Source organism: Cupressus sempervirens, chromosome 11, assembly GCF_028749045.1.
Source record: "Cupressus sempervirens isolate cs-2001-9-10 chromosome 11, ASM2874904v1, whole genome shotgun sequence".
In the NCBI taxonomy this organism is placed as follows: Eukaryota; Viridiplantae; Streptophyta; class Pinopsida; order Cupressales; family Cupressaceae; genus Cupressus; species Cupressus sempervirens.
This window is the reverse complement of record NC_143128.1, coordinates 36,188,860-36,260,948: the sequence shown is the minus strand read 5'-3', so window position 1 is coordinate 36,260,948 and position 72,089 is coordinate 36,188,860. Positions and strand designations below refer to the sequence as shown.

Below are 72,089 nucleotides of genomic sequence, written 5' to 3'. Positions count from 1 at the left end.
TAGTTTTTCCTCTGATCTTCTTAACTCCCTAAAAGAGGGAGGACACTCCCAAGGCTCTACACCTTTGAAGGGGTTCTAAACATCAACCCAATCCTACTCAAAAAGCATTCCCTTATGAGAGCAATGCTCAATTCCACAATATTACATCTATTTGGATGAATTCTTAACTATGAATGAACATGTGCAATGGGTTGGTTTACCTTGTACATGGCTTGGAATCCTATTTTCAAGGGTCTTCTGACTCCTTAAGAAAAACATTCCTGCAACTATATGGATTGCCTTCTAGACTGGTGCATAGGCCTAATAGCCTTTGATACAAGGTTTTGAGGTCTAAATTTTAGGCTTCCCAAAGGACTAAGGGAACTAATGGAACTTCCAAATACCCTTTTTGGAGATGTGTTAACATCCCAAATGATATGTCGTGAATCCAACTTTGAACACCAAAAAGTGGAGGATCTTGACAAGCCTAATTGTCCTAATTAGTGTTGGGTTTCAAAGGAAGTACCCTCCAAACAAGTTGTAGAACCAATGCAATGGTTTAGGTCAAGTCTTTGGACTTTAGATGCATGGATTCCAAGGTTTAATGTGCAAGTTCAACTCGAAGGTGATTGATTTCACTCCATCTTTGTTGATGTCACAGAGTTCCACATAGAGATGCCAACTCAAAATTGCCCCATTTGTATGGCCACCAATTGACCTCTACAAGAAATTTCCAAAATCTTAAAGTACACACACATAACTCTCATTCTACCAAAAATTAGGATTTTTCCACAAAAAGAATGAGAGATATGGCCATTAGAGTGCTAAAACCCTAACTGGTGAGGGTTTGGAAGTAAGCTACACCAGTTTGAGGATATCTCTTGATCCCAAGTGTTTCAAGACCTCAATTTGGAAGAAAATGAAGGCTAAAACACTAGACTTTCATCCACACTCAGTTTTCCTTCTGTCAGGTATGTACCATCTATACAATCAATAGAAAACTCAAGGAATTTGTAGAGAACAGTCGGTTATTTGTATTAATTCAAAGAAAAAGTACATAGTAATGCCTTCCACCCCCTTGAAAGGGCTATTTGAAGGCTTTCTCCAAATGGTCCAACCAAAATCTAATGGGTAGATTATTACAAACAAAACTTCAAATTAGGCCAATTTTTTGAAAAGTTGCACAACTTTTTGTTGCACATAGCAACTTTTTTTATTCATGACAACTTTTTACTTAAATGAAGGACTTGAAGTCCTAAACACAACCCTAAAGACCTAAAGTGACCCTAGAGCCTAAATGACCCATACCTAAGATCCTAAGTATAAGAATAATCCTTTTGACCTATTTAGATAGTATGTTTATATAGCCACCTAACTATCAAAGGGTTCACACAATTAGGACCTTAATGAATGAGAGAAAGACCTAGGAGTCTAGAGTATTCTCCATGGTCTAGGAGACCCCATAAATGCTTAGTAGGTTTATTTGAATGTTTTGGGGTGCTCCTGCACCAACTTGTGTTCTTGGATGACATATAGATATATTCTAGATCTTAGGAAGAACATGAGGAACACCTATGGTTAGTCCTTCAGTGCCTTAGAGACAATCAAATATATGCCAATTTAGCAAAGTGTGACTTCTTTCAATCTGAGGTACAATACTTATGACACATCATTTTAGGAGATGGTATCTTAGTGGACCCTACAAAGATCCAATTGAAGGTAGATTGGCCTGCACCCACTACTGTGTCTAAGATTTGTAGCTTTATGGGTTTGGCCAGATATTACCACATATTTGTTCAAAACTTTTCCAGAGCTACATACCCCATCACTTCCTCCAGAGAAAGGGGAAGAAGTTCATTTGGACAAATATATGTGAGGAAGCATTCTAGAAGCTCAAAGAGCTTTTGACTAGTGCATTGATTCTAGTAGTACCTGATCCAATAGGTGATTTCATGGTGTGTACCAATTCTTGCCTAGATGGTATTAGAGTAGTCCTAGTGCAGGACAAACGTGTGATTGTCTATGAGTCCTTAAACCTCAAGGATCATGAATTGAACTATCTCACACATGATCTTGAGCTAGTTGTAGTTGTTCATGCTCTACTGAGATGGAGACACTTCTTGTTGGGGCATCATTTTGAGCCTCGTAGTGATCATTGCAATTTACAATATATATTCATGCAACCTAATCTAAATGCCAAATAGAGGCATTGGATAGTGTTTTTGTGCAAGTATGACTTTGATGTAACTGTTAATGTATTGCTTTTGTATGTAACTATTAATGTATTTCATTTGTATGTAACTGTTAATTTATTTCTTTTATATGTATGTGAGTTGTTACTTCCACTATGTTATCTCTTGTTGTTTGAACTTTGAAAAAAAAATTTGTTTAGCAAACTTAGTGACATAATAGGTTAATTTCTTTTGGGTTCCCTAGGGGGGTGTTACAATCCTTCCTTAACAAAATGAACAATCTAACCCCAAAGAAAAAGACTAGTCACAAGGAAAAAGAAGACCATTATCCCACCTAACCAAAAGAGACAGACCAACCTAGAAAAAAGGAACACTAAAAGTGAAGGACGCTTCAACACAACAATATCCAAAAAAAAAATTAAAACCATTCCCAAAGTAATTTGTCTCAAAAAACTTATGAACTATGGAAAAGGAGAAGAATAAATTCAACAAAACCAGTTCCCCTTCTAGACAAGCTGAAATCCTTCCCACTCCTCTAGAGAAACCCCCCAAGCAAGTAGCCAAACTCAACTAGAAGTAAAGGACCAAAAGAAGCCTTTCCAGAATGTCATCGAATAATTTTCTTCTGAAGAAAATAAAAATAGTGCCCATATTGTATGGAATGGATAAACCAATATATAAGGCCCTTGTCACCAAATAAATCAAGTAAAGAAGAGAAGAAACCCAACTATACTAGGCCCCCCTCCTAGCAAGCTAGTCACTCCTCTCCCCTACCTAAAGATTGTTAGCAAAAAAATTACCACTAAAGAAGACAAAAACAAGAGTAAAGGCCACCACATCCAAAGTAAAGTTGGAAGAAAAAAGATATATTCCAACCAAACCATTCCCCCTCCCAGAAAGCTTAAATCATCCCTTCTCTACCAAGTCTAGAATGTCTCCCAAGTCCAAGAGGCTAAAGAAAGCCTTTGAGGGCTATGAACAAACAACTAGCAACCAAAAATGACAAAACTACTAGCAAGTTGGTCATCCTTCAATAAAAAGGAAATAACAATAACCCAAGCCATCTTCAAATCATCTGTAAATGGGATCAAAAGCCTAAAAAACTTCCCAAATAATTGAAGAATTATCTTCATATGAAATGGCCTTCACTACAAAAAGTGATCATGGAAGATGAAAAATTAATCCAACCTAAATAACCCCAATCCTAATAAGCTAAAAACTCCCTCTAACAACCAAAAACTAATAAGTGATGATAAGTGAGCCATTCCACAATTTCCATCAACTTGAATATGAACTATGCATCTCTTTGAGTACAACCAAAGGTACCTCAAGTGATGAGGTACCTTACTTATTCTCTAGTAGAGGATGAAGAGCCAAGAGTAGGTTTTTGTCAAAATAGAGAAAACTTTAGAAAGCTTTTCCCCTCAAAAGAGGAAAATCATCTGCAATCAGCAATACTAGCATGCAATATAGGGCCTCAAGAGACCATCTTCCAAAAATTGGACATTTAGAAGAAACTTGCCCAAGAAAGGTATAAGGAATACATAGCTAACCAATAGTTGTAGACAACAAATGACTACCCTTAAACATCACACACTAATGAAAAAATTAAGTTGGAAAAATAAGTCAACTTTGACTATTTAACATGTTTAGCCTAGGAATCAAGCCTTAGTGTGTGATATTTAAGTCATCTGACAACATCACCCATCACATAAAGAATGTCATGAGTAGAAAAATCCTTGAAACTAACAAAGACAAAGGAAAGAAAAGTATATAGCTTTGGCATCACAACATTATCCAACATAAACAAAGCATCCATCACCCATGTGATACATGCAACCTCAACAAGAACTTGCATTAAAAAAACTATTCACCACCATTACTAACCCAGAAAATATTAATAGTCCTTTATAGACACAACAAGAAGTGCCTAAAAAGGCCATACCCAACTCAACTGGAAATAACTGACACCAATATCATCACTGATAGAAAAAGGAAAGACTACTCCACTTGCCTACTTCAAGAATGCATCAAAACAAACAAAATGTAACAAGTGACCCTTGAACATATCTTGACTAGATCACATGTAATAATGAAAAGAAAGACAGTCCACCAATGTAAGAAATCCTAATATTTTAGCAGCAAAGAATTCACAACTTAATGGGGTTTATGTAGGTTGCAACCACCAGAATATTCAGCTAGCCAAAAATAGTAGAAAGTTTGAAGAAACCAAGTAGAACAGTCTACAAATCATGAAGAACCAACTTTAAGGAACAAACAAAAGGGATAATGGTGCCTAACACCCTCAATGTAGAGGCAAGAAAACCCAACAAAAGGCCAGGGACTCATAAAAGGATTCATCATAGCAAACTTTGATCTTCCTTAAGATTATGATCTTCCTTATCTTAGTCCATACTCATGGGATCTATAGCACCTTGCTCCTAGATCTAAATGCCTAAATAAAATAATAACAAAAATGGTATTCATATCAAGTATAGGGTCTTTCAGTAGGCAAGAGCCTATAATGTGATGGTTGTGAGCCTCTTATTTGAGATGTCTTAGGTTTGAATCTATTCGAACATAACTAATAATCATAACTATTAATCACAACAAATAATAATAGTCAACCTTGGCTTTGGCCTCTTACCAACAATAGTATAGGGTCTTCAATTAGTAAATTTTCAAGAGGACTCAATCTTCCCTACAATAACAATATTTGAAATTATCCCCAAAATTGGATTAAATAATGCTAAATCACAATGTTATACTTTTACAAATTAGTTATCCCTTTTCTTTAAGTCTTTATGAAAGGTTGAAGATGCTAGCTAAGGAGAATGTATGTCTTGAACTTGATGGATGTCATCTTCAATTGCTTAAATTATGAAAATTAGATCTCCTATTTTTCTACCTAAAAAATGAATAAAATGATTAGTTGGTGAGAGAGTTAATTATAAATATGTGATGTTTGAATGAGGGAGAAATGCCTCATTTTAAACCTCACATTTTGATAATGTCAAAGTAGGTTGATATGGGTACCATTTTCTTGTCCATTCTTCTATTTATATAGTTATCTATAATTACCTCTACTAATAATTAGATTTTGTGCAATGCAAGAAGAGATCAATCAACCTATCATCACTATGTCAAAATCTTGCCATTAATTCTCAATAAATACTCTAGTGGCTTAGCCAACCATTAAAGATTCAACCTTTATGTCACCTAATAAAAATTTAGTTAGCTTGTCACCACTTTGCCACCATCCCTTTACCAATGCCTATAATGCAACACACTAGTATACATTCAAGCTAATTCAACTGTTATAGAATAAGAACAACTAGAACTCAGGATAGATTTGAAACTTCTTTATGTGCATTCATCAACCTCCCTTCTACAACGATCATGAGAACCTTACATTTAAAAAATCTCAAATGCTCAAAAAAAAAATACCTTTCTTAGCAGATTTTGACTATTATTGAATTTTGCCATTTTTAGAAATTTTCAAAACAATTCCTAGAAAGTTGATTTTTTCCCCCTAAATCTAGCTTAAACTAAGATGAATGAATTGTCAACTAATCTTCAAAATCAGAAACATGGTTTTTTAATTATTAAAAAAAAATAACACTATAAAAATATTTGAAATATCTAAAAGCTAAATTTAGAGGCTTTGACGACCTTTATCGCTCACCAAAAAATGTTGAAATGGCCACCAAGTGAGTTTCTTCAAAAATCCAAATAACTCTTAATGAAGTCATCTATCAAATTTCAACAAAATCAAACCTTCAAGACAAAATTCATGAACCTTAGAAATCCCTACATTAGCTTTGCTCAATCACCACTGTCAATATTAGCTCTATCAACTAATGTACCATCAAGGCCCTACATTCACACACTCTCTATTAGATAATCAAAATATGAGATACTCATTCCATCCACATAGAAGTATCTTTTAATTTAATTTTATTTTTTTATTGACACAATTCTTTGATAATTACATGCAATTAATAACACTAATCAAATTTATAATTTGTTTTCTCCACTTTTGAGATAAAAAAATTTCATAGATTTTAAAATTAAGTGTTTATTTTGATTTTTTAAAAGGGTACATATCTTGTGCAAAGTTTTTTCTAGATCATATTTTAAGAAAGTGGCTTTTCTTTTTGCCTCCTTCACATTTGTACTCTTAATGGTTTATAATTTTCAACAATTTGAGCAATTTTGGACTTCATAGAACTCTACATTTTTTTCCTTTTGCATTGTGGCACGAACTATTAAGTGATAAAAAATACTAAAATCTAAAAGATATCGTTGGCTTAAATTGGCATCTTAGTGATGTGAATATTTAATCTTGTGCTTACTTAGTTAAATGAATATTTTTATTTTATTTAATTATTTTACCATATTTTCACTATTAATTAAATAGATTATTAATTAATTTAATTAATTCTTTAGTCTATTTTTTAAATAATTAAGTATATATTTGTTAACTTTTTTTTTTCCTTTATAATCCTAACTCTTCAACTTGTTCACATGGATCATAATCTAACTTTGTAGTCATGTGGCAAAATGTCACAAGTAGCTTCTTTCACCTTTTCTTGTTCATCCTCACATGTCTAGGTTCATTGAACTTAAAATGTGTTACCAAAAGTCAGTGCACCTCTTAATCTTGTCTCACCATTTATTTGGTCTCTTAATATTATTCACTTACACCTACCCTCTTAATCTTGTTCTATCATCTCTTAACCCCTTAATTTAAACCATTGACTCTTTTGGAAACTTTTATAAAAGAGGTCTTAGGATTTTAAGGCACGTCAAAGTAAAGAAGAGTAATGAAATCAAAGTTATCATGTGAGTGGAGGTATATCTTATATAATTGTTTGTGTGTACTTGATTTAGAGCTTAATTGACTTTGTTTATTTGTTCATAGTTCTTAGAATTGTAATTGGGCTATTTATAGATTTACATTTGATCCATACAAATCTTAATAGGAGGAAATCAAATCCTTAACTTGATTTAGTATTTTTCTCTCCATAAAACTATCTCAACCCTTCAATACTTTTTTTTTAACCCTTTCATACTTAAGATTTTTTCAAAACACAAATTCAAATCTTAATAGAAGGAAATCAAATCCTTGACTTGATTTAGTATTTTTCTCTCCATAAAACTATCTCAACCTTTCAATACATTTTTTTTTAACCCTTTAATACTTAAGATTTTTTCAAAACACAAATTCAATAAAAAAATTCTAGCACCAATCTCATTCATGCTATTATCCTTCTACTAAATTATTTAAAATTGTTTTTGAACAGTTTAGTCTTTAAAATATTTTAATAAAATAGATCACTTTCTCTCAAGATGATATTTGATTTAATCATTCTTAAGTGCATATTGTTTACATGTCTAATCTTGTCAAACAATTTGATTGATTCACCAAATACTTTTAGATCTTTACATTATTCATTGGAGAATCAAAATATTAGTTATCCTCAACTTCCATATTTGTCTAGACGATGCCGATTTTCATTTGAATATCCTTTTTTTGCCAAATTTCCTAAAGCTTATGCAATTTATAATATGTAAATTCTAATTATGTTTAAATTTAAATTTAAATAATAAAATGATCATATATAATTTTAATAATAAATATACCGCCTTTATTTGCTTCTCTTTATTGTTTCATTGTCTTGGAGGTCATGCAGAAAATTTTGCATTCTAGTATAGTTTCTTAAGTTAGCAGTACTCACCCAACCTTTGTGTTTCTAGGTCTATTATCCACAATCTCCTGTAATGTTGCTTCGAAACTATAGAAGCAATCAACAAACAACAAAAAAAAAATGAAAATAATAACATGCTCTTTACTAATTCTCTTCACTCCCTTAAATTTGAATTATTGTTTGCCATCCATTGTAAGATTGTAGAGGAGCCCCCAACAAGCTCTCAAAGATGTAAGTTTTCTTTCTTTTTTATACTCATTTTTAAAAAGTCTTCTAGATATTGTTGTTTGACATGGTGATGTTAAATTTATATGGTTATTAGGGCATAGTACAACCATTAGGAGGTTTTGTGTTTCTTAAAGTTCTCATATACTCTATCAAAAAATACTTATTTTCAATACGAACTATATCCCAAACTTCCTGTAGTGCCTCTTGTGTTTGTAGTCAGTACCTTGTTATATTTTTATTCGTGAGATACTTGATACTCTTATTATTTTTTACTTTGAGATGACCTAAGGGTCAGATGTTATACTTTGATTTCAGTACCATAGATGCTTTACTGTTATGTTGTTTAGTTTATTATATTTGCATTTTGATGTCATTTTGAGATGACAATAGGTCTATGATGATGTCTGATTATCTGATATTTGGATGTATCTTTGATTATGTTATGTGATGGATTTATGATATGGTTATTTACTTCATTCTTGTTTAATTATGCTTTATGCAAATGTGAGTGTGTAAATGGTTAATTAGGTATTAATGCTTGTATTGCTATGGCTATGATATTATGTGCAATTGCACTTGATCATGTGTATTAGTGTATAGGAACTATATCCCTGGCAGTGGCACATGGAGTTAGTGATTCAACTATTCATATTTCACCAACGTCATCTCTGTATGGTCAACATATCCCTATTTTAATTATTTAATTAAACCTTTCAGTGATAATAAATTTGAACTCATCTACATAATGTGATTAGACCAATGAGTGTGTCTATGAATTTAGAGGTTTGCATTGTCATGGAAGTCTTTAAGGAAATTTTTTTAATTTTGGGTTTTCAAGCTTTAAATTTTATTGAATTTATTTTCTAGTAGTTTTTCCATTGATGAATTCCTATTTCTAGGAATAGCTTGTTTTCGTTTGGGTAGATTTGGAGTTTAGCTAGTCTAACTAGCTATTTACCCTAATCGATTATTCACTCAAAAAGTGAATAAGTATTGAAAGAGAAATTTAATTCCTCACTTCTCACTTTTGTATTTTGGAATTTGAGAGCTTTTTCTAAAATCCTTCTCTAAAGGGCTGGTTTTCTACTCGTTTTGAGAGCCACAGGCGTGAGATCTTCACGAAGACAGTCTCATTGGATCCATCTTGGGGAGACCTTGCTTTGTCATCATTTTCTGCAGCTTTCATAGGTTTATTATTTTATTAGGTTGATTTCTATTTCAGCCCCTTTTGCTGCCATGTAGGGCTCTCCTATTTTCTTGTTTCTACTTTGTTTCAGCTTTTTTTTCTAGTCGCAGTTTGTTAGGAGGCTGAGAACTAGTGTTCCCCTCCGTTTTTGTTTGTTGGTTATGCCTAGTTGGTCAAGTATGAATATTTTGCCTATTTTCAAGATGGGGGTTTGGGGTTTCGCACTGTTATGCTAGCCCTTTTTGCATACGATGTCTGAACCCAAATTTTATTGGATTTTCAAGGCTTTTGTGCCCAAAGATCAAATGAATTTTAATTTTGAGGTTTTTCAATTTTTGGGGTTTTTACCTCATTTTGCGTGCTACCCTAATTTCTCAAGTTTTCTTGGCATGATGTTGGTCATGGACCTAGATCATCTATTTGGATTTCAATCGGACCACTATTTCACTTTTAAGTTGCATTGGGATGTGTGTCACATCTTTCCTCCTGAGTTTATTTTTGGTTGAGTGTACTTCTACATTGTGTTCTCATCTAGTCCTTGTGTTATGATCTTTGTGATGGTGGTGTGTCACACACGAGTAATCATTGATGGATGAGCATGGGTAGGGTAGGGTAGCAATGGAGGGGGCTTCTATCTTATAGCCTGGTGCTTATGGTGCCATAGAGTTGGCAGAGGAAGTTTTAAGTAAGTGATAACTAAATAAAATATTAGGTGGTAATAAAATTTAAGATAATAAAAATGCTTCAGTGTGAGAGCCTCCCATTGGGAAGTTGAGTCCCCATAGTTCCAAGCTTGGGCTTGTCGATGCCAAGCAATTCTCTGCGATGTCAGCCCCTACATAGTAGCCCATTGAGTGCATGACCAAGACTTGTAGTTTATGCATTGTCTATGTTCTTGGTTCATTCATCTTACTGTCTAGCATGAGTTTTAGCCATGGACATTTGTTTTATGTGTGTTTGTGGTTGGATCATTATCTCCATCAGCATGGTGGGAGTAGACCTATAGGTTTTACGTGGTTGGGAGGTGTAGCGACCTTCACCACTATTAGGGACTAGTGTACAAAGATGGTTTGTTGCCCTAGTGTGACCATTGTTGGATGTTTTCACTTCATACTTTGGGTTCCAGAGTATGCTTCCTTGTGGTTTATACTTTCATTGGAATGCTTGTCTATCATGCTTATATGATGTTAGTATTGACAAATTTCCTCATTCTAATGTGTTGTTGTAACTAAGTATTTACTTATTACACTTTACTTAAGTTTACTTAGGTCAATGCATTATTTTATTAGTTATTAGTTTGACACCTAGGAGTTTGTGTACTTTTATGAGTTGTCATGTTGACAACATTGGAGTAAGCAACTCTAATTTAGCACATGGTGTCTAGAACACTGGAGTTTGCATAATTAACTAAGTTGTCATGTAGACAACATAGTAGTTTGCACTCTTAATTAAGCACATGGTGCCTACAACATAATTTTACCTGCTACACCTTTTTAGGCTTATCCTCTAATCATCGCACTTATTCCTATGCTTAATAGAGGATAATACACTCTTGGTGGACATGTTCTTGGTTGTAAGACTTATCAGTGTGCTGACTCCTAGGCATTTTAGAAGCATTACAGAGGCCTTTATATACAGGCACTCCTAGTGTGTATGATGTTACATGATAGATCATTGAATGACGATAAATCAATTTTGGATATTGTTATTTTGATCATACCTTGGTCTATCCTTGTGCTTGTGCTTGAGTTCCTTGATCTTGGGTGATTTTTTCCTAAGAAAAATTCTTACATGGTATTATAGTTATACCAAATTCTTACATGGTATCAAAGCTATACCAAATTCTTACATGGTATCAAAGTTGAGGGAATTTCTCTTCACATAGCCATTGGAGACCATTTTCTTGCCTCACCTCTTAGAGGACCTTGACCTAGATCTAGAGTATTGCAGTCATTGGGAGTGTCTAGAGCCAAAATAGACCTCACCATTACGTTTGGAACATCGATTTGGTGAATTTTGACTATAAATTTGCCTACCCTAAGCCATAGTCAAATCTGAGGCAAAAAGAAATTTTGCAAACCAACACCCAAAGGCCTGATTTGTAGATTTGGTATGATCATTTCAAATCTTTGAATTTAATTTTCAGATTTGCATATTTTATTATTTCAGTCTTTGCAATTTCTTTGCATCATTTTTTGGATCTGCATATTTTGTCTGGAAAAAATTTGGCCATCAGGCCAGTAGGAGAGATTTTTTGTAGGTGAATATTGGTGCTTGCTAGTGCAAATCAAATATTAGCATCATATTTAGAAGGTCAAAAAACTCCCAAATTGACTTTTGTTTCACCAAAATCGGACATCTGAGGTGAAAATTAGAGTCATTTGATTTTTGGAGGCACGACGGCGGTGATTCAGGAAAAATAATTATAGAGGTGATTTTTAAACAACGATATCTTCCTCATACAAACTCCTTTTTTCAAGCAATTTTTTTTGTTTTGGGGTAAAATTTGTATCTACACATTGGTGTAGGATGTTTGAGCTCTTTGTTCCTGAATTTTTATACAAGTCACAAATCTCAATTTTTGTAACCTCAAATGCTTAGTATGGGCTCATCTAAACACATAATTAGGTTCTATTTTTTTTAAGTGCTTAATTTTTTGTCTACTTTCTAGATCTACAATTAGATTATAGGGTTGTGTGGATAGAAATATCACTTTCAGACTTAGGGCCTTTTCTACATTGTATTGCTTTGATTACTTTTCAAAATTGTTGTACATTTGAGCTACATTGCTTAGTAATAAATTTGGGTCTCAAAAGGCAGTTGTAAACAAAAAAATTAGAAGTCCACCTTGTACTTTTTGACAAGTGGCCTATTGTACACACACTACCTATAAAGTGCCCAAATCATACATTAGGGGGGCTGATTTTTTTTTGCATTTTGGGGGGTTCATTGATTAGTACATCATGGATGAGGAAGATTTAATTACCTTTACAACACAAAACTATAAACAGTAGACTCAATTGGTTTTCACTTATCTTAATCAGCATAATGCATTGCCATATGTGAAAGGACTTTCACACAATGGTGACACTAGTTCCATCATTTATCATGCCCTCTTTCTACATATTGATATGGATGTTATGGATTCACTTGATGACATGAAGTCAACTAATTTATATGATATTTGGATCTATCTTTGGGAGATGTATGGAGATCCATACATTCCTCCATTCCCAAAAGATCTTTTACCTCCAGTTGTAGTTGCATCCTCTCCAGATGAGATCACACCTCCTGATGCTCCTATTGCTACTACTAATCTAGTTCCATCCACAGATACTTTTGATTCGGTGCAGTAGGAAACACTATGTCTTCCTACTTCAACTTCATGGGACGACTTCCTTCTAGATATTGTAGGTTTGTTCGTGGAGTCTCACATTGACTATTTGGGAGACATTATTGATGATTTTTTCCTTCTCTTTGTTGAGGTGAATACTTCATACATTGCTACAGTGAGAGGTTCATGTACTCCAACACAGCAGGGTACACCTTGTCTTCCAGTTCTATTATTAGTAGATGACTTCTTGACAAACATTGAAGGTTTGTTTGTGGAGTCCCACATAGTAGATTTTGAGAGATAGCATTGATGATATTGATCTTCTCTTTGATGTTGAAGATCCTTCTCCAGTTGTTGCAAGGGCTCACTCTGACCCTCCTATCCATTCTCTACATGATCAATCTTCATTGAATGATATGATTGTTGATCCTTATGTACAACAGTTGCAGGAGATCTCTTCATCATTTGAGGAGATAGTTTGTCTTTTGGGACATGTTCTACATCCATCCTTGCTAGATCTGTACTTCTTCTTTTTAGCAGTATTGGAAGAGGCAACTATTAGGATTGACATAGGGACAGTTGAGTAGGTTTTTGAGACACCATTCATCATCAAGATTATTTCTACACATAGGGGAAGCATCTCACCTATACCTCTGCCATTGTTTCTTCCAAAGGGGAGGAACATTATTCAGCAGTCATGGATTAGCTTCTACATTGGAGTAACTCTCACTAATCAGCACTCTACATTTAGGGGGGGGCACTACCTTGTCTCTTTCTTCTTCTCTTTTATGGGGGGGACTTTTTCCTCTTATGGGGTTTTTTCCTTCTACTTATCTTTTGTATATACTTGATGTATGTCATAATGGGGGGGTCTTGATTACTCCATCCATCCATGCATTTTTTTTTTCATCTCTCTTTTTGGGGGAGGGTTTTTCCCATGAGGTATTCCTTCTTTCTCTACTTTATGAGAGATTGAATTGCATTTTGCACATGGGTACCTAACATGGCCTAGTAGATGGGACCCATTATGCATTTCATCCTAGCTTTCATAAACTTAAGTGCATTCCCCTAAGTTGCACTGGGGGTGGGGGTTGGGGTGGTGTTGGTGTAAATAAGTATTTACTTATTACACTTTACTTGAGTTTACTTAGGTCAATGAATATTTTATTATTTATTAGTTTGACACTTAGGAGTTTGCATACTTTTATGAGTTGTCATGTTGACAACACTGGAGTAAGCAATTCAACACATGGTGTCTACAACACTAGAGTTTGCATAATTAACTAAGTTTTCATGTAGACAACACAGTAGTTTGCACTCTTAATAAAGCACATGGTGTCTATAACATAATTTTATGTGCTACACCTTTGTAGGCTTATCCTCTCATCATCACACTTACTCCTATGATTAATGGAGGATAATCCACTCCTGGTGGACATGTGTTTGGTTGTAAGACTTATTAGTGTGCTAACTCCTAGGCATTCTAGAAGAATTCCAGAGGCCTTTATATATAGGCACTCCTAGTGTGTATGATATGACATGACAGAACATTGAATGACAATAAATCAATTTTGGATATTATTATTTTGATCATACCTTTCTCTATTCTTGTGCTTGTGCTTGAGTTCCTTGATCTTGGGTGATTTTTCCCTAAGGCAAATTCTTACATAGTATCAGAGTTATACCAAATTCTTACATGGTATCGGAGCTATACCAAATTCTTACATGATGTTTAGCATATGATGTTATGATGTTTTTTGCTTAGTTGGAGTACCTATTGCTTTTGGTTGAGCATGTTAGATTTCATGTTCTTATGATGTTATTATGCTTTAGTAGTGACATCCTTATAAGACAGCTCTGACTATCTAGTTGGCAATTTGGGATGTTACACACGGGGGATGGCTAGGGCCTTTGAGGTCTCATGATGCTATTATGATTGGGAGGAACCACGCACTCAATTTTTTGTTTTAGTTCATTGCAATGTTGTTTCTATACATTGTGATGTTGCTTTCAGTTCTTTCCTTTCACTGCTATGATAGATGGTTGGATGCAGTTTTCATCTTGTATTTATTGTTTGAGTGTCTTTACCTCAATTATGGATCCAGTACTCTCTAGTGTGGAGGTTTTTAGTTCTCATTTTATCCCATGTTTTGTTCCTTAGAGTAATTATTTCTTTCTCTAGGTGACCTTGCTTCAACATTGGGCAATACTTCAAAGTATCACACCCTCAAGGGAGAAGAATCACACAATACTGGAAAGTATCACTCGCCCATGTAAACTCTATCATGTGACACTCTCTTGTATCGCATGCCTCTTGGAGAAAGGTCATATGATACTTGTAAAGTATTGTATACCTTCTTGAGAATTGTTGCTCAAACCATGATTATATCACACACCTTCATTAGAAAGGTCATACGATACTAGAAAATATCGCACTGTGCTAATTTAAATTATCACCTGGGTTTTGGAAAAACCTATCCTGGCACTTTTCAATTTGACTAGAAGTTTTTCAAAGGTATTTCAAATACCCTTTTTGGTGTTCTTGAATACCTTGGAATTGTATTTTGAATTTAGTATGTTTTTGGATTTGAAATCATTTGCGTTCTTCTGTGGATTATCATTCTAGTCAGTAGTGGTGTTTGGATGTTTGTTTAGTCTTCCATTGCGATCTTGGTGATCCTTGTATGTTGTATGTCCTGTGCATCAATACTTGGTGTTTTTTTTTTAATTATATTGGCTTGTATTTCATCCTTGTTCCAAGGATCTCTGGGCAGGGCATTACACTTCCCACATTTTAATTTTACTTTTTCCCCAAAATGCAGAAATAGGACATTTTTTCTTCTGCAACTCTACAAATAGTCATCCTCATGTCCTAATTAAAAAATAGAAAAGTATCCCATATGAAATAATGGAAAGAAGAATGTTTGTGTGTGTTGGTCTTATGCCTAGCAATAGTTACCTGCTATCAAATCTGACAGACTTACTAAAAAATCTTGGCATGACACTTTAAAAAAATTGTACAATACATTAGTTAGATTTTATATAAGAAATGCTTTATTGGAGTAAATAAATACCAACTTTTTCTATTAAAAAAAAAAGAGGAATAAAGAGGAATAAAATGCAAACAATGTGAGGAAAAATTTGACAGACATCCATTTTGTTGATGGCCAAAGTTTGCAGGGATTCCTGGTGCAAACATACTAAAATAATTCTTGTCACAAGTGAACCTGCAATACTGCTCTCGGGAAACTTAGCCCATGTTTGCTCTCTATTTACTGAGTAAAATCCATTTAGAGGAGGCAAATTTTTTGTAACATTGTTGTTAGCTATGTGTGCACAAAGTGTACTTGGGATTTTTTTGTTACGGAAATAAAACTAAGCTTTTTAAAAGAACCAAATAAGATTAGTGCCACCAATTGGTAGATCATACATGGGCTCTGCCAATCAAAACATCAACTTGGTGTCGACTTCTTCCCCAATGCATATTTTTTTATAGGAAATTCCTACTACTCACTCCATCTTAGAACCCTTTCTATTTTTGCCTAATCTGATTCCCTCATCAGCAAAGGCATAATAGGCTTGCAAATAAAATATGGTTCATGAAACCTACCTCAGCAGTAGGCCCTGTGGGAAAACCCTCCTCTATCACTACTCACATGGAGTCATTCTATGATTCTTTTGTGTGTTGGCAAGTGAGGATTCTTGAACTTCTCTATACCCTATTCCAAAGCTCAGCAATGATCGCAATCTAGGAGACAACATCTATGGTAATAGTCTTTCATTGTTGCGTTAGTAAACATATAGTATTCCTTAAAACTTTTTGTTGGAAAAACTATAGGGGAATTTTCCAACAAGAAAATTAAGTAGTCAGAATTTTGATGATCCTAAAACTACATTATAACACATCTTTTGAGATATAGGGTAAAAAGAACAAAGTATTACAACTATGAAACATGGCACATACTAATCGTAGTTTATGTCATTGAAAAGGGCTTGTTTCTGGCATTCTTCATCAAATCCTTGCCTCCATTGTCATGATTCTTTGTATCAACAGCAAGGATGACCCCATGAAGACTTTAGATTACTTGCTTTGATTACTAATGTAACATAAACAATATGTTCCTAACAAATACATGTATCAATAGAAATAATGATCTTTCCACTCTTTTCTTTCTCAATTTGATAAGGAACCAAGTTTGGTTCAAGCATAAAATCCTTCTTATTCAAATTGTTTGAGATTTTAGCATTAAACTATTGAGCTCTATGTTTAAAATCAAAGGCAACTTAATTGCAACATCACAAAAGAGGATTTTATTTGATGCATGTTCATATAAATTATGGTATAATGTATTTTGAATATGCACAAGAAGAAAGGTGTCGAACAAGAACTAGGCATGTTTTCATTTGCTTGTTTACAAACATGTGTCAAAAACTTAGAAGAAAAAAGACACGTGGATCATCATGCAATATAAGTAAAAATAATATTTTCATCCATAATTTTCTAATGCCCCCATGTATCAAGGTCTTCTTAAAATGTATTACCATTTACAATACCTTCCTTTAACTTGTAAGTGATGACTCCACATCATCAATTAACCATTATTCGTCCACATTTAAGGTTTCAAAAACAACTATTAAAAATGGCTGCATTAATTTGTGCTCATATGATATTTTCTTTTTAATAATATAACAAAATTAAAATAAATAATATATAATGAGAAGTGGGTGATGATGGCGCTCTGCAAGTCAACGGTAAGTGCTAGGGCCCGTGTGTCCTAGCCGTTGTTCCATGCTCTGTGTGTGCCAGAGGTGCAGGCATCTTCATGCACGAGGGAGTTCCTATTTTTGTTGATCTGCATGGGTTGCAGGGGTGGGGTTTGTTGATTGTGAGGGAGAACACATATCTGTGATTGGGCATTTTTGCAGGTTTTATATTATATATTTCATTTTGCTGATTGTGGGTGAGAGCACATATCTGTGATTGTGCATAATAATAGGTTCTTGGGCTAGTGGTTGTGGGGGGATGAGAGACTATAGGTTTCCTATCCCTTCATCCTTTACTGGTGGATTTTTGGGTTGGCCCTATGGTGAATCAAGGCTCAGTATTATCACAGATTGCTTCTGAGGATATGGAGATGATTGAGCCATCTTCTTCAACATAGGCCAATGGTGTAGATCTGATAAGTAAATCCACATTGGGAGATGGAGGTTCATCCTCAAAAGGAGTACCCCGAATTTAAAAAGTTAATGGATGTTTGGAAAGATCTAAAGATCGACTAGTCTTAGTCATCCAACCTGAACAGATTTTAGAGGATGTTGAATATTGGCAAAATCATGCCCTCATTTGCAAATTTTTGGGCCCTTGTCTTTCCTTACCAGTGTTGGATTCCTGGGCTTGTCGAGTCTGGAATCTCAAAGGCAATATGGAGATTATTCTAGCTACGAATGATTTTTTTTTTTTATCTTCTCATGCATGTCAGATAGGAATAGGGCATTTGAAGGCGGCCCTTATTTCTTTAATTAGGTGGGGCTTTTTATCAAGCCTTGGCACATGGGCTTTAATTCAGCTGAGGAGATCCCCTCAAGGATACCTGTGTGGGTTCAGTTGCCAACACTGCTGCTAGAGTTTTGGAGGGAAGATATTCTTCATTCAATCTCATTACTGCTTGGAAAGCCTATGGGAGTGGCTACACAAACTCAAGATCGTAAGGTAATCTCTTATGCTCATATTTGTGTAGAAGTTGATTTAATCAACCCATTACAAGATTCTATGGAAATTTGTATGGGATCCTCTTCTTGGATCCAACAATTGGATTATGAGACCCTCCCTTTTAGATGTCGTATTTGCCATGAATATGGCCATTTACTCTGCAAGTGTCCTAGATTCAGGCCTGCTCCTTTGGATACTTCCAGGCCTCTTAAGGGTGACAAGGGGAAGGCTCTAGTATCTACTGATCCTGTGGATAAGGAGGGTTTTACTCAAGTTAAATCTCATAACAAATGCAAGGTAAGAAGAGAACCTGGCTGGATAGACACAATGATGGTATTTTTAACAGATTTGATGTTCTTGAAGACTTGGTTCAGGAGGAAGGTATTCTGGTTGAGCTTTCTTCTAGGGATAAGGGTCTACAAGTAGTTCAGGAAGAAGAGGAAAAGAAAGAGGATGAGTTGCTTCCTTCAGAGGACCTTCAGAATGTATAGATTGATATGGATTTACATCCTCAGGTTCAGGATACCGGGGATCACTAGGGGTCATAGGTTATGGTGAGTCCGATAGAGGTGGTTCTAGATCCCCCTGCTCCTAAAGGGGCCTCAGATCTAGCCAAGGGAAATAAATCCCATCCTACATTAGGCTTACAGCAGAAATCTTTTAAAAAGGGGCTTCTTGATAAACCATCAAGGAGTGGTAGGAAGACGGATCAAGAGAGGGTGAAGATTATGGGGGATACTTTGGTTGAATCTGAGTTTGTGAAACCCATTGATTCTCATTTATCTCACCACCATAAATGATTTTTCTATCATGGAATGTTAGGGGGTTGAATAGCATGCCTAGACAAAAGGTTGTTCAGAGATTAATTGATTCTCAATTACCTAATGTGGTTTTTATCCAGAAAACTAAGCTTGCAGTGGATGGCTTAGCTAATTGTGCTCCTCACATCTGGCCCCAAGGCAACTGGAAAGGGGTAGGAGCTCAAAACAGTTCAAGGGGGGTTTCTTGTTTCTGAAACTCGAGAAAAGTTCATCCCTTATGGTGGATTTTTAGTCGATCCTCTATTTCTTTGGTTGCTTCTTGTTTGGACACTAGTGAAAGATGCCTTCTCTCCAATATTTATGCTCCTAGTGATATTTTAGGCAAGTCAAATCTTTGGGCTCATATTAGTTACATCCGAGCCTTAGATCCATTTCTCTCATGGATTGTGGCTGGGGACTTTAACTCTATTACTAGTCTAGATAAAAAACGTGGTGGGATTGCCAGGCTAGACCCATCTACAAATTTTCTTAGAGATATGATAGATTCCTTGCAAATCATTGATGTGAAGCCAAATAATGGTGTTTTCACATGGAATAACAGGAGATGTGGTGCTGAGGCTATCTCAGAAAGATTGGATAGATTTTTGGTTTCCTGTTACTGGATGAACAACAGGTTGATGACTAGCTCAGAAATTCTTGATTGGAGAGGCTCTGATCATTGGCCCATCAAGCTCTCAGTTACTACTTATGGAATCACCAAAAACACTTCTTTTAAGTTTCAATTAATGTGGTTAAGAGACCAGTCTTTGCAAGACTTAATGGTGGATTGGTGGTATGAGGGGATGCTTGCGCATGGGACAGCAATGTACACTTTTTGCAAGAGGCTCCAGCATTTTAAGTACAGGCTTAAGAAGTGGAATAAACAATGTTTTGGGAACCTATAGGTGTAGAGGATTTCTACTTAGTCTAAGTTAGACAACATTACTCAATTGATTCAAGATCAAGGGAGGACTGTTGACCTAAGTGAAGCTGAATCCTTGGCCCTTAAAGGATTAGAAGAGTGGGAGCTTCGGGAGGAGATTTTTTGGAAGCAAAAATCTCGTGTTGACTGGCTTCAGGAGGGGGATAGAAACACTGCATTCTTCCATAATTTGGTCAAGGCTCGGAGGCAAGGGAATTCTTTATCCTCTTTGATTTTGCCTAAAGGGAATCACCTTTCTTCCAATATTGATATTTCCAAGGTTGCAATCAACTACTTTTTAGATCTCTTTTCTAAGGAGGACATTGATGCTAGGGAGGAGGAGAGGGCGATCTTGGATTGCATTCCTCACCTTGTTTCTAAGGAGATGAATGAGGCTCTCTTATGTTCTATTTTGTTGCCTGAATTGGAGAAAGTGGTGTTTAGTATGAAGAAAGGTAAGGCTTCTGGCCCTTATGGATTTTCGATTAAGTTCTTCTAGTAGTTCTAGGAAGTAGTAAAATTTGATCTCCTTGAGGTGGTTCAAGAATCACAAAGGAACAAGCAGATGCTCAGGTCCATGAATTCTACCTTCTTGGTTCTTATACCTAAACAAGAAGGGGCTAATCGGCTGACTCAATTTAGACCTATTGCACTTTGTAATGTCGTTTATAAGATTATCACTAAACTGATTGCTGAGAGACTTAAGCCTCTTCTCAGCTCTCTGATCTCTCCGGAGTAGGGGGGGTTTTGTTGAAGGAAGACAAATTTTGGATGGGGTTGTGATTGCAATGGAAGCTATTCATTCTATGGATAATTCGAAGGAAAGGGTTATGTTTATGAAGCTTGACATGGCTAAAGAATATGATTGAGTGAGCTAGGAATCTTTACAGAACATTCTATTGGCGTTTGGTTTTGCCAAGGAGTGGGTGAACTGGATTCTTAGTTATGTGACTTCTTCTTCCTTTTTAGTTCTTGTTAATGGGGAACCATCTAATTTGTTTAGTGCTTCTCAAGGACTTTGACAGGGGGACCCTTTATCTCCTTATTTATTCATTATCATGGTAGAAGGTATGGAAGATTCATTAAGTCTCAAGTGGAGCAGGGTCTTATTCAAGGTTGGAGTTGGGATGACTCTCTTCCTTCCTACTCTCACCTCCAGTTTGTGGATGATACTGTGTTGATGGTCATTTCCAAAATTAGTGAAGCTATGAACTTCAGGTGGGCTCTAGATATCTACTTCAGGGCTTCAGGTCAGTGCATCAATGATGACAAATCTTCCATTTACTTCTTCAATACCCCTCAGCCTATTCAAAATAGGATTGCTAGGATCCTTAGATTTTAGATTGGTTCTCTTCCTCTGATATACCTTGGGGTCCCTTTGGCTCTGGGATTGCAGTTTTGGGTATATTGGCAGGGGGTCTTGGATAAGTTCTGGAGCAAAGTCAATCATTGGACTAACAGGTGGCTTTCTTCTGCTAGGAGAATGATTCTTCTAAAAATTGTGGAGCAAACTCTCCCTATTTACAGATGTTGTGTGCAAGTTCCCCCTTCCTCCTTTGTGAAGGATTTTGATGCTCTATCTCGATAGTTTCTTTGGTCGGCTACCCTCCTCTCTTCAAAGTGGAGCTTAGTTAAGTGGGAGTGTGTTTGCAGGCTAAAGCATGCTGAGGGCCTTGGTCTCAGGTCTATGGCACTTGTTGTCACGGCACTAGCTGCTAAGTTGTATTGGATATGGTGCAACAATCAACAGTTGGATTGGGCCAGGATTCTTACTCACAAGTATTTCCCTGGGGTTGATAGTTCAGATGTGCCACAAATCGCTTTGGTGGGGAAAGGTTCTTGTGTTTGGAATACCCTTAAGAGGGGAGCCCATCTAATTAAGGAGGGTCTATTTTGGATTTGCAACAGTGGATCAGATGCTCTATTTTGGTAGGACTCTTGGAATGGCCACCCACCTTTGATTTCTAGCTTTCCCCAACTCTAGCCTCTTTGTCATGCTTTTACTAATGCTGGTTGGTTTAAGGTGGAGCACTTTAAAACTGTCAAGCATTTGGGCCAAATGGAGGTGACTTACTAGAAAGATTCTCAAGAATGGCCTGTTGGTGGATCTGAAGAAGATTGTACTCTTATTGCTCATGTGTTGGAGGATAGGTTTTGTAGCTGCCTCAAGGAGAGGGATGTTTTGGCTTGGAGTCCTAGTCCAAAAGGAAAATTCTTTTTGGCTCAGGGCTATGCTACACTGGATAGGAACCTCCATGGTTTAGCGAAAGTGCACTAGTGGAAGAAGGTTTGGAATAATTTTTCTTGGCCCAAGTGTAATTTTTTCTTATGGTTGTTAGCTCAGAAGAAGTATCTCACGTGGGAGAATATTTGCACAAGAGGCTTCCAAGGTCCTTATGTTTGCTTCTTATGCATGCACAATGAAGAAAGTATCTCTCACATGTTTTTCCTCTGCCTTTTTTCAAGGGAAATTATGCATAGATGGTGGGAGTCCTAGCGCCATGGTTGTATCCATGCCACTTCTCTCATTGACTTTTGGGAAAGCTTGGGTAGACCTCCAACGAAGACCTCCTTTCTACAAGTTGCTTGGATGGTTGGACCAGTTCTTATTCTTTGGAATCTTTGGTTGGAAAGGAATCATAGAATTTTTGTGATTCCAAATTGGATAGCCTTCAACTGTGGAGGAAGATTCTCGGTAGGCTTCAGGAGACTATTTTCACAAAATGTGATATGTCTAAAAGCATAGAGCTAGGTGATCAAGCTATTGTGAGGAATCTAAACCTGGATGGTATTAACCTGGGGCATACTTTTGGAAAAAGGCAGAGTTATGGTAAGAAACGAGTATGTAGGGTTGGGAGATGGACCCCTCGCCCGGTTGGAATCTTGAAGATTAATACTGATGGTTCTTCTAGGGTGAATACTGGTCAGGCTGGCATTGGTGCTATTGGTAGAAATAATGAGGGTGGGGTGGATTTTCTTCTCTCTATCTATAAGGGTCAGCACTCTAATAATTTGATGGAGGCCCTGGTCATTAAGTCTGCTATTGAGAGAGGATGCTCTTTAGGCTGGAAAAAGATCATCTGTGAGTCTGACTCTCAAATTGTTGTTGATATGCTAAATAACCAGAGGTTGGAGAATGTTAATTGGAAACTAGCCTCTTTAGTAAGACAAATTTTATATCTGTGTAGTGCCATGGATTCTATCTCTTTTCGCCATATCCCTCATGAGTGGAACAAAGTGGCAGATTGTTTGGCAAAGTGGACTTGAAAGAATGTGGATAGTTGGGATATTAGTGGTAGGGATGAATTACCTTGTGAATATTGTGGGATTATTGACTAGCTTTCATTGGAGGATAGGCATATGTAGTGCTTATGTGGACCTCTGGCCTTTGCTTTGTAATCTAAAATTGTTTGAATAAATTTTTACCCCTTTTTTCAAAAAATAATAATAATAATATATAATATAAATTTAATCTACATATGATATATTTATAGATTGAAAGAACTATACATTAATTTTAATTTTGAAGTAAAACTTAAAGAGTTTTTATATTTATTCAAAAACCTAAAAGTTAAATATTAAAATTATATATTTAGCATATAAATATTTCTAAAATTATACTTTACTATATTCTACTTCTTTAAATCTTTACCCCAAAAGTTTAGAAAAAAGAATAGAAGTCGCAAGGACGTTTAAATCTACAAAATACTTATATAATGAAACTCAACTACAAATGAAAGGCCACAAAATATATACACATGTGCAAAAATATAATAGTAATTAAATTAATTAGTAGATTTGTTTATCTTATTTTTGCATTAACATATCAATGATAATATTAATTCAAAACTATTTAACAATTTAAAAACCAAACAAATTCTAAGAAAATAAATATAAAAATCATACAAAATAATTGTTCGTTATTAAATTAATTAATTTTGTATTATATGAAAATAAATTAATATATGTATATTAACTTAATTAAAAATCTAACTAAACTAACACAAATTTCCAATTCTCCTTAAACTCCGCAATTTAATTAATGTAAAAAAAAATGTGAATAGTTAGCAAAGATTAGGTTTATGGTAAGGGTTATTTGCATTTATGAGATGTGTAGATTCTAAGGAATATAAGCTACCATTAAAAAATCTCAGGGAAGGTTTTGAAAGAACATGAATTTAGAGAATTTAGTGTGCAAGTTACTTAACATAATATATTATTTTTCTCTCTCATTATTCTAGCGAGCACTGAAGATGAAAGATAAAATTAAAATAACACTTATTAGTACGTGTTGGTAGGCTAAGTACTATTGTGATACTTTTTGAATTTTATATGTTAACCAGTGATTAAACTTTTTGGTTTCTACATTTTCCTATGATTTGATTTGATTGGGTGAACTCATTTACCTCTTATATTGGCGATTTTAAAACTAATACTTTTTAAGCTGATTTTTTATTAAGCTAATGTGATTCATATTTGTTTAATAATTTTTTGAATGTAAGTACGTTGATTTTATATTTTAATATTTTAATATTATATTTTCTTATAATATAATTTTGTCGTTCAAAAATACTAAAAACGTAATATAATAAATATTATATAATTGTTTAAGAAATATTATTAGTTCCTATCAAAATCTAAAAATTTCAAGATATACTAATGTTTGCAAAAGCTATATTAATTTGCATGTTTTTTGAAATTGAAAAATATAATTTTTAATGATGAAAAAGGCAACAAAAAAATTCAATTTTCTTCATTAAAAATACAAATATTTTTTCTAACACCTCTATTAATGAATGCATTAATTGCAACTTTATCTTTTTTACATTTGTGACAAGTGGATAAACTTTTTTTTAAAACAATCATTTTTCTAACACCTCTATTAATGAATGCATTAATTGCAACTTTATCTTTTTCACATTTATGACAAGTGGATGAACTTTTTTAAAAACAATCATTTTTATCTTCCACCTCACAAATATGTCTAATCAATATTTAGCCGATAGGCTTTCCTATTGGGATTGCCTGCAATCTCGATTTGTCTCACGCCTAAAATATGACTGCTGGCAAATGGTATCCGGTGGCCAAATATCAATGGTATCTGCTAAAATCTACAATGTGATCTCTTCAATCTCGTCAACTAAGATACAACTCCATTTCATTTATGGGTGTCATAAGTAAACAGATATTGTTCAACAAAATTCATGGCATAATTAATCTCTCTTTCGACATTGTTATATTTTTTTTTCTAGTAGACAAGTTATTGATTTGGGAAGCTTTCTTTTTTAAGGCTGGTGCATCACACTCTAATTCTAGTAAGTTTACGTAGCACAGTGAGTTTGGCACCAATCTTAGATTTAGAAGATCTTAGATTTCTGCTGATCATTGGGTTCATTAGGAAAGATATTGTTTGTTTATTCTTCCCACATTTGAAGGCTTCGCCAGCTATTTATATCATCTCTGCAGCCATTTGGCAATCTGCATCATTATTATACAAGATCATTTAAGAATGATCTTACAAATGATTTAATTGGATTTTTTCTTAAAATGCTCTACTATCTACAATCCCATCTATAGATCTCACTTGTCATCGATTGCTTGGACTGTCGTGTTGGCTCTTGAATTAACAGAGTTTGAATAACCAAGTATGCAAGGCGAGAATGCATCTATGGGCAGCTATCTCCAAAAATGGACACAATTTACCAAGAACTTGGGCCAACTATAAGGCTACACTCCTTCTTCACTTCAGGCTCTATAAAACTTAGGCGGGTGAACCTCTTTAGATCTGATTATGTGACCAATGCAATGAGCATAATCAGGATCTAGAATAACAGATAAAACCCCTAATTCTTCTTTACTTAACCGAGCAATCACAAGCATGAAATAGCTAAGAACATGACTCATGAAATTGATAAGCTAAGTGTGGGTTAAACTTTGAATAACTTTCAACATGAAAGGGAAGATGTTTGATAAACAATGTTGATATCAGCAAGACCCAGGTATAAGCAACAAAACCTAATGATCCTATCTCTGATCAGTGCCTTATCTATTAGGCAATTAAATGAATTACAATAGTACATCTCCTAGAAACCTTTTACATATTGCTACATCAAGATCCCTGATCTATCTTTCACCTTGTGAATAGACATATGTATCAAAATGAATCCCATACTCAGACAATCCCATCATGAAATTTGAAAACCTTGTGATAAATATCAAGCAATTACATGGTTCTTTGTTCCACAAGCAAGACATTTCAATCACATACATTCCTAAACAAAATGCAAACTAATTCATGCTCTTTGATCACAAACTAGAAAAGATTAGGAATCCATGAACAGGAGACAAGATTCACACTGAACTTCAATCCCTTTGCTATGCGTTATTCATTCTCCTTGAAAATGAATACATGAAAGATGTATAGAAAATAACTCACAAATCACCTAACAAATCTGAACTATCTGCATTAAAACTTAAAATGTTGCTCAATACAAGAAGAAATTGCTGAAGAATGGTGCCTCAGTAATGAGTCATTTTCTTCTCAAAACTGGAACTCCTACAATGAGAAAGAATGAGAAAGATATAGAGGAAGGAATTCCCAGATCTGCTCTATAGCTAACATCTGTCCACTTGAAATTCCCTCTCTTTGCCATGAAAAGACTCTCTCTAGTCTCTCTCCTCCATGGTGAATCAAAATCTTTTCACTTTACCTCTCAAGTGCATCAAAATATCTCAGGAATTTGATGATGAAAGATTAACTAATTTCTGATGTTAAAATGAATTCACGGTAAAAGTGAAAAACCATTTACAATATGACCTCCAGAATGCAAGAAAAATTTTAAAGATATTTTTCTCCACATTCAGATCCCAACAAGCCTTTAGAACTGCCCTCTAACCAATTTAGATGCTCAATAATGAAATTTGCCTATTTTGATACCAATGCCCTAGGAATCACAAATTAGCTTATAGCACAAACTAGTGAACACCTGTGCACAATCTGACTTCATATTTAGAAAATTCAGATTCTCCCAGTTTTGGCAATATGTAATATCGCATATTTTGCTTACCAGAAACCTCCAAAAAGTCGATTTGAAAATTACTCCCTTGTTACATAGCTCAGGTTTGCAACTGAATGTGCTTTGGGAGAACTCAAAATGAAATTGTTTTAATTTGATGGGCCCCTACCATACCGCCTCCTTTTACAGATGAAGGTATTGTTCCTATTATTTTGACTATATAATCCTCCCATTTGCTTAATCTTTTCCTTGAGCCATGAATTATGTTAGATTATGGTGATTGATCAGGAAAGTACTGTACATACTCCATAAAATAAAAAAAATTTGGGTCGTGGCTGACATGGTAGCCGACATATTATGGCCGACATGTTATAACCCTAAAGCGGTTTAATACTTGTATAAAAGGGTTTAGGGTTGGGTATTTTTCATTATGTTGTGATGCGAAATTGCTTCTTGCGGCAGTATTGAGCTGTAAGGGATTACGGATTGTAATCAGGTTGTAATCACTAGATTGTAATAAGATTGGACTTGCTATTTTGGTGGACGTAGCCCAGGGATTGGGTGAACCACATTAAATCTTGGTGCCTTGTGTTCATTTTTGTGTGATCTACTATTTTTTGTTATTGGTTATATTTGCATGTAGTTTTATTTTTGTCTGTGGTTTATCCTAACAAGTGGTATCAGAGCGAGGTTTTCTTTCAGTTATTCTCTGTAGGAAAGTCTCACAGTTAAGTGGGTGTCTCACGATTGAGTGGGAGCGATGGCAGATGAGGGAAAGCTAAGAGTTGACAGGTTTAATGGGCAGAACTTCCAGTTATGGAAGATGCAAATGGAAGACTATCTATATCAGAAGGATTTATGGAAGCCGTTGGAAGGCAAAGCCAAGAATCAGGGAACTATGTCAGAGGCTAAATGGGATCTTTTGGACAGAAAGGCACTCGAAAGCATTTAGTTATGCTCGGCACCATCAGTGGCATTTAATATTACAAAAGCAAAGACGACAGAAGATTTGATGAAAACCCTATCGACACTGTATGAAAAGCCCTCCGCTTCAAACAAGGTATTTCTCATGAAGCGTTTATTTAATATGAAAATGGCAGAAGGTGGATCTGTTGTAGATCATTTAAATGAGTTTAATACTATTACTAGTCAGTTATCTTCTGTGGGTATCAATTTTGATGAAGAAATTAGGGCTCTCTTGATTTTGTGTTCTTTTCCTAAAAGTTGGAATGGCTTGGTAATGGCGATGAGTAATTCTATTCCTAGATCTAGTACCCTAAAATATGATGATGTGATCGGTGTTGTTTTGAGTGAGGAAACTCGTAGGAAATCCTTAGGTGGATCTACATCAGGAAGTGCTTTGAATGCACAAAGTAGGGGTAGAATGACTGAAAGAGGAAGTAACTCTGGAAATCATGGGAAATCAAGAGGAAAGTCAAAGGGGAGGAGGTCTCAATCGAGAGGACCAAATGATTGCTGATACTATGGGAAACCAAGGCACAAAAAGAAAGATTGCTAGAATCGAAAGAAAAATGAAGGAGATAAATCAGATGGAGACAAGGAGGCAAATGTGGTAGGTAAAAAATCCAGAGGATGCTTTGCTTCTGTCTTTAGAGAGTCTTGATGATTCATGGGTTTTAGATTCTGGTGCTTCATTTCATGCTAAACCTCATAGAGGTTATTTCATTTATTATGTCCAAGGGGATTTTGGGCTTGTTTATTTGGGGGATAATGAACCCTGTCAAATTTTTGGAAAGGGAAAAATTAAGATTAAGTTGCAGAATGGGAATCATTGGCTACTACATGAGGTAAGACATGTTCCAAAACTAAGTAGAAATTTAATTTTAGTAGGGCAACTCAGTGATGAGGGTTGTGTAGTTACTTTTAATGATAAAAATTAGAAGGTTTCAAAAGGTTCCCTTGTAGTAGAAAAAGGTGTAAAAGTAGGCACCTTATATCTTTGTACAGTTCATATTGTTCCTTCTACTTTGATTGTTTCAGAATAAAATGAATGTTCAAGAACAATTGCTGCAGTTGAGCAGGGAGAACAAATAGCCGTTATAGATTTCGATACAACGCTGTGGCACAATAGACTTGGGCACATGAGTGAAAAAGGTATGAAACTACTTCATTCAAAGAAAGTTTTACCAGGTCTGAAATGTGTGAATATGGATTTCTGTGAAAGTTGTGTGTATGGAAAACAAAAGAGAGTGAGTTTTGTAAAGACTGGGAAGGAAAACAAAAAGGTGAAATTAGAGCTTGTGCATACAAATGTATGGGGACCAGCTCAAGTATCTTCCCTTGGTGGCTCTCATTATTATGTTACATTTATTGATGACGCAACTAGAAAAGTATGGGTTTATTTCCTTAGATAGAAATCCGATGTATTTCAAACTTTTAAGAAATGGAAATGCTTGGTTGAAAATGAGATTGGTAAGAAATGAAAATGTCTCAGATCTAATAATGGTGGTGAGTATTGCAGTCATGAATTTGAAAATTATTGCTCCACTAATGGTATTCATAGACAAAAAACTGTTCCAAGGACTCCACAGGAAAATGGAGTGGCTGAACGCATGAACAAGACTATAATGGAGTGCGCAAGGAGCATGAGGTTGCATGTTGGGTTGCTCGTACATATGTGGGTGGAGGTTGTCAATACTACAGTATATTTGATTAATAGAGGTCCCTCTACTCCTTTGGGTTGTGGTATTCCAAAGGAAGCATGGATTGGTAAGAAGGTGAGTTATTCTTTTCTCAAGACCTTTGGTTGTGAAGCTTTTGCTCATATAGACTCTGAAAATAGAACCAAGTTAGAAGCTAAATCAAAGAAATGTGTCTTTTTTGGATATGGCATTAATGAATTTGGTTATAGGCTTTGGGATTTTGAAAAACTTAAAATTGTTAGAAGTTGGAATGTCATATTCAATGAGAAAGTGTTGTACAAAGATTTGTTGCAGCAACATGAGAAGAAAGAAGATGATTATGTAGTGTTGGATGATACTCCAAAAGCTGATGTTCCAGCCATTCCTCATGATGTGCAACAACTGCAACAACAAATACCACACACACCAGTGAATGTTAGACGGTCAACGAGGCAAATTAGACCTCCACAAAGGTTTTCTTCCTCTTTGTATTCTATTTTTCTTACTAATGCTGGTGAACCTAAAAGTTATGATGAAGCTGTGCAGGTGGATACTAAGATTTAGTGGGAGTCTGCGATGAAAGATGAAATGGACTCTTTGCTGCAAAATAAGACATGGGATTTGTGCAAGTTGTCTGCAGGTAAAAAGGCTTTACAGAATAAGTGGGTTTACAGGTTGAAAGAAGAGGAAGGAGGTGAGAAAAGATTTAAGCCCAAGTTAGTTGTAAAAGGATTTTCACAGAAAAAGGGAATTGATTTTGATGAGATATTTTCTCCTATTGTTAAAATGACTTCTATTTGTACTGTTTTAAGTCTTGTGCCTATCGAAGATTTGCATTTAGAGCAGTTGGATGTTAAAACAACCTTTCTTCATGGTGATTTGGATGAAGAAATATATATGGCTCAGCCACAGGGATTTGAGGTCAAAGGTAAGGAGAACTTAGTGTGCAAATTGAAGAAAAGTTTATATGGCTTGAAGCAAGCACCTCGGCAATGGTATCTAAAATTTGACAGGTTTATGCATGAGCATGGCTATAATAGGTGTCATTCAGATTATTGTGTTTATTTTAAGAGGTTGGATGATGATAGCTACATTATTTTATGTCTATATGTTGATGATATGCTTGTAGCTGGGTCTAACATGGATCATATTAAGGGGCTGAAATGCCAGTTAGCACATGCATTTGCTATGAAGGATTTGGGGGCAGAAAAACAAATCCTTGGTATGAAGATTTGTAGAGATAGGAAGAACAAAACATTGACGCTATCTCAAGCTGATTATGTTGAGAAGGTGTTGCAACGTTTCTCTATGGAGAATGCTAAAGCTGTCAGCACACCTTTACCTGGTCATTTGAAATTGACTAAGGAGATGTGTCCCAAGACACAGGAAGAGGAGGATAAGATGTCCAAGGTACCTTATGCTTTAGTTGTAGGAAGCTTGATGTATGCTATGGTATGCACTAGGCCAAATATTTCACATGCAGTGGGAATCATTAGCAAGTATATGAGTCATCCAGGATTTGAGCATTGGAATGTTGTCAAGTGGATTCTTCGATATTTGAGAGGAACATCCAATAAGTGTTTACACTTTGGGGGCTCTACTACTGATTTATAGAGCTATGTTGACTCAGATTTTGCTGGGGATATTGATACCAGGCAGAGTACTACAGGTTATGTCTTTACTATTGGTGGGGCAGCTACGAGCTGGGTTTTTAGGTTACAAAAGATTAATGCTCTATCCACTACAGAGGCAGAGTATGTTGCTGCTACAGAGGCAACCAAAGAGATGATATGGCTTCAGTTCTTCTTGGAAGAATTGGGACATCCTCAGAAGGATAATTATTTGTTCACAAATAGTCAGAGTGCCATTCATCTTGCTAACAATTTAGCTCTGCATTCTAAGACCAAACACATACAGTTGCGGTACCATTTCATTCGGTCAGTTTTGGAGGATGGACAGTTAAATTTGGAGAAGATACATACCAATGACAATCTAGCAGATATGTTGACAAAGGTTGTAACAAGGGAGAAGTTGAACTCCTCTTCAGCTTCGGTTGGTCTTTTAGACTGAACATAAATAAAAGAACAGTAAAGTCCAGGGTGGTTTGATCCAGTGGGAGCCCCATGTGGTAGTGGTATTGGTACAGGATCAGTCTCCAAGTGGGAGATTGTTGTTTAGTGTGGAGCCTAATCAGTCCCCAAGTGGGAGATTGTTAGATTATGGTGACTGATCAGGAAAGTACTGTACATACTTCGAAAAAATTTGGGTTGTAGCCAACATGGTAGCTGACATATTATGGTCGACATGTTATAACCCTAGAGCAGTTTAATACTTGTATAAAAGGGTTTAGGGTTGGGTATTTTTCATTATGTTGTGATGCAAAATTGCTTCTTGCGGCGGTATTGAGCTGTAAGGGATTACGGATTGTAATCAAGTTGTAATCACTAGATTGTAATAAGATTGGACTTGCTATTTTGGTGGATGTAGCCCAGGGATTGGGTGAACCACGTTAAATCTTGGTGCCTTGTGTTCATTTCTATGTGATCTATTATTTTCTAGTTATTGGTTATATTTGCATGTAGTTTTATTTCTGTCTGTGGTTTATCCTAACAAACTAAACACTCGACTTTAATGATAAATGAAAATAATGATGAAACTGGAGTTGAAAGGAAAAACATCCAGTCCTCTAATGCATCCAACGTCCACAAAGTGTTGAAAAGGATTGAATGGGGAGAGAAAAGGCGTGAGCCAATCCAGTCCCTCGTGCCACCGACTACCCTGTTGTTCATGCAGATCACCCTCTCAAGTTTGTGTTCCTTGAATGCGTGGGTCCTGTTGTACATTAACTTCATGCGTAGGTTTCCTTTATTTTAGCTATGGACACCTTTCAACATGCTTGCATTCTCTTTATACATGTCATCTTCCACTCCCAATTTAGCGCTAGTCTCTGCCCTGCTCTGGTGTTGACTATCCTAAAATGATGTTGCATCTTAATGCACAGGTTCCTCCCTACATTTTAACATGTTGCATGAGGTTTTGTTCTATTTGGTGTGACTGTTCCCTTGCATTGCTTCATGGTCTTTATTTTTTCAAATGCATGGGGCAATTCTTTACTTTCAGCGGCTTGACAATATTAATATAAATAACAGGTATTTTAAAATGCTGGAGGTTTAATGTTATTTTCAATGTGTAGGGATGAAGAGGTAGCTTTCATCTTAGCCTGCTTCAGTATTGTGTCTCTGCAACTTGTATGCTTTTTTCCTACCGTGGATGCCCTTGGCTCTCCTCTAAGGCATTCCATCAAAATAATTCTTTCTGAAAGTTGTTCTTCATTCTTCAACTTGTCCTATTTGGCTTGCATTATGAGTAACCTGGCCTCACTTTTTTGTTCTCCACTTTGTCATACTCTTCCCTGACCTCCTTGCCGAGTCTACAAATATTTGTCTTTGTATATGTAGCTAGCTTTTCAAGAAACAGTGACATCTCTAGCCCATACTCTTCCACTTCAGCAAAGTTACTCCACTTTTGGAACTCAAAAGCTGACCCAACAGAACAAGTATAAGATCCTTCATTGTCTTTCACGGGATCTTTCCTTTGTGTTATCAAGTGACTTTTCAAATCATAAAGATGTCTTGTGGCTGCTTTTAGTGAATGCACAACTTTCTTTATTACATTTATCTTTTGCATGGAGTGCCCTATTTATGTTTTGCAAATGGTGCTTTCCCCTATTGACCGTGTTTCCTTTTCAAGTTCAACAGTATGTTTTTCTAGGCATTTGTTTAGAAGGTATTAGGAGAAGGAAATTTGAAAGTAACGGGCAATGTTCCTTCCTTTAATTTTGGTGATGTTTAACCATCTGTTATTACCTTCTCTAATGATGTCCAATGCTGTAAGCCTTTTATCTCTTCAACTTGGTGTAGAGTCGGCACACGTGTAATTTTAGACAAAAACATGTCACTTTAAGTAATTATAATGATTAAAAGAAACCATTATAATACTCGTCGAGATTTCAATCCATAATGTCTCGTCAATCTACAAAAATTAGTCAGGCCCAAAGTGGGTCCGGCTTAAAAAAAAATTCGTTTTCGGACAACTAACATTGCAAAGTAACCTATTGATCAATCTGATACTGATTAAAATTGAATTCAAGCATTGATTGATCCTTTAAAACAAATTTCACCATTGATTTGCAAACTGTCATTTTGTGCTTATGGGGCCTGTCGGCTGGCTTTAAAAACTAATCCAAACAATTAACTAGGCTCTGAAAACTGGGGCACTAATTTTTTATTCTCCATACTCTTACCCTATCCAATCTTGTCTCATGAAGAATTTGGGGTCAAAAGATATTGACCATCAAATTTGACCTCTCAGAACTACCTGCAAGAAAACATGTCAAAAAACAACAAATCGAGTTTGGAAATGGCTTCAAAAACTAGGAAAACTAACACTTGGGGGAACAAAATCTGGGATGTTGGTTCATTGTCATGAGGAGAGTATGGATCTGTGATTTGGGCTCATGAAAAATAACTAGGCGCATTTGGCGAATGGTCAAAGTAGGCTACTCAAAATTTTGCAGATTGAAACAATGACAGAAAAACATTTTTTGCAAACGGAATTGACCTAGAAAAGTGTGCAAATGAATTCGTCATGATTTGAAAATTGGCACACTTAAAGTATTTTTAGAGGATAATGCAATGGTACAGTCTATTCAATCTCACCTATCACAAATTTTGAGTTATAGCATCCTGAATAGGGGTATCAAACAATCTGCATTTTACGACACTAGTAAAAAGATAGAAAATCCATTTGGAATTGCATTCAAAAACATAACAAATAGATTCATCATAAGCTCAAACTTGACAGATAACAAGTTTCTAATGTCTATAATGCAAAACAAAAGGAATTTTAGCATTTAGGTCAACTGGGTCAAAAATATAACTCATCAAACAGGGCTTCCCAGAATTCAAAACTAATTGCATCAACATGACATTAATAAACAACCAACTTTGAGGGATTTGAAACCTAGTCAAACGGACTCGAAACGACTTGAAATCTGAAAAATAGGTTCTTAGTTATGGACACTAGACACTCCCAAAGCAGTGAATCATGAAACATTTTTGGGTGCAAGATATTTAATGACAAACACAGCCTGTTGTCGATGTTTGACACTTAGGTGAAAATGCAGATTTGACAAATGCTTGAAATGGGACTTCACGAACTAGCTCAGAAAGGTAATTTATCATCATGGAACAAGTGGACATGTTGAATGGAAGTTTTTAGAAACATTAAACACCTCATGGGGCTCAAAGGTACAGTCGGGTACATATGCATTGCAAAGCGCTTAAAGGGCTTGATTTTCTCAATGGTGCTCAAAAATCGAGCCTTCAATTTTGAGCGCCAACATGTCGGAGGGTGGAAGGTGCCCATCGAGATTTTGAGTAAATGGTTTCAAATTGTGAGTTACTATTTTCCCAGATAGTAAAGTAACTAAATCCCTTTCAACGCCAATTTAATGATTTCTAAAAGATTTTGTTTTAACCCATTAATGTTATGTGATTATGATTTGACAAGCTTCCAAGTAGATATCTTACTTGGGCTGCATATTGGTCTTTAAATAGTGATCACTCTGTTTAGACTTCCCACATCCACAATAATTGTTCCTGTTCATATCTGCATCAAACAATCGAGCTCAACTTGTTGCAGGTGCTTCTGGAAACTGAATATTAGTGCTCAGGTTTATGTTTTAGTTTTTCACTCTTTGCTTTTTGTGCTTCAGGTTTATTTTTTTCATTTCTATTTTTTTACATCATCTTTCTTAATATAATTGTAGCAGTTTGATATCATTAGTTACACAGTATTTATGTAAATGGAAACTTCTTTTCTAATCATTTATTTCATGATTTTTTCATTTGTAGTTCAACGTATGTCATACATTCTTTACTCCAAATGGAAAGGATTAAAAAAGAATTGGATATGCTATAAATTGGATGTGATTCCTAGAATATCTAGCTTTTAAATTAACATCTGATCTTAAAAATATTTATTTCCTCCCTCATTGATAGAGTTTATGCTTGATAGTATGCCCTCGGTATGACTAGATGCAAACAGGGTACACCCCTAGTACCTCGGGGAAGTCTAAGTACACAAGTGCATACCCACAATGCACCACACCCCTAGGATGCTCCAACAGCGTACTAGAGAGAATAACCATACCTATGTGAACCTAAAAGGGGTACTTCTACATACCCATCAATTGAGCTCATCATGTTTTAAGCCAGCAATATGGCAAGCAAGTGTAGGTTGGATAAGGAGTGGCATCTTAGACTTGGTCATTTGGATGCATGTGGCCTCTTTTGAAAATGAAGCTCTACCATGGGATCTATGTACATTCATACTGTAGTCCCTACTTTTGACCCTCTAATCACATTTAAAATCATCAATTAATCAGTGGTCAAGAAATAGGATTTTGTCAGTGAAAACATGACAATTCTCTATTGTTTTTGCTTGCAGATTAAGTACAAATTGTTTAATTGAATGTTGAATCATGTTGATTGCTGGAGTACTAAAACGTTTCATGTTTTAGTTAGAGCATTGACACCATAATGAAGTGTAATTTGTTATATTGACTGCATGGTCATTGAATGTACACATTGTTAAATTGAATGTTGATCCTTATTGATTGTTTGATTATTCTGAGTAGAGTACAATCACATTGGTTTAAAGGGATCAAAATGCACCTTTTATCAATTGAAAATAAAATACACTTGTATTCTGATCTTTCAGCTAATTAATAGGCTTTCAAAGATGCATTATCTTCCCTGCATAAACAATTTAGCAGGTTTGATCATTGAATCATTTCAACTTCTCGTAACATTGTTGGATATACTAAAATTTATTTTTCTTGTCTGTTTGGTTTCATTCCCTACTATTCAAATTAATGTTGGCTCATTTTTATTGGATATGAACATTTTTACCTAATAATAGTATTCAAGACATTAATTCTAAGATGTGTTAGATTTTTGTTGAAATTTTTAAATAAGGTAAAGCTAATATTCCAGGTTATCACAAACCCAAATACCATTCAAACATTTTACAATTGAATGCATTAAAGCTTTCTTGAATAATTAAAGGTGTGTTCTCATTGCTACATTTTAGCATAGAATCAAATTTATGATTGCCAATATACATATCCACACATATTTGTTTGGTTTTCTTGTTTTACTATACCCTCAGTTTATCATGCTAAAGCTAAGACATAATGTGTTTTGTTCTCTACTTCATTTTAATTGCACACCATTCAAATTGATATTATGAGGCACACTACATTACTCATACGAGTGATTTTTTTTAATATAATTATAATGGTTCTTGATTTTATAGTTATAATTTTATGTCAAGCAGTCAACAAACTATTATGAAGCACTACTACACCTTTTTATTTTATGATATTTTAATATAGTAAGATGGTTTTAACTATGATACATTCAAAGAAGGAAGTTCTACTTGTTATAATTTTGAGCTACAGAAATTAAATTACAATGTTATACTTCAAATTTTAAAATTTGTAATTGTTGGTTTTTTTTACCATGTGTATTGGTTTATGACATTCTTAACTTCTATTTTTTAAGCCATGTACGTAATACATACATACATATATACATATTTTGTATATACTATTTTATTTTTCATATGAATGAAAGATTTGGACCAAATCTGATCCAATCTTTATTTTGCTTTGTCTATGGATGCAACTTGGGGTTTGTCTTTGTTTGCAAATTGTTATAGTTCGAGTTTTTGATAAATTAGTTCAAGTTATTTTGATAAATTTGAATTCTTGTTCAAATATTACCATTGTAAAGCATTTGGTTTCATTCTTAACCATTTTCCTTTTATGTACATGTTTTGTACATGTTTTTTGTTCACCAACCACAAATAGGGGACTCAAACTATTAATTTCAGTACTTATACATTTCAACCCAACTCTTTAGAATAGCATTCATTCATGCATTTACACTTATCTTTCATTAAAAAGGATACTCATGCAAATTAGTTATAATATATGGATAAAATTAACTACCATTCAATACTATCAATGTTCCTATTGGTTCTCTTTTTCATATTTAACATTTGTTTTGGTTTTTTAGGTCATGGCTAATCCTCCCCAACCTCACCACATAATAGACATCTCAAGCAGTGCATTAGAGGTCAATACTCCACAACCATCTACGGGATCTAATTGGTCTATCAATTGGAATGGGTATCCCCAAACTGAAATACAAAGACTTGCAAATTGTGCTTCTCTAAATTGTGCTCAACTATATGCACAAATGAAAGTGGCAACATACATACATGTGATGTTCAAGAATTTGAGATCATTAGGGTTGAGGAAGTTTTGCAAGAAATCAATTTACAACAACTTGATTACTATCATTATTGCAATTATCTAAGGTAGATTCATGCTAACAAGTATTACAAACAAGGGAATGCACCTATTATTCGTCGTGCTTTTCAAGACTATCTTAATCGTCCATAGAGCACACTTCACTTGTGTTATCCCTTTTTGGTGATTATTAGTGGTTACTCTATTACAACTCTCTAAAAAATAGGGATTTTTTATACTTCTCATATTATTGTAATACACGAGTCGGCCTTATGTTCCTCCTCCATTATGTCATATGTTGATTGAAGTTTAATTTATACACACTCGGTTCTATTTTGAATACAACTATGCATTACATATATCTCCAATAACTATTCACTTTTCTTCTTCCTTTACCCTTACATAGTTTACTTTTCTCAAAGAGATGCCACATTTCATATATATTTAACTAGAATGATTTTTTTCATGGCACAATGGTTTATACAATATTATGTGTGTCACATCTTCATGCATCTTTGCACACTTTTGTCTTATGTTTATGTTTTCACACTTTAGACTACAAGTTTGAGCACTCTTTTCAATCTATTCTCACACTTTAGTCGACAAACTTGTGCTTCACCAAAGCAATTTTGGTTTATCATTTCCTTGTATGTCCTCTTATGTTTGGACAATTGCCTTGCATATATGTTTTGGTTTGAAAATGAAGTCAATAGATATGATTAGAACTATCTCTTTAATATAATTTAATATCATGTTCCTAAGTAGTTCTATATACTAACATCAATAAACGATATTTTACCATTTTTAAAAACCAACTATTCTTTCGATCGTACTAACCACTTATGGAAAACATTACACCTCATCCAGGAAAATGCTTGGCAACAAAAAATGTGTATCTGAAGAAATTACTTTTGGATTGCACATTCCTGGTATGCCTTCTTACCTATATTCCTTTTTCACATGTACATGTTTTGCTATTTAAGTAAGAATATCTGAGTATGCATTGTTTTAGCACAGAGTTAAATTGATGTTACCTTCCATTTTATTTGGCTTATATTCATAGTGAGAGTTCACTATAGTTACTAATTCATTTCCCTCCTACACTTCACCATAAGCATTCTTTCAACCATATCAAAGTCACCTATAACTACTCTTGTTATACTATGACTACTATGTTCCCATGCAAAGTGCTACCATACTATAATTCTTAGGTCCAACCCTACTAATGTAATGTGGCCTTTTAAGACATTGACAACCACATGCTCCTCTAAGTTTAGCACTTTTTCTGACTACTATGTTTGTAAATCTGAACAAGATAATGATAGTTATCGGTCTCAGTTTATAGGGAAAATTCAATCTCCCCAAGTAATGTCTCAAACTCTTATGAAAGATGCAATTAGAATTATCAACAATGAAAACAATCATTTACAGCCGCATCTCCAAGTATTTGGCATTGCACCATTTGGACAAGGAACTCAAGCAACACATAGATACCAGTTAGAGCTCTCTGATGGCCTTCACCTACAAAAAGCAACCTTGCCAAGGAAATTTAATGATCTTATACTTTCAGAGGAAATCCAAAAAAGTTCTATAATAAATGTCACCCACTATTCTATTATCACCGTTTGCGAGTCGAAGTAACTCCACTTCCACTCCACTTCTATTTAATGAATCCCTTCATGTTTTATTATGCAAATATGCACCCTTACTAATATTATTATTTTACCTACCTTTTTAGGTGGATTGTAATCTCTGACTTAGAGGTTTTGTGCACAAAACATGATATCATTGGTGTTCCCATCTTCTTATTCAAAGAACCAATGAAAATTATAAACCAGTCCTTTGTTAGTCCATTGAGCACGAGAAAAAATGTTGATCAGATAGGAACATCAGTGCATATGACTCATACTGAATTGATGTTTGGCCTCAATGCATCTCTACAAAAAAAAATCACACTTTAACAATCACTCCATTTAGAAGTTTGAGCCCATATCAAACAATGTGGACTATTAAAGGTCGTGTGACCATGAAAAAGGAAAAATACCAGTTCAACTCAAAGAATGGAAATGGTCATATGTTTAGTTTTGACATTATGGATACTGAAAGGACTGAAGTTCGGATAACTTGCTTCAATGATGTTGCAAACCTCCACTTTGATAAAGTCCAGGTTGGGAGTGTTTGCACATTGTCTGGTGGTACCATAAAATTTGCAAACAAGTTCTACAATAAATTGAACAATGATTTTGAAATCACCTTAATAGAGGATTCAACACTTTCACTATGTGATGATGACCTCTTAATTCCAACACTTCGATACACTTTTACATCCATTGTAGAGATTTTGAATATAAATATTAATTCTACTCTTGATCTCATTGGAATTGTCATTTGTGTGGATCCTGCCTCTACAATAAGAAGGAAAGCTGCAACTGAGGTTTTAAGGAGTCTCAAGATGGTTGATGTTTCTACATCCACTATTAATGTAACTTTGTGGAGATAGGCAGCTATGAAAGAAGGTGCATAATTACAAGAAATGTATCTTCTATAGAAGTCAACTGTGCTTGTTATAAAAGGTGGTCGTCTAACAAAATACAATGGTAGGGTCGTAAGCACACTTGCCATTTCACAGATACTTATAAATCTTAATATTGATGAAGCCAACCAACTACAGTCTTGGTTTTCTTAACATGGGCATACGTTTCTTGCAACAACACCCACCCTACTAGATTTGCCTCTGATTTTAGCACGAAAAACCATTATTAAGATTGAAGAGGAATGTCCAACTTCCTCAAAACCTCTCCAATACATTGTTAAAGCAACCCTTGTTTTAGCCGTAAGGAAGAAATTTTGTTATCTAGCTTGTCCCCTTGTCATAGCAAGAAAGCAATGCAAGAAAAGGGTTGAAAAAAATAGTGACTATAGGTGGTATTGCTCAAAGTGTCTAACCACCTTTTCAGATTGTGATTATAGATATGTACTTCAAGTCAAGATTGAAGACCATACTGGATCATTGTGGGAAACTACTTTCGATGAAACTACAACTAAACTCCTTGGCATGCCTGAAAAAGAACTCTATATGCTATAGTTTGATGATATTGAACCTGACCGTGTAGAGTTTGCTATACGAACTGCTCAATAAAACCAATTTTTATTCATAGTTACAAGCAAAATGGAACCATATAATGATGAGTTGTGTCTGAACTCAATGATCCTAGAAGTTTCTAGGTTGGACTTCATAAGTGAGTGCACCTCACTCTTTGATGGAATTATAGCCCCTGTGCTAGCTGCAACTGAATAGATAATGCACCACACATGAAGGCATGTGACTTCCATTTTTTTCAAACTACTATCCATACATGAAAATGACATATTTTTCTTATAAGTATATTTTATATGAATCACAATTTTTGTTGGTTCTCCTTAATATCCATTCTCTATGCTTATCGCCTCCTCTTTGTTGTATTGACTACTATCCCCAATACTGTATACGCGTCAATAGGGTTTCAAGACCCCTTCAAAACTTGTCTTTTAACCTTTTGCTAGAAAACATTTATAGTTGATTTTTTTTATATCTATTATTTAATGTGTTTCAATGACTTACTTTTCTCTACAAATTATGTACTCTTTGTTATACTTGTACCCAATGTTTGATTTCTATTTGCAACTTCATTATTATCTAATATGTTCTACATTTGGTAATACCAAATACGTTACATAACAATAATCAACCCTTTACTTAGGCTAATTTAACATTTGTAAAAAGAGGTTCAACACAACTACTACTCTTACTCTTCAACATATTTGTTTTTTCCACCTATACAACTTGTGTTGAAGGGTGGATACTCTTTTGATATTATTGTTATTGTTCTTGCAGTTCCTTTCTTTTGTAATTTTATAATGGTGATAGAAATACATTTTTCTTCTTACTATACAATTCAGCATATGGCTCTAGTTGCTCCTAATCAAGATAGACAGCCCATCCATAGTAATAGTGTTGTTGTGCAATCACGCAAGAGAAGTCATGTATATTATGGCCGCCATAGAGAAGAAATTAGAGCATGTCATTGCATTCAACACTACCAACATTTGCAATCAACATTGAACCAACCATTTCACTACCACCTGCAAGATTCTACAGGTTCTCCTACACCACAACCTTCCATGTATGCTCCACCAAATCCTAATGAGAAAATCCCTCCTTGTCAACAATCAATGAACCACATCAATTTCCAATTTTCCTCTAAATATATAGATGCAAACCACAGATTTAGAACTAGGATAGATGCCCTCTTACAACTGAAAACGTGTACTACCTATAAGGAGTGCTACCCTAGTATGAATGTGTGTACATCAAATGGAGTTATAACTTGTAAGAGATTTTTTTTCTAAAAGGGGAACACATTGCTTCTTGGAAGCCAACAACATGGACCCCTTTGAGCAACCAACTATGTTAAGGGTTTTCACCCAAGTAGAGGAGATGCTTATTGCACGTGTTAATCCCATCTTGCAAGTAACCCATGCTCATGGTGGGCAATAAAAATATAGTGGCCACACAATAAGCTTTCCCCAGGATATTCAAACAATTACAAAATATTTACCACTTACAATTGACCAACTAGATGTCTTAATGGTTCGAAGGCTAAATTCAAGTGGGAAGCATTATGATTGCTATGTTAGTAGGATCCATGTTCACAATGCACTCTCATACAAGATCAAGTTTGACCCTTACTACAAAGATGTAGAAATAGACAGTTTGGCATTATCAATGCTTCCTACTTGCACTACTGATATTTCACAAAAGCTACATACAATTGATGATTGCAGTGAACCTCTACCTTCGACAACTGCTTCAGTTGAAAACATACAATGTGACATGGAAGATGCCTCCCAATATTCAACATCATTTATGTTGAGCCTACCAAACAAACATCATCAACTATAGATCATAAAAGATTCTTTACAAATGGAACAAGAGATAGATGCCATCGTGGTTTGGCCACTAATAGGTTCAACCCCCATTAATGAGTATACTACTAAGGGCTTGTTTGACATGGCCTTCCCCACATTTTTCCCAAATGGCATTGCACTACCCATGCAACCTCACGCTAGAGAAGTCAAAATCCATGAATATGTTGTGCATCTTATTCATTACCATGATAATAGGTTTGGCCAACATCCACACTTTAGATACTTCCTCTTGAATCTTATGATGCATCATTGTAGCTAATCTACTGCATCTATATTTATTAAACAAAAAGTGGAAGACAATACACCTTCCATTATAGAAGACCTTCGCTCACACCTAACTAACCAGCCTGACAATCAACTCGCGGAAGAACTGATGCACTTTGGGTCTACTTTACAAGGGACAAGAGCATTCTAGAATACACATCATATAGAGTTGACAAGTTTGATAACCCAAATAGGATCTCCAATATTCTTCTTTACATGGAGTGCAACAAACACTAAATGGCCTGATTTGCATAGTGTTCTTTCCCCAAATGTACCATCTTCATTGCTTACCAACAAACAACGTATTGATAATGTGATTAATAATCCGCATACAACATCACTATATCTACACCAACGCTTCAAATTTTTTTGTGAAGAGATAATTGAGAAGCTCATGGAGGCAACTAATTATTGGTATCACTCCAAATGGTAGGGAAGAGGATTTGCGCACATACATGGTGTCATTTGGATTAAAAATGCTCCAAATACGGATACACTTGATTGGGAAAACCCTAAAGCAATAGAAAAGGCCAAAAAAATCTCTGAGAAATATGTTTCGGCTATGAACCCTTGCTCAAAAGTATAAATGGACAACTTTCAACATAGAGCTCCAACAGAAGATCCATGTCTTTTAAATACAACTAAAATAACTTCTATTAATCCTTTAGTTGATTATGAAGAGTTGGTTAATCATGTTCAAAGGCACACTCGATGTAATGAGAGGACGTGCCTACGTGTGAAAGGTGAAGAAATGAAATGTAGATATAAAGCACCTTGGAAAGAATGTGAACAAGCATCATTATACCGTAATGAAACAAGGCACAAATGCTTTGAACTAGCTAGAAATTATGATAGGTTGAACATTCATAACCCACATATGCTATCAATATGGAGAGAAAATATAGATTGCCAACCTATTACATCTCGAGCATTAGTTCTCAAATACATTGCTAAGTATGCATCCAAATCTGAAAGAAAAAGTGAAAATTGTGTTCAGATATTGGCTAGAATTTGCTCAGATTCAAATGTAGATGACAATACCGTCAAAGCATACCAGAAGTTTATGGCTGAAATTTTTGTCGAGAGAAACATTAGTGCACAAGAAACATGTCACATGCTTCAAAAATTGCCCCTTATGAATTGCAATCATCAGTTTATGTCTTTGAATGTGGGGCAAAAAGTTTTGCACCACCTTAAACAAACAAGTGTTGGTAGCAGAATAGAATCTAGCTACATACAAGCATACATGGAACATCCAACTGAGCTTCAACAACTTACACTAATTGAATCGGCAAGATCATACACATATGATGCATCTCGTAAATGAGATAAATGGAGAATAAGAAAGGAAATAGCAATAGTACAAGTGTATCCAAAATATTTTGCAATTCCCAATGAAGACTCTAAGCATTTTGAAACCTTTTGTTGGACTGAATTTCTCTTGTACAAACACTTTTGTGATATCCGTGTAGATAAAGGTGTGGACAAAGATGGCATTATTAGAAATTGGAAGAAATTAAAAATAGAAACATATAATGTTTGGCATGTAGACCGCACTGATCAAGATGACGAGATCTTGGAAGAGGAGAATGATTCAAATCATGACATGGAAATACAAGATTCATTGCAACTGAATGAGTGGGAATTTATGTCCCAACTAGGCCTTGCCAATAGTTCTAGCCTAGATGATCTTGACATGTTGGGAAAACGTAACTTTGACAATAACCATCCATGGGAAGACCATAATGTTCCTTTGAATTTGCAAGACCATGTCATTCAATTTATACATAGACAGAAAAATGTTGGCTCAATTATTGGCCCTTCTACCTCTGTCTCTGCCAATAGTTACACTTTATCATGACATCAACAAATTGCACTTTCTATCATTAGAAACCACTCTGCATCTAATTTCTCCATGGAACCTTTATACATGGTCATACAAGGAATTGTTGAAACTGGTAAATCATACCTTATCGGCTACATAAGAAATGCATTACACAACTCAATGCCAAATACAATAAATCCACTCCTTGTTCTTGCACCCACAGGCATTGCAGCTTTCAATAATCATACATCAACCATACATATAGTCCTTAAAATCCCAATTCGAGAAATGAAATCACTTCAGGGTCAAGCATTGATAAAATACCAAGAAGACATGAAAAATATTCAATACATTTTAATAGATGAAATGAGTTTCATAGGTCCCAAACTACTTCTTAAAATTGACTCTAGGCTACGTGAAGCTATACCCCAAAAAGAACACCTTTTCTTTGGTGGCATGTCGTTGATTCTTGTAGGTGACCTACCCCAACTTCCACCAGTTATGGATAAACCACTCTATGCATCTCACACAAATGCAAAACAATTGTGGTGTAGTTTTAACACAGTGGTAACATTAGAAATGATATTTAGATAGGAAGGTGATGATCCGCTTCAAATACAATTTCGCAAAACACTACACAATATCCGCAATGTTGAACCAATGCTACATGATTGAGATTTGTTAATAACTCACACAAACAAGAACCTCACTCCAAATGAACAAATTGAGTTTGACCATGAAACACATTTGTTTGCTACCAATGAACGAGTTTTACTTCACAAGAAAAAAATGCTAAAAAAGCTCAATGTCCCTATTGCACTATGCACTGCAACAAATACACATCACAAGCTTGAAGAAATGATTGATGATGACCAATTACCCAAGGAAGTTTTATTATGTCAACTTCAACGTGTCATGCTTATAACAAACCTCTAGGTCGTTGTTGGTCTTGTTAATGGGTCTCTTGGAGAGGTCAAAGATATAGTGTATCCAATAGGATGTAAACTTCCTTTGTTGCCTTCATATGTCACAGTAGAGTTCAGTAGTTATACTGGTCCACCTTAGGATCCTAGAAACCCAAAAACCGTTCTAATACAACCCATTTCCCAAGGCAATCGTACACAAATACCTCTTGCCACAACTTGGGCTATCACTATACACAAATCACAAGGTTTAACCTTAGGCATGGCTACCATTGATATAGGTAAAACCGAAAGACAAGGCCTCACCTTCACAACAATCTCTAGAGTCAAATCCATCCAAGGGCTTCGTATAGAGCCCTCCTTTTTTTTCGAGTGCTTTTGTAAGATGAAAAAGAACCCGTACAATATTCTTAGAAAGAAAGAAGAAGTATGTTTGCACTCAATCTCGCATCAAAACCATGGCTCTGAAGCTACTTCTACAGAAAATGGTAATGTCTATCGTTCTACAAATATCCATTTTCTCCATTTACTTGTGTGTTTGTGTGGCTTCCTAAATAATTCACTACTCTTTTCCACAGGTTGACACTTGTTGGATTCAAAGAAGGTGTTCGCACACAAAAAAATGCTCAAGAAACTTTCAGGTATTTCAGGTATCTTTTGATTGCTTCTAGAATTTCACTACTACTACATTTCCTACAATTGCCTCATATCTACTTCTTATAAAGAATTAATCCTATTATTTTTCTTGCATACAGGTCTTTGCTACCTTGCCACAAATAAGACTCCTATTACGTTTCTACTTACAATTTCAAAAAAAATCAAAAAATGTGCAATTCAAATCAAGTATGAAGTCTATTTTTATATCCTCAACACTGAGGGAGTGGACATTTTTGGGTTCCATAAGTCAAAAAACAATGTGAACTTTACCATTGAGATATATTTCAAGATTATCTATTCTAGCATTGAATGATCCTTGTAGTTACATCATTATGATTTATCTTTTGTAACTTGTTCTATCTTCTCATCTTATTCTTTGGTACATATTTATGTATTCGATGTGCCTCCTTGATGAGATTTATGTGTATTGTTACATTTCTATTTACAATTTCAATAAATAAATAAAAAATGTGCAATTCAAATCAACTCTTGAACTCGATGTCTTGCATTAAATCAAATAATATAGTTTTACAAATTATTTTTACCTCCAAAGAGAAATGTCAAATGTATATCCCTCTATTATATATATATAATCTACACTATCAATTATAAATATTTGTTTTAAATTTACGTCTTTTGAATTTGTCTTTTAAAAATAAAAACTATCAGTGTACCTCTTGCACCTCTTTCTAGAGCAAGTGTTAGTAATTATTCCTGTCTGTTTTCCTTACCAAGTTCAAATATAGACTTCAATGTTTCATATTTCTTATTTTAAATATATTTATTACTAGTTTTACATTGATGTTTATTTTTGTAATTTGTAAAATGTTATTCTAATATATATTTTTTAATCAAATATAGAGTTAAATATATTTCTTATTTTAAACACATTTGTTATCTTCTACTATTTTACAATTTTGTTCAATTTTTTTTGTATACCATTAATACTACCCCTCAAACTTACTACATATTTTGGTACTTTGATTTAAGTAATCAACAATTATTATTTTTAAGTTAAATATTTCAACTTATAATTGAATTGGTAGAAATGAGTAGTTCATTCATATAATATAATTTTGATTGTTATTTATATATTTCTTAAAATAATAAAATTATTAATATTTTTCAAATTTTCTTCAACTCTCTCTATTATTCTACCTTTACTTGTCCTTATAATAACATATCATTCTCTCTTTTAGCTCTCTCTTTGTATAATATTATATCCCATGGGCGATATGCATCCTTGATATCAACACTAGCTTAGTTGTATATATACAAAAAAATGTTATGAGCGTTTCCATTTTAAAAGACACTTCAACATTTTCCATTAGTTCCTCACTAAACACGAAAAAACTAATCTTGAGCCATAAGTTTTCATCAGTAAAACACAAAGGCGTTGACAAGATAGAGATCATTGCAAAAGCTACTTCAGTCAACCATAAAAACATGAAGGCAGGAACTTTGGCGCATGCGCCCCTTATTTTATATTATTGTTATGAAAATATTACTATTTTCATATTATAATTTATTTATAATATATCAATAATTATATTTATTAAAAAATTTAACATAGTATAATAAATTTATTAAATTAAAATTAGATTTATATAAAAACTAAAGCAAGTACTTAGCCACTACGTAACACTTGTTGTACTTGTCATAAGCAATGTAATGTTGTATTCAATTTGCACAATTACCAAATTAGTTCAAAATCTATCTACCAATCACAAGTAATGATTTTTAAATAATTAAAATATTTCCAAAGCTTTTTTTATTCATTTATAAATTTAATATTTCATACAAATTATATGATTGGGTGAACTTATTTTGTGTTATAGGGGCCCTTTTTTTGGAGAGTTTCCATAATGTAATATTTTCAGCTAGATTCAAGGTTAATGCAACTTTAGTTTCTCTCTCAATATGTTTTGGTTAATGTCGCAAAATCAAATGCTACAACAAAAGTTTGATACTTAATAAATTTATTAACATAGACAATTTTTTTACCTTGTAAAGATTATTTTATGAGTATGTACAAGTGAAATAGTACAAATGAACTTGTAGTTAACCAATGAGGTAATGCGAATAAATTGATTTTTTACACTATTCTATTTATTCATGTACAATTATACTTAAGAATTTATGAAATATAATTTTTTCCCACTTCTCACAATAATATTTAATTGAATTATATTAAAGTAAATTTAGTTTTAAAAAATTATAATTTGTATTTGATACTTACAAATACAATTAATAACAATAAGGGAAGTACATGCCACTATGTGGCACTTGTTTGGTTTGTGCGTCAAATATACTGTATCACATTACTAGTGCTAAATTCTGAAAAAAGTATAGCATATAAAATGTTCTAGCTTTCAAGGAAGCTTGAGGACGAGGTTAATAAGATTTAAAATTGTTTTTATTTACTTATATTATAAATTGTCTATTTTGTATGAAAAATATATTATGATTGTTTTAACTAATTAAAATAAAGAAAATTTATATTTTTAAATTCTTAAAAATGAGTATTAATAATTAACTATACATTTTCAAGGGAAGAAGTTTAATTCTTTGTTTCTATTGGTTGATTGATTACGTCAATTGAAAAATTGTAGACTAAACTAAAGCAATAGTTTCCTGCTCGAGAGGAACTAATATTATATGACAATTTCCATTTAATTGATACTAAATTTCTTCGAAGGTTTAAGTATTCAATCTAAAGGAAAATAACCAACAAATACACAATACCATAAAGCAACGATAATTTCTATCATGGTTTATCTTGACAATATTTTATCACAATTAGCAATTTTATATGTAGCTATGAGGTGTTACATTGTGATATTGCTATCAGGATTTAATTGTGTGATTTTTGAGTCAAACTCATTGACTCATGTTTCATGAGTAGTGATTCAACATAAATCTATCTCTCATGAGAATAAATGGAACACTTAGCACTCATTGGATCTAGGTGATGCTCACAGGGGTGAAGCAACAGGACTTCCCTAGAGGTCACCCATCCCAGTACTACTCCAACCTAAACACGTTTAACTATGAAGTTTCCTCCATGGTTAAACCCAAAGCTTGCAACCCCATTTGCAAAACTTTCACCAAGTGTTGTGCCTTATGATCCATTCATTAGAGAGCCCCTTAAGCTCGTCAATTGATAAGTAGGAGATAATTTTCGCAGCAAGTCACATTGTGATATTGCTATCAGGATTTAACTATGTGATTTTTGAGTCAAACTCATTGACCCATGTTTCATGAGTAATGATTCAACATGAATCCATCTCTCATGAGAATAAATGAAACACTTAGCATTCATTGGATCTAGGTGATGCTCGGAGGGCTTAAGCATCAGGACTTCCTAGGAGGTCACCCATCCCAGTACTACTCCAGCCTGAGCGCACTTAACTATGGAGTTTCCTCCATGGTTAAACCCAAAGCTTGCAATCCCATTTGCAAAACCTTCACCAAGTGTTGTGCCTTATGAACCATTCATTAGAGGAGATAATTTCTACAGCGAGTCACATTGTGATATTGCTATCAGGATTTCACTATGTGATTTTTGAGTCAAACTCATTGACCCATGTTTCATAAGTTGTGATTCAACATGAATCCATCTCTCATGAGAATAAATGAAACACTTAGCACTCATTGGATCTAGGTGATGCTCAGAGGGGTGAAGCGTCAGGACTTCCTCGGAGGTCACCCATCCTAGTACTACTCCAGCCTGAGGGCACTTTGCTATAGAGTTTCCTCCATGGTTAAACCCAAAGCTTGCAATCCCATTTGCAAAACCTTCACCAAGTGTTGTACCTTATGAACCATTCATTAGAAAGCCCTTTAAGCTCATCAATTGATAAGCAAGGGTTACATTGCTTAATTTCATTGGTGATCCGATTTTTTAAAACTGAAACCAACGGGCTTCCATGGCTTAGTGGTAGAGCGTTCGCTTCGTAAGCGAAAGGTCGCGAGTTCGATCCTCGCTGGGAGCTAATGATCATTTTATATTTGAGGCAGATTTTGTTCGAAACTAATATCTAGCCCTACCGGTGTTCCAGATAAATGTTTTAAATTACACTAAAAATTTTAAAGGAAAAAACAAAACCCGATTTAGGTCTACAATTTTGGCGGGCAAAATCAGATTAGGATTAGGGCATTTGCGCTAAAAGAGAATTATGCGTAGAAAACAAAGAAAATCTTAGGGTTTCGGAATTCCAGTCAGCTGTTTTTTTTATATATACAGAGGCGATCAAAGGAAGACCTAATGTTTGTTGATAACGAAATTCCTGTTGCAGATTTTAAGAAGTGTTTAGATTTTATATTCGTATGCGTCGATACTGATTACCAGACTGTTGTATTTCATCGCTGGCTGTGTATGAGACGACGCTATATTTTATTCGCCGGTTATCTAACTTGTAGACGATTTAAGTATTTTGTTTGCTATTCGTCGCTAAAAACACTGGTAAATTTTCATCTTTCTAATAGATGTCTATTTCTTGCTTTCATTGGAAAATAGATTTTTCCTCTTTTTTTGGTTGTTAGGCAATTTTAAATAAATTGCTTGGTTATTTTTCCTGTATGGATGGAAATGAGGATTCTTTCCCCGAATGATCGACAATGATTCAACTGTGCGCGTTCTCTTTGGAGATAAGCCAGATTGCCTGATCCATCACTTTGTAATCGTTCTTTCTTTCTTATTTATGTTTTTGACGTTTTTACGGCCAAATACTTAGGGTTATGCTTGTTTCGGCCATCAATACAGGGCTTCCGGTTTTTTCGTTTCTTTTCCTCCATTATTTTAGGGCTTCATGCTTCTGATATTTGTTCGGACATATTTGTTCGGACATAGGTAAAGCCCGTGGCTAAATAGTCGAAGAAATGCACCCAATGTGACCATTTTGTTTGATTAATTAAAAGTCACAGAACCGTGCTTCAAACAAAACGTCACATCCGGTGCAAATATTCAGTTAGATGGACGTCGCTGAATAGGGGCGTCGTAGCAGAAGATCCGATCCTCCTTGTCAGAGATAAAATTATCTCAAATTAATTTATCATTTCTTTGTTTCTTTCATTATCCGAGTTCAAATTATCATTCGTTATCTGTACCTTCGGTTTTGAGATTTCATTATCTTTCCTTGTCTGTACCATCGTTTTTGAAATTTCATTATCATTCGTTAACTGTACCATCGGTTCGATTAAAAATATGTTTTCCACTTTCGTTATCTGTACCAGAATTGTGTGTATTACACATCTTTTGATTAGGGTTTTATGGATTTATGCGTTGATGCATTGTTTTGCATTATTATTTTGTTGACAGGTAGAATTATACGGTTGAGTCTTTATTTAGGTTCTCCAATGTTATTAGGCTGCAGTTTATTTCATGGTTGGCGATTTTTCATTTTAGATTTTTTTACATTTATTAACTACATATTTGTAATTAATTAGGTTTTTGTTTTATGTTCATTTTTCATTGCATTTGTTTGTTAGTATCTCAACTATGTCAATATAGCAGTGAATTGTGGGGACCTTCCTGCAAATGAAGGTAAGGGCTAACCTTACGAGCGAGGCAAGCACCAGTTCAGGCGTTTGAACGTTTGGACGGGATTTATCGCTTTCCAACAGATCCGATTCACTGAGGGTATACAAATCATGTGCCAGTTGCCCGAACACAAGTAGTAGCTGTAACAGAGGCAAATGCAGTAGAGGAGAGGGGAGACGCCCCTTTATGGAAGATGTTATCGATCTGAACGTTCATCTAGAGCATTTTAGGGACAAATTGAGGCCATGTGAGAGTGACATATTGAATAGAATTATCTTGAATGGGCGGTTGGGTAATGGAATTGTAGAAATAGAGAATTCTACAAATCTTGATTTGGCAGGTTTTGTAAATCTTCACTCTTATTTGGAGAATTTTATTTGAATTGTTTATTTCACTTGAAAGATTAAGTGTGAAGACACAGTTTTATGTGTAAGCTTGGAGTAGCAGACTTTTAAAAATAGTCTAATTTATTATTTTTACACTCAAAAAATATAACCTAGTTTTGATTTTCAATTCCTACTTACTAGTAGGAATATCCGGTGTTCTAATTTGGTATTCTAATTTCATTTTTGCCAATTTTGAAACAAGCACAAGAAAAAATTCAATTCTAGATTTTGAAAAAGCAAATCCTTGTCATCGAAACAGATTTAAAATGAGGACAAAATGAGTAATTTGGAATGTATTCTCTCATGATGTCGAGAAACATATTAATATTACAATAAAGTCTTTGGGTTCTCTCGATGTCTCTCGCTCCTTCTACTCTCATTGCTCCTACGTTTGAATTTGCTGCTCTCGCCTCTCGTTCTATGACTGATGAGGTTGCATGTAAGTTTGCTAGTGGTGGTGGGAGAGCTTTGCCCATTGTTGCTATTGACTCCTCATTTGCAGTGTTCGTTTCCGGTAGGGCTAGGGTCTGCTTGTCCGTTTTTGGCGCCCATTCTTCTCTTTCCACTCCTTCACTCGGTGCTCATCTTAGTTCTGCAGGGTCTCTTGGTTCGAGGGAAGGACTTTTGCAGACGTCGTTGCCTTTGAAGCTGGATTGCATGGTGCTATCCCTCATGCCAGTTCTTCAGAGCCTTCTAATCGTGATGCGTCCTCTGTAAGTGTTTCAAATCCTATTAGGATATCTCTAGACCCAGAAACAGTTGAAGATATTTTCCATACAGCAGAAGAGCTCTCCTCTTTTGCTGCTATTTTTCGTTTTCGGGGTTTTTGGCTCTCTTGTTGATCTTCACACTTGGATCTCTATGCATTGGGAACCAATTATAGACAATAATGTCCACATCTTTCTGAATGCAAAAGGATTCTTTATAGCTAAGTTTGAAAGTGTTAAAGACAAGAAGACTATTATGTGTGATAATAGTTTTTCATGGCAAGGCAGATATCCACTAATGGCTAAATCGTGGCATATGGATTTTAATCCACTTACTAAATCCTTTAACATGTTCCCTATTTGGGTCCAGCTTCCGAATCTCCTGATGCATCTTTGGCAAGATTTTGTTTTTGAAGCTATTGGGAATGCTATTGGTGATTTTTTATATGTGGATTTTGACACTTCAATTTTTTTTCATTCGACGTGTGCATGAATTCTTATGGAGTTGGATGTTTCTAAGGCCTTCTTGAGGAGATTTGTTTGGATTCTGCGAGGGGTTCTTGGACTCAAATGTTGGATTTTGAAGGTATCCCTTTTCATTGCAGAAAATGTCACATGACAAGTCATATTGCTGATTGTTGTGGTGTTAAAAAGTCCAAGTCAAGGCGACCACCTTCTTGGTGGTCAGGGGCCTCTTCAGAGCACTGCACGGTGCATAATCTTTGGTTGCGCCCTTGGAACTTGTGGGTGATTCTCCCCTTGATGATGCTTCTAGCGATCATTCGGTGCCTGTGGTAGATGAAGTTGTTCGAACTTGAAGTTTGGTCCCTATTCCCACTCTGGCTCCTACCCCTATATCGGATGCTCTTTCTAGGGGCCAGTCATCTTCTGGCTCTTCTAGGAAGATTGTTGTGGCTTCTACTTCCCCTGGGTTCCACCATTTCATTTCTTCTGGGGTTTGGGTTGCTGAGGCTGCGAAGGTGGACGGTTGGATTGTAGTAAAAAGAAAGAAAACTAAGCTTTTTGCTCCCCCTTTAGATATGAACCTTAGGTCGCGCAAGGAAGGCACTAAATTAAAAGGAAAATCATAAGTTCCTTTGTTGTCACTAGCTTTTTCGGTGCGGTGTTGGCCACTGTGCAGGTGTGCTTGTTGTGGTACCGGTGTGTTAGTTGCTGGCTTTTGCTTGCCAATTGGTTTAGTCTCTAGGTTCTAGGTCCCTATAAAATTTGGTTGCTTTTTTTAGTCTTTTCTTTTGGTTTCAGGTCCCTGTAAAACTTAATTTTTTTTTTTTTAACTAGTTTCAGGTCCTAGTAAAACTTGGTAGTGTTTCATGGTTTATCTTTTTCTTTTATGTAAAGGGTTTCGGGGCCCCTTCAAAACCTGTTTTTACCTTAATCTAAAACATACTAGTATTACATGTATGCTTAAGATGAGTTACATATATGATTATTTATATTATTGTTATATTACTGTTATATTAATAACTAGTGATGTTTAACTGTAGAAATATGTCTCTTCATGAGACATGTCTCCTCTCATATTTATAAGCCTTCATTTGCATTTGGAACATCATCAATAACAATGGCTATGATTCTACATTTATAGAAACGATCCTAGAAATTAATACGGTATCAAAGCTAGGTTGCAAATGTAAGAAAGGAGAGAATAAGATTCGAAGAAATACAGTCAGCAACAAATGATATTCCAGTCAGTAATACAAAATCATAAAAGTGACACATATACCGAAAAGAATAACAAAGATGCATATTGATTGTAGAATATAATAGAGTTATCACTATCTATCTATATATATATATATATATATATATATATATATATATATATTACATTTTGATTTTTGAAAATATTTTTTTAAAATTAAGAATTATAATATTATTTTCATTTTTTAATTCTAAAGTGTTAAAAATGACATTTATAGAAAATGAATGTAAAAAAAATGGTTGAAATAAGTTTACATTCATAAATGTTTAAAGTCATAAATTAATTTATTTTTTAAAATATAAATATGTTTAAACAAAATATATATTGTTGAATGATAATAATATGATTTTTTTGACTTTTACTAATTTAAATAATTTTTTAAATGAAATTCAAATTAAATTATTTGTACATAAATATTTTATAATATTTTTACAAAACATATATTAATTTTATGATATCATTTCTAAAAATTTATAATAATCTCATTTATTAAATTTAACAATCTTTTACAAAATCTAATTTTGAGAGATTGCTTTTCTAAAATATATTTATTGGTGGCTTAGGCCTTAAAGACCTTAGGATTCAAGGTGTTTCTCTTGTTTTTAAGTGGATTTTTCAGGCTCTTGATGGTCATGAGCCTTGGAAAGTTCTTCTTAGAAATAATATTGATGCACGAGCATCTTGCATGGGAAAATTATTGAAAAAAAAAAAAAAAAAAAAATTGTGGAGGAGAGAGAAAGTGACGAAAATTAGAGGAGAAATAATAAAAAATAAAATAAACGAAAAAAAAGAGAAAATGAGAAATTTTTATTTTCGAAGTGCATAGGTGGCATAATAAAAAATAAATAAATAAAATGGTTGTCATTCCATTTATCGAGGTGTGGGTAGAATTCTAGAAAATTATGAATATTGTAAAAAGTTGTGGATATTGTAGAAGGTTATGGAAGTTGTAGAAGGTTGTGGAGGAATTTTAGAAGGTTGTGGATAAGTCATGTATTGGGTGGTAAGTGCCTATTTAAGCAAGGCATATGAGCATTTCTAATCAAGCTCGAGGAGTAGAAGCTCGAGAAGGAGAAGCTCGGGAAGTAGAAGCTTTGGAAGGAAAGCTTGGAAAGGTGAAAGTTGTGGAAGGTGAAGCTTGGAAAGCTTGGAAGGCTTCAAGGTGTGAAAGAGAAGGAAGAAATGAAGAGTGAGTCTTCTAAGTCTATGGACAGAGTGTCGAATGTGAGGCAATTTACACTTGGATCTTGGATTAGGTTTGTGAGAAGAGCTAGTGGCTGCGGTTTAGAAACAAGGAGGTTGCTTGGTGGCTTGTGAGCACAAGTTGAGATCTCGAAGGTTTCTACTAGAGTATGGATTTGGATCTGGACTAGAGTGTTGCATTCTTGGTTGTGAGTTGGTAAGGGTGGTGTGGCCCTTCGTCAATGGTATAGAGCGTACCTTCATCAAATATTCAATCTGGATTTCCTAAGCAAGCTAAATATTGGAAGAACCTTCCCTTTGCTAATCTTGTTGCTAGGACGTTCCCTTTCTTTGTTCAAGGCTCCATGGTTTTTAAGTCTATCTGGAAGGCTTGGGAGTTGGTGAGGGGCTTTATTTATAATTTTAACTTCAATAACAATAATTCTATCCACGGTGAACGCTCTATCTTGTGGAATCTGAAACATAATGGCAAGCCTCTTGCCATGACTCAAGGGTGTTCTGCTAAACATTAGAACAGCCATGGTATCAAGAGCTTTATTGATATTTTGGAGAATGACAACCTTGCCAGTTGGCAAGATATTAAGCTTAAGTTCAATCTTCCTGACTCTCATAAACGTACCTATAATATGATAGCTAATGCATGTCGCCCTCTCAATCTTCCTCGTAGATGTGATGTGGATTCCCATAGATTCTTATATTTCCGTTGGGATGATGGATCCCTCTTACAGAAAATCAAAGCTAAAGATATATATAAGGTGCTTAATAAAGATCACTCTATTTTATCACACCTGAATACCACCTGGTATATGAATTTGGACTCTCTTGAATGGCACAAAATCCTTGACAAATTCTGGAAGTCTCATATTCCTCCCAAAATCTTACATTTTAAATGACAGCTTCTTCTTGATAGACTTCCTGTTAAAAATCAAACTGGTGATACTGACTCTTGTTCTATTTGCAGGGTTCTTGAAAATTTAAGACATATCTTCTTTACTTGTCATTTTGCTAGGATTATATGGAATTTTTTTGGAATATCTATAACTGATCATGTCTCTGTGCTAGATACTATTCTTGGAAACATATCCGGCCTAAAGAAGGATGCTAACTTTTTTTGGAATATTCTCTCTTCTCATATTCTTTGGTTTATTTGGAAAAGTAGAAATGAGGACAAATTCCAATATGTTGGTAGATCCCTTACTTTGTTTCAATTGAAACTCATACGCTTTAAGATTGTCTCGCAGGTGTGCTGCATTATGAAACTTGAAAAAGACAAACTGAAAAGATTTCTCCGTGATGGGCATGCTACGATGTTCATCTACAAAATGAAGCATGGGCTGGAATGGGCCAGCATTATTGATGACCAGGCTGCTTTTGAAGATGCCCTTAAGCGGCTAATTAAGGAGATGCGAGATACTAGAGGCCCTTTTTCTGATAGACTTGAGTTCTTTGCTCATATTCTTGAGTAGAAGAAAGTTGTTTCGATGGAAGGAGAGCTAGGATGGACAACATGGATTGATGATCGTGATGATATTCTGGATTAGCTTATCTAATTTCCTTTTTTGTAATCTCATTGAAACTGTTACATATTGTGCTAGTTCATTGATCATGGATTACCAGTTGAACTAGGAGGTTGAGGTTCGCCTCCCCTCTCTTGATTTTGTACCTATCTTTTTGAACTATCGATTATTTAATTTAAAATATATATATTTATTCAAATACTTAAAAAAGGCATGCAAGATCATAATGAACCAAATGATCATTATTACAATATTATCCATTATACACAACGTCAATTCAATTCAACATGATGAACGCTCCTAAATGCTCCTAAAAGCAACAATAATAGGTACTTCCAATTCATTTAAAAATGTTTTTGATTTAAATATTATTTAAAATAAAAGAAACCAGTTAATAAATTTTCAATGGCTGAGTCGAAATGTAGATCTCATGATTTTGATATTTTGTTCCCATCTTGTTTTATGTGTATTTAAAGCAATCACTAGTTTTCTTACAATTCAAATGGTGGTTCAATAATGCTTAAAACTAGTTATCAACTTTGACAATCCAAGGAAAAAAACAAATGTTTATAACGATGCTGATAAACTTAAGTGATTCCCAAGACATTTCAAAAATATGTGGCCAATTTTCACAAGTCATCACTAAAATGTGGGAGAACCATGAAAGCAAAAACTAAACCAAAACCAAAATTTACTTCATGCGAAAATTATGAGTATGAAGTACTTAAATCACCAAACATGTGATGAAATTATTAGATGATGGCCAACAGATTTTGGGATACGTGGCAGCAAATTAATTAATAATCGACTCTAGAATTTTCGTGGCCAGCTTTTCTCCAGAATCTTCCAACGCGTATTTTATAAAAATCGTGTGCAAAGAGCTCGATAAGATTGCTGATAAAGGACTCAATGTAATTAATGCATGGTTGTCTTTTGATTTTTTTAAATAAATTTTGGTAGTGGAAAATAAAATTAAACCCCAGGAAAATAGTCCTAGTCCAATCAGAAAAAAGTTTTCTTGTTTTGATAAATGAAATTAAAAATATACAATCTAAAAACCTTAGGGTATGTTGTTTTTTGGAAAATAAAGAAATAGGCAGGGGGGGTAAACAAAAACATTAGTACCTTGCCTTTTATAGGCAGGGACTAATAAATATGATGTCTATCATATAGGTTGATGGCAAGGAAGATATAATAGCAGTGGAAAAATTGATATTCCTTACTAATCTAATCATAAAACAAGATATATTTGTATTAAGGGATAACAAATAACGAATAGCAAATAAGATGCAGAGATCGTATAAGAACAAAATTCTACAGCATAGAGCACACCATACAAGCCTCGACATAGAATCAAGGGAGAGAAGATTAAATATAATTTTTATTTTATAATTTGGTATTAGATATTGGAAATTCCATATGTTGTGTGTTTGCTATATTGTTCAAATTATGATGTGTTTCAACGAAACATTGTTTATTGTGATGATGATAATGATTCTAAATAGAATTTTTGAATCTTTGTTCTTTTCTAAAACAATGTAATTATGGTGTTAAAAAAATCGTTGAACTTTTTGATTTTTGACGTCAGAATTATATATTTACTTGAAATAGTTTTCCATTATCTTTAATTGACATATGTTATACATCAGATTCATTTTCTTAAATATATAATTTACATTTTTTTTCATCTAACAATTTTAATTGACAAATAATGGAGACCACTAATATATTTCAAAGAATATATTCTTTGATCAATGTGTGTAACTCAATACAATCGTGTCATATTTTATTGCTTTTATTCATTGGGTTTTTCTATATTTGGATTATATCTTTGTTTCCATCTAAAATTGAAAATTTATAATCAAATCTCATTCTTTTTTTAAATATTTGCATATTCAGGAAAGATATAAAAATTAGATTTTTTAGACAATGAATTTGAAATTATCACACCAAATCCCATTGTTTATGTAAACTTGGATGCCTCCCTGCAAACTCCAATTGATATATGTGAAAATTATGTACTATAATGTTGTTACCAAATGATTTAGCATTTTGAAACTACAACATTTTCAATAGATTATGTTTTTGATAACGATATTTTGTGAATGCAAATTGTTGTGGATAAGGTAAAGGAGTTGTGTAATCGAGTTTCTTAATTTCTAGAATATGTGGAAGTCCAGTGTGATCATAATAAAAATGAAGACCGAAACACTAGTCTCATTGGTGATTATTTCATTGGGTTGCTGCATCGTAACAATTTGTTTGTGTTGTTAGTATTTTTATTTTTATTTTGTTAACAATTTTATATAAAATTGATACACAACCTTAATAGAAAAGGACATTGTATTGAAGTGTATACATAATTATTGAAGTTTATATTTAGCATTCTATGTTGCATTGCCATATCTAGCTTCAATTGGAATCATGTGTGTGTTTTTTTAAACATCTTGATCATTATTTTTTTTGGATGAAAGTATTGTAATAAATAGATATAATTTATTTTTATACAACTTAAAAATAATTATATAGTTCTTTATAACTTGAATATCTATCATATTACGAATGAATTTTTTTGTAGGCAATAATAATAAAAATAATTAGAACCTAATTGTAACAAAGCTAAATTGTGATTTGCTTCTCAGACTTTCCGCTCTCGATGCTACTAGCTATATATCTATTTTATATTATATAATATATATAAAGAAAGCATTGATATATTGAAACTTTAATTTACTTTTTTTTAATATTTTAAAATTAAAGCCTTGATATCTCTCGACTTCCTTTATATATATTATATAACATATATATTACTACTTATTTAAGACAAGCTTATTTTCTCATTAAAGTTAAAAGAGAAACTTGATGAAATCAAAAATATTGTATTGTTTAATCCTTAAGAAAGATTGTAGATATTTTATATGTTCATTTACACTTTCGACTATATTCTAAAAGTCTTTACTATTCTAAAAATATTTTTGACATATCAAATAGTTTCTAAAATAGTTCTTTATTTCCTCAAATTATCTATAACTTTGAAGACATTTAAAATACTTGTACTTGATTACTACACAATAACAATAAATATAAGTAAGTTTGTTTGTTTTTTCTGTGAAACATTATATTTGTATTAATAATAATTGGTTCAAAAATATAAATAAGTTTTAAAATGGCCAACAACAGTAAAAATGCAATATTAATCTTATCACATTATAGTTAGCAAATTAAAAAATAATAACAAAAAATCAAGTAACATAAACCATAAAATTCAATTTGTCATGTATGGGTCGCTATTTTCTTGCAATAGTTTCTTGAATGCAGAAAATTAGAGCCTTAATTTGGAAATAATGTCCACATATTCACTAGAAAACATTGAGCTCCTTTCTCTCCCAATTTGTAAATGACGATCTTTGCACGACTATCTCTAAAGATTTGTGGAATTCAGTCACTTCCTTCAACATGACTTCCTTGAAAGTATTTATTGTCTTCATTGTGTGAGGACTCATCAAGAACATAAAGAAAAACTGTGGTATTGCTCAACATTTCTAGAGATAAGATAAGATAAGATAAGATAAATTTATAACGTCCACAAGGCTAAGAATATCCTGTGGGACAACCTTCCGACTAAAGCAACTTCAGTAATTCAAATCTTTTTTTGTGCAAGCTGATGATGAGCCCCCCAACTTCTCATTGGACTCCTTGTTGAATAAGTTGTGCCAAGAGCTTCCAAATATGATATCCACAATTTTGAACTTGATGTCCTTGTGCGCATCACATTTTAATATAATGTGTTGTTCTCTTTCCACCTTGCCAAAGTTGCAAACTGTCAAATTCTCTCTTCCTAAAGACTCTTTTGACCTCTTCTTTGCATAATAAATCCTGGTATGCTAATTCAAATAGAATATTGAAGAAATTTAATGAATTGAATTGTGGTCGTCAAATGAAAAATATATACAAAATAGAATCATAATTTCCTTGACATTTCTCTAGAAATGACTACTAAATACTTATGGAATATAAATTTGATGGATTACCATCATTATTATACTTAATAGCTTTGCCTATCCTAATTGAATTTCTCTTTGATTTCAGAAAAATATTCTATAGAGAATTTTCTTTTGCCCAAGGCAGTCATAGATTGCCATCCTATAGAGAATTTTATTTTGCCCAATGCAATCATAAATTGCCATCCTATAGATGATGAAGGAATTTTGTCATTCTAAAGTCACTCTGTACTCATGCGAATTTTACATATTTTTAACACACTAAAACAGTCCCTAGATTATTTTTAAATATTTTGTTTCTAACCTTTGAAGAAGCTAAGGGGATGTATTAGATTACATTTCAATCTTGACCCCAAAGGATGTTGCTAAACACATAACTCATATTTTCAATTTGATTTCTATTCCTTGAGCATAATGTAAGACTTGCCAAATTAGAATTAAATTTATCTTAAATACAAATGCATGGGCAATTGGTTTCAAATATTTGAATCGTTTCCTTGATTCTAAAGATGCAATGTAAGTGCTGGTGAATGTAGTTTTTTGAATATTTTTTATTTTAGGGCCCATTTGTTTGTCGGGATAGGAATAGAAAATTAGAATAGGAATGGAAATGTGGAATGAGAATGGAAAAGAGCATTCCCATTCTTGTTTGTTTCGCCTGATATTTGATTGGAATAGGTTACTCCCTTGTTTGGTTGTAGAAAATTAGAATTGGAATATAGTTAAGTTTATATTTAAATATATATTATTTATTTTAATATAGTATTATATTTGGTTAATTATTTTAACTTATTATAGAGAAACTAATTTTTTTTTTTTATTCTATTTGAAATTAATTTATGTGAGTAGATATAAACATAAAAATATTATACACAATAATATAATTTTGAAATTTGTAAAATTTGATCTGAATTTGATAAATTTGATTTTTAAATTCATTTAATATATTTTATTTGTTTCACTATATTATTATATTTGGTTAATTATTTCAATTTATCGTAAAGAAATTTTTTCTTTATTCTATTTGAAATTAATTTATGTCAACATTTTTTAATGAATAGATACAAACATAAAAATATATACACAATAATATAATCGTGAAATTAGTTAAATTTGCTCATCCTAATCCAAATTTGATGAATTGAGTTGTACGTCAATTTGATTTTTAAATTCATTTAATATATTTTATTTGTTTCACTATATTATTATATTTGGTTAATTATTTCAATTTATTGTAAAGAAAATAATTGTTTTCATTCTATTTTATTAAATGAAATTAATAAGAAATTAATTTATTTCAACATTTTTTAAATGAATAGATATAAACATAAAAATGTTATACAAATAATTTACATTTGAAATTACTAAAATTTGCTCATCGTTTAATACAAAATCATATAAAAGGTTTAGTCTCCATGATTCTTTACAACAAAATGGTCATTTCAATACTAAAATTAGAGTCACCATCACCAATAGTGTGTTTATAAAAAAATAGAACAGAATTAAGTCTATGTTGAAACGCAATTTCGACTTTTGCCATAGAACCAATCTCCCTAGCAGTTGTCTCCCGCACAATGCACAACTTGCAACCCTTCTTATTTTCTTCTATAGATTTTGTTGTGCTTGATGTAGATGAGTCTTCTTTGACCCACTGAAAGAAACTGCAGCCATTGTGCCCCTGCATTTGAAAAGTAAATTAGGGCTTGCCACAATAATAAAATAAAAAAGATTAGTAACAACCTTTCTTTTATTCGGACAACAAAAAAACTTACGCCCAAGATTATCCTCTGTACGTGACATCTTTATTACGAGAGGTCCAACACCACATCGACACAACGACAAAGTTGACAAATCCATTGACCCTGTATAGAATAATGAACATGGAACAACCATCAGGCATATGAACATGGAACAAACATCAGCTATATTGGCTATCTTCAAAGTTATTTGGCTGCCTAGTCTTATTGTTGGGCTATTTCCCATTATAAATATTAGATATCAAAGATTGTAGGTGTAATGTCCAAATCAAGGTCTTCATTTGCTATGTTAGGATCTTTTCTATTTTGTAGTATCTTCGTACTAGAGATATAAATATCTCTGGGTCATTATGGACTATAACACTGCAAAGTTAACACACATGACAACTACTATCCTCATCTTTTCTTCTTGTAAATAATTGATTCAAACTACAAAACTAACATCAATTTATTAGATAAGTAGGAAAAATACACTACGTTGATGAATGCTTTGTTTATATTTGATTCATTCATAAGAAAGTGGATAGTTTAAGTGACAAAACATACTCATTGTGTTTTCTCCTCATATACATATATATATAACATTAGACTATATTTAATAAACCTCCATAGAAAATATTGGTTTTATTCTCTCTATACTAACAATACAAATGTTATTGTAGACAATATATGGTATGGAGCTCCTGGATTAAAGATTACGTATTATTACTCCTATTTTTTTTTCCTTTTCCCATAGATAGATACTATGTCTATATGGCCAGCCGTCCATTATTACATTCAGAATTGCAGCACCTCTGTTTTGTTTGAATGAGACATGCCTATTAAATTGACTAGTGACTATGAATTTAATGGCAGGTGAAGGGATAAAATTTCAACTTCCAATGCAGCTTGACTTTTACTAAGCAAACAGGCACATAAATCGTGATGCCCATATTCTTCCCTTTTGATTAGTGTGCATGGGTTTAACGTGTGAAGATTATCCTCATCTGGCTATGAACATTTTTAACTTCATAATAAATGAAATCTACAAGCACTAAAATTCATACAACACTTTTATCGTATGAAAGCCACCACTTTCATCAATATGGTACAGAAGCTTGTATACTGTTTCCCCAATCTATCATGTGACTTTCCAGTATTAAATGCCATAGTAACATAAGTTTTGTTTTTCCCCTTCTACATAAAATGCTAGATAACATGTCCACTATTTGGTCTGAACCTGATTGTATGGAATCTACATTAAGTAGCCACACCAAACAACTTTTTGAATCCCAGATATAAAATCCAATTGATACAAGTATCTAACTCATATTGTTGGAGTTGAGGAAAGCCAACTCCGAAGACGCCAAGATCACCTGCATGCAAACCTGTCAAAGAGAAGCCATAGAAGGGGAGGAGCATGGAGCACGGGCAAAACCCTAAACGGACATGAGAGCCATCATAATGCAAACACAAGAAGAAATGTATTTACAATAAGAAATGATATGATGATGTTATTACAATGAGAGAGAGCCCGAATATAAAGAGCTCATGGAAGCTTGTAGAACAAGCTGGAAGGTGATAGAAGATAAGTATGACAACAAGAAGGGAACAAACTCCCGTGTTGTCAACAACTAACCACTACATGCATTAAATATGAAATATTAAATAAATGCATGACCTAAGTAAGCTTAAGCAATAGAATAAATAATTAATAATTAATTATTTACTCTAACACCCCCCCTTAAGTGCAACTTAGGGAAATGCCTTAAGCTCACAAAGCTAAGATGAATGCATAATGGGTCCCGGCAACGAGGCCATTTTAGGTACCCATGTACAATGCAAGAAAAAGCAACCTCTGTAAGCGAGGAAAGAGAGAAAACCACGTGGGAAAAACCCTCCCCCAAAAAGAGGTAAGAACCCAGTGAAGAGCTGAAGAAGTCTCCAACTAGGGAAATTGTCCCCTAAAACAGGAACAAAGAATGATCATGAAGAAGCAGCATCACTGAAGCATGAAGAGCCGCAAATCTGTCAAACTGCTGATCTGAAGAAACCTCCATGGAAGAAGAAGACACGAGCCGAGCATGTCTATATGGTAGATGATCCATCTCACCGAAATGCATAGGTAGCCAGCCACTGCAATCGCCTTGTATATAGGATCAACCACTGAATACATAGTTCACACTATCGAACCATCGAACCATGGATGCATTAGAACACAACATAACCCCCCCTTAATGCAGACAGGGTGTGATGACAGGCAACTGAGAAGGTGAGCCAAAGAACCAAGAACGAGGAAAGAGGAAAAGAGGTACAGACACGGTCTAACTGACTCTGCATGGGCTAATGTCGTGGAAGGGACACTCACTTGACAAAGGGAGAATGCCTAAAATAGCAAACAATAATCCCCCCCATGGTGCTTTATGAAATAGTGCATGCACAGCTGACTCAAAACAACGTTCATGACTCCTGAAATATAAAAGTGACAGTTTATCTCAGTGCGAAATAGAAAAGTGCTTCAAAAGGATAGCTATAATGATCAGAACTGAAAAAGAGCTGAACCAAAAGAAAGTACAGCCGAAAAGAAATCAAACCATGCCAGGAAAACGATCCTCGGGCCTAAAATACTCAAAATATCCACCATAGAGCAAGAACGCCAAAACTATGATAGAAAGAGAAGAGGCCAAAAACAAAGAAAAAGGACTACATTTCTGAAAAGAACACAGAACCAGCTTTCCAGAAATATAAAGTTTTCAAAAAACTGACATGGGATGTAAAAGATATGCATGCCGGAGTCAAAAACAGGACTTCGGACTTCAACAAAAAAAATGAGCAATAAAAAAGCATCAAAACCTAAAAATACCTACACCAAAATCTTTGTCTCGGAACCAGCTTTCCGACGCTTCTTTCGGATTGGAAAAATACCTCCGTATGCAAGAGTTATGGCCAAAAAACCACAAGTAGGTCCAAAAGAGAACTTGAAGGAGAGTGCAAGCAAGGATGATGACATAAGGATGACGTCATGCTGACATCAGCAGATCCTGAGATTTAAATTGACGGCCCGTCAGCCGTCGCAGCAAAAAAAGAGTGCCACGTGGCAGCTGACGTGGCAGGGGTGACGTGGCGGGTCCACGTGGCAAGGTGCCACGTGGCGCCCATGCCACGTGTCACCCCCGCAGTGGCCACAGATTGCTGACGGGCTGCAGAGTTGTCTGTACAGCTGGCGGGCAGAGGTGGCCGCAGGGGCGGCGGAACCGGGAGGAGACCGGGCCGCGGCGGAGCGCGGGCTGAGAACTGGAGAGGCGCCGCCGGCAGAGGGCGGCGGCTGGGAGGCGGCCGGGCCGCGGTGGTTCGCGGGCGGCGCTGCCTGCTGCGGCCGCTGCGGGCGGCGCGCGGGTGGCGCGGCGGCGGTGCACCCGTAAACCCTTTTTTTTAAAAAAAAATTTACGCCCTGTGTCCGTACGACCGTACAGCAGACTCCTAGAAGCCTCAAAAATTTGCCAAAATTGCCCTATCTCCAAAAATGACAAGTTTTATATGAATCCTGACTGCAAACGGCCTTCCGGATCCAATGGTGATGTCCATTTGGTCCCAAAGTGCTCCGAAAAATCGTTGATCCCCTGATTTGAAGAAAAAATGCACAAACAAACTAGGGTTTGTGACTTCAAATCATGGCTTCAAAATTTCTTCAACGAAGCTGCAACAGGAAGGCTCTGATACCATGTTGGAGTTGAGGAAAGCCAACTCCGAAGACGCCAAGATCACCTGCATGCGAACCTGTCAAAGAGAAGCCATAGAAGGGGAGGAGCATGGAGCACGGGCAAAACCCTAAACGGACATGAGAGCCATCATAATGCAAATACAAGAAGAAATGTATTTACAATAAGAAATGATATGATGATGTTATTACAATGAGAGAGAGCCCGAATATAAAGAGCTCATGGAAGCTTGTAGAACAAGCTGGAAGGTGATAGAAGATAAGTATGACAACAAGAAGGGAACAAACTCCCGTGTTGTCAACAACTAACCACTACATGCATTAAATATGAAATATTAAATAAATGCATGACCTAAGTAAGCTTAAGCAATAGAATAAATAATTAATAATTAATTATTTACTCTAACACATATTATATCTAGCAAATCCCAATTAAAAAACATTGTGTGAAATTTGATAACATTTTCTCAAAAAACGAGGTAATAACATTTTCCTTTCTAATAAATTCATAAAATTCTAAACAAGCATATAAATATTGCACCTTAAAAATATTATTAAAATTTCAGTCATATAAGTTGCAAAATCTCCCAAACAATCCCAATGATACATGGCACAAATAGTAGCAGCATTCAAAAATTTGATCATGCAAATAATGTTATAATTTTGAAAAATATGATCATGCAAAAGTGTGATAAAGTCAAAATGGAAACACAAACTAAACATGGAATTTCATGTTGGAAAATCACTGCAACCCTCCAAATTTATATTGGACATACTCTTCTTTCTCCTCTGGACTCATCTCTAAGAACCCCCAAGCTTTTGTAGGTTCTGAAGTAAAAGTGTCATAAGCGACAATCATAGTTTGTCGACTAAGTCCAAGTATAGCCTTGAGGGTTGCAAATGCAACAGATATATCTTGCTTCATTTCTCCTTTATCAACTTTTACTATTTGAGACCCCCTCGTGCCTTCCTGTATATCTTGTATGCTTTCACATTTCACATCTAAAGAAGAAGCCATGCTTGCCTTCCTCTTCTTCGTCCTCCTCGATGATGATGGGGTGGAAGCATTCTGTCTAACAGATGTACTAGAATCATTTGTCCCAATGAACCCTTCCTCAAATTCAGGAGTGCCATCCATAGGTGTAGTGAAGCCCCCATCATTGTCAAGCTCAGTCGCCTCATCAAAAAGGTGCCCATCTTCATTCTCTTGGGCTGTTGCAACTATACTTCCATCCGCAATGTCATTCCCAACAATGATTGCTAAGTCATTGTAATAGAGGAATGGTTGCCTCTTGTACACCCTAGCATTCTTGAAGTCCTTTCACTACATGAAGGCAAATAAGGTATTAGATATTTATCTTTCATTAGTAACTTATCTTATAAACATTGTGTAGAGTACATTACCTTTAGCAACTCTTTCCATACAACATCATCAACATCCACACACTAAGTAGTTTCATTCCATGTGAAGCTGCTCATATTTCTCAAGTCTTTCATCATTCGATAAGCGTGCTTCCATGTTTTCAATTTATTCTTGAAGTTGTCTCTTACAAGATTCATCTTCATATCCAAATTGAACCTCCTTTCAATGCTACTCCAAGATTCTTTCTGAAACCCCCCTTCTCCTTTTCTTCCTAATGTGACTTGCTCAAGGAGTATGTCGAGAAATTTTCGTTCCATATCTTGAGTCCAAACAAATTTCACATTTTTAGGTGTGGAAGCAATAACAGTGACACGAAGCCCCTCATCAATGCTCGTCAAGAGATTGGTGAATGACATTTTCAGCAATTATCAGCTAGAAAACAATAGTTTAGATGCACAAAACAAGATGAAAACAAGTTTATGCATTTAAATCAAAATTGAGTATACATAAAAACACATGGCTGTTAATGCACATCTAAACTCCAAAGGGCTAAAAAATCAGGAGAAACAGATCCAATTAACAAGTTTGACTAGTTGAGCTTTACTGAACTTTTAAACCTAGTTAACAAATGGCATTAAATTGTCAAATACGAATTAAGCAGCATAAATACCTGCACATTACTAATGTTAAAACAAAGGACACAAATGGTTGCATCAACAAGCCAAAGCACATAATAACATCATAACACTCAAAGCTACCTTTAGTTGGGGACTCTTGATTGGAAGATTTTGGAGAGATCAAATCCTAAGCTAGAGAGATGAAAAGATATCAAGTTGAAAAAAAAAAGTTTTACAGTAGTTTGATAAAAATGATCATGTTTATGACCATGGGAGTTGATTAAGGTACAACCTGATACTATGGAAGGTATAACAAAATGGGTTATGATTCTGAAAGTTTGATAGAGAATGTGGATCAGAAATATATAAAAATTCAAGCATGTGGTAAGAGGTGTGTTACTTTTATCACAACATGGGGTCCTGTTTAGACACCACACTAATACAACAAAGATAGTATTCTATACAATTCATCCTTGTGGTTATTCACACATGTATGAATTTGGGAGATAATATTATTAATCTTGATTAGACAGGTGCAAATTGAGATTCATAGTGATCTTGACCTTAAATGCGTGTAAAAACTATATATCACAAGCTACTCACATCTAAATATACATAGATTTAAATTTTACTTCTTGCAAAACAAAGATGACCAAAAGGAACGTGATGGATAGGGTTCAATCCAATTCAGTTGTTAGATAATAATAAAAATTTGTAAATTCAGCATTGCATATTATCATGGTAAATTCAAGTGAAAAGCTAACTAAATTGGAAGTATGTTTTGCACAATAGAGTATTGTACATTACCAAGAGCTCATATTTGCAGTATTAAAGGCATGTTTGTCTCCATATCATCAAACCATGTACAACAAGTTTCAAATTATGCTAAAATCTTTGAACCATTAGACAATTCTCCAGTCTATCATTTTCCAAATGAAAAAAAGTCATCTCCTAAAACAACTTTCTTATTAATCTGAAATCCTATAAAGCATGCTAAAATCTTCAAAGCATTTCACAAGAAAAGCTCAATATCCCCACACTTTATCAAATTCCAAGTCAAAGAAACCCATAGACACAATGCAAAATAAAATCCAGCTCATCAAAATGCATAAGAAATATATTTTTTACCAGTTTTTAATAGAAGCTTCAGCTCTGTGCTCTCCCGAGTGACCTGCTAAGTGAACATCCACATAATATAACATTTTATCAAAAGCATACACATTTCATAAATCAATTTCTTCACAGATTGTTAAAGAGGTTCTGTTATATTTTATTCTTTCCTCACCAGAGAAATTTCTTGAGGAGAAGACATTTTACTTGACAAATTATAGTGATTCATGCAAGGTTTTGGTGAGGCCGAGAAATGGTGAAGGCTTCATTTTAGTAGGCTAGCTGGTGAAAAGTGGAAACCAAGAGTGTTACGTGAAAATGAATTAAAACAAAATGGTGGCAACTTAACAACACATGGGTAGCTCTAAATCTGTAGCTCTAAATTAGAATTAGTTTAACAACAAATGAGTAGCTCAAAATCTGTAGTTCATTCTAGTCTAAATTAGAGTTAGTTTAACAACACATGGGTAGCTCTAAATATGTAGCTCTATATTAGAATTAGTTTAACAAGAAATGGGTAGCTCTAAATATGTAGTTCATTCTAGTCTAAATTAGAGTTAGCTTAACAACACATGGGTAGCTCTAAATCTATCTTTTATGTTCAGAGACTAACTAGAGATGGAAATTTGAAAGCAGTAAAGAAACTTTATGCCAAATCTACACAAGGAAAAATAGAGTTTATGAATGAAGTTAAATGGCTAGCAAATGTTCAGCATAGAAACCTTGCAAGGTTGCTAGGATGTTGCATGGAGAAAAATGAAAGGTTTCTTGTGTACGAGTATTATCCCAACAAAAGTTTGGACAACTTTCTCTTTGGTAAGTTATCATAATATCTTAATTTTCCCTAGATACATGAAGAGGTGACTAATGTGTTAAGAATAGGAATAATAGATCCAGAGAAATGCAGAATCATTCATAGAGATATAAAGGCAAACAACATTATGCTTGATCACAAACTCAATCCAAAAATAGCTAACTTTGGCTTAGCAAGATTTTTCTCTCAAATCTTCATATAAATATATATTAAACACAACAAATGGCAAGGCAATTTAAGCATATCCATACTGTATGTCATCGTAAATTTGCCTTTCTCTATCTAATTGCAAATAAATGTTCATGTTTTGTGGTACAATTAAGTGCGAGAGTTGTAGTCTTCCCACATTCTTTGAGCTATTTCATCTCAAAATTTTGTCCAGTCATCTCTATCTCGTTGACTCATCCCATAAGTCTCAAGAATTGGCACATTTATCGGAGCACAACCATCATCGTCTTCTAATTCCACTTCGAGTGGAACACTATTCTCCACTGTAATGAAATTGTGTAGTATGGTGCATGCTAATACAATTCTTGTTTGGGTCGTGATATTATAGGATGTCGCATGCTTCAACATAGGAAATCGTTGCTTCAAAATACCAAATGTACGCTCTATTACATTCTTAAGAGAGGAGTGTTGGTGGTTATATAACTCTTCAGGATTGCTGATTGGGTTTGCTCTACAAAACTCTTTTAGGTGGTAATGAGTATAGTGATACGAAGCAAGAAACCCAGGTACATTTTGGTATCCAGCATCAACTAAATAAAATTTTCCTACACAAATAGAAAAAATGTTATAGTCAAAATATATCATAGAAGTTTAGATATCATAGAATCATATAAAATATGAATTAATATACTAGGAGGAACCACAAGTGGATCTGCTCTAGAAAGAGCTGAAGCAAGCACCCGACTA

At 34.5% G+C, this 72,089-nt stretch overlaps 1 protein-coding gene and 2 non-coding genes across 3 annotated transcripts; all 3 read left to right on the top strand.

Annotated features, from left to right (window-relative positions):
• Nucleotides 1-50,660: 50,660 nt before the first annotated feature.
• Nucleotides 50,661-50,732, top strand: TRNAT-CGU (transfer RNA threonine (anticodon CGU)). The gene has a single exon. It is a non-coding gene; the product is annotated as a tRNA-Thr (tRNA).
• A 139-nt stretch (nucleotides 50,733-50,871) lies between these two features.
• Nucleotides 50,872-53,567, top strand: LOC149528132 (uncharacterized). The gene is made up of 2 exons (XM_089810791.1): nucleotides 50,872-51,202; nucleotides 52,253-53,567. The coding sequence occupies exon 2, from the start codon at nucleotides 53,020-53,022 to the stop codon at nucleotides 53,380-53,382; it is 363 nt and encodes a 120-aa protein (XP_089666917.1). The 5' UTR covers nucleotides 50,872-51,202; nucleotides 52,253-53,019; the 3' UTR covers nucleotides 53,383-53,567.
• Nucleotides 51,323-51,410, top strand: LOC149528133 (small nucleolar RNA Z103). Its single transcript, XR_016359407.1, has one exon. It is a non-coding gene; the product is annotated as a small nucleolar RNA Z103 (small nucleolar RNA).
• Nucleotides 53,568-72,089: the final 18,522 nt, after the last annotated feature.

Coding starts and splice junctions, on each gene's coding strand:
- LOC149528132 (XM_089810791.1), top strand. CDS start 53,020: ATGTCTCTCGCTCCTTCTACTCTCATTGCTCCTACGTTTGAATTTGCT.